Source organism: Scophthalmus maximus, chromosome 8 (genome assembly GCF_022379125.1).
Source record: "Scophthalmus maximus strain ysfricsl-2021 chromosome 8, ASM2237912v1, whole genome shotgun sequence".
NCBI classification, from domain to species: domain Eukaryota; kingdom Metazoa; phylum Chordata; class Actinopteri; order Pleuronectiformes; family Scophthalmidae; genus Scophthalmus; species Scophthalmus maximus.
The window spans coordinates 5,129,444-5,201,532 of record NC_061522.1 but is presented as its reverse complement, the minus strand read 5'-3'; the positions used below and the strand labels follow the sequence as shown (position 1 = coordinate 5,201,532).

Below are 72,089 nucleotides of genomic sequence, written 5' to 3'. Positions count from 1 at the left end.
CAACCCATCCTGAAGAGCTCAACTGTTGATCTGCCTTGAAACCGACATCCGGCAGATTGACCTCACCAATTCTCATCGTGTCAGTGTATTTCTCGAGATATTCAGCATCGCTGGGGAGCTCGGCGTTGCGTCGCGTCCTGCGTCACGGCCGGCGGAAAGCAGACATTTTGAAAGGCTTGAGATTTTAACCGTTAAAAATAAGAAATACTGGATGGGTCGCCGGGCAAGAGAAATATTCAACTGTGAAGAGAATGAGTAGGTGGCTCTCAACGGAGAGTGAGTATAATGTGCCAAATCAACCAAGGGGATAGTCGAGCCCTACTGTGTACCAACATCTCCTCGCCCCCCGTTTTTATATTGAAGAATTTAAAAAAAAAAACTAGACTGATATGTTGTTATTAATATTAATTATTCTTATTATCATTACTCTCATCTTATTATTCCTGTGATCCTCATCATTGATATTCTCCTATTTGAATATGGCATGGCTCTTGTCGTGTGACTGTGTTTTGACTGTTTTTAACCTCTCAGCCGAGAAGTGCACACCAACAGAGACAAACTAGTGAGACGGACGAGACAGTTTCTCTTCTTTTCTACCAAGAGGAATGTTGCTCTCTGCTGAGCCAGAAAAAACGAACCAGTCTTTTCTCTCGGTGAACCCCTGCGACACCTGCTCCCTCAACCTCCCACCCCCCACAGAGGGAACGCTGTACAGACAAGAGAGAGAGAGAAGTTCTATATTTGCAACAGAGGTGACTGTTTTGTTTGTACAACATGGTTTTGAAAACGTTTTTTTTTCCAAAACCAGAGTCTCAAGTTAGTTACCTACCTGCTCACTTACAACGGTACGTTTTTGATTTTGAAATCGAACTATAAAAAGGAAACTCTAATCTATAAATGAATGTCTTCAATTTCCCACAGGGGAAACATATCTGCACTGTTCAAAATCAAAAAACGACTCTCGGGGGGGGGGAAGAAGACCGAACGCCTCTCAGCTTCCTTCCGACACACTGTAGCGCCACTGTGTTCTATCGACAGTTTATGAACAATTTTTCGTTTTCTCCCAGGTCTTCTTTGCTTTTCATTTGTTGGATTCCTCAGGATCCACTGTGGTGCCAATTTGATAAATCACAAAGAAGTATTTGAAATTCATTTTCAAATACGTCTATTTACACACCTCTTCTCCTTCACATCGACACACACACAAAACGAGTTTGCCAAACAGAACCAGAATTTGCACAAGACGATCCATTGGCACCATTGGTTCACCGCTCCCCTTCTATCCTCCAATCATTTCTAAGACCAAAGTACTGTGGTAGTAAATCAACCCCTTGTAGCCCCCTGACCCGGCCCCCGGCTATCTATCAACCATCACCCTCACAGTTGCTACTTTAGCACATGTATAACACAAACATCCAAGTGTACTCATGCACACACTCACAACCACACACACAGATGAATGTATTCTCTGAGAAATCAATACTGTTCAGCAGCTGGTTTTTCTGTTCCTGACGTTACGGGCTGTATTCAAAGTGTCTTCATCTGTCTGGCAGAAAAGAAAACCTTCATCAGATGGGCCACTCATGTTTCAGTGCCGGAGATCAATGAGGAATATTTGGATTTCCTCGCAGCGGGTCGTGTCGCCAATTGAACCAAACGTCGAAAGGCCAAATTCTCCGGTGCATTGAAGTAATGGAAAGGGGGGTTCTGCCTTATCAAAGGTTTTCAACTGACAAAAAGAAGTTCTTGATACGAGAAGTGTTACAGTGATGTGATTAGTATCGCTAGTGTGGTGGGGGGAGAGAAAAAAGACTACATGTATATCTGCAGGATCTTAATACTGGAAATGTGATAGCAAAAACGACTGCAGTTTATTCTGTTCAGAACTGTGCTACGACTACTTTTTTTTTTAAAGAAGAACCATCAACGAGGACTGGAGTCAAGAACATTTCAATTCGGCTCATTTTGAACTGAACAAGTGTCACAAAACGCTTGACGGACTGAGTTGCGCCTTTCCTGAATTGAAACCGAATTGACTCCAACCTTGAAACTACACCGCAGGCCACACACAATAGACACAACAGAGCTGGCAAACGACGACAAAGTTTTACTGGTGAATGAAAACACTGTATAATATATGTTTTTCTCTGCTATAAAGAGTTTAGAATGCTCAAGTTATTTAGCCCCAGTTGGGGCCACAATCGCGGGTGAGTGAAATCACCGCAGCTGGTTGTGGCACATTGGGTCGTGTGGTTGAAGAGGAGGTTTTTTCCTTCTCCCCTCTCACTGCAGCAGCTGCGACGTGCTCACGCCGCTCCGGTTGAGCTGTGGTTGTCTTTGCGTTACAGCTCCCAGATTATGGCTTTTAACTAAACAACAGCCTTAAAAACATCAGATTTTCTTTAATCTTTTTAACTCAAGCATTTGCTTTTAAATTTGAAAGACTTCATTGTTTCTTAACTTATACTTTCCAGACTGCAATTTTGTAATTGCTTGATTCTTGAGCCTCACTTGAGCATTCTTTGAGTAACAGTAATATCAATGTAGCGATGTATTAAACTACTGTTTTTTTTTTCTTTTCTTTTCTCTGTTCTGTTTATGAACAATAATGGCCTGAATTTATCATGTGTCAGAGAGGAGCAGAGCTCGTCTGCGGTCGAGGCGCTCAGTCGACCGTGGCCCCAACCAGCGCTGCCACTCCTTGAAGCGTGATGAAGAGAAACTGTGTTTTCTTTTTGAGACTACAATGCCTAGAAAGTGGAAATAAATCGAGGTCCTTCTGACAACAGACAGGGACGACAATGGAGCATGCGGCAAGGAAATCCTCAATGGAAGTTTGTTGTGTTATATTCTTCCGGTGAATGACTCAGGAGTGACCGAGGAAGAGAGAGAGAGGGGGATAGAGAGAGAGAGAGAGAGAGAGAGAGAAAGAGAACGCTCTGCCATAGGATCTCTCAGAGGCTTTCTTTATTTTCTTGTCAAATTTAAATGAGCACAATAAAATAGCCTTTCTTTCACCGTCTCCTTTCCTGGAGAAAACACATGTATGCAAGAAGTTTGAAACACACTCAGGACTGTCATTTCACATTTTGAAGATGGATGATTACCTTTGCTCGAGTGAATCGTTGATGTATTGTGTGAACTGGATACGGAGCCTCGAAGATGGCACCCAGTCACTTTAAAGGTGACATATTACGCTCATATTCAGGTTCATACTTTTAATTTGGGTTACCACTCGAAAAGGTTGACATGCTCAAATGTTCAGAAAAGGCATCAGTGTCCTCACACTGCCCATTCCTGCAGCTCCGCTTTTCACCCTCTGTCTAAAACGCCTGGATTTATTTTAGCCCCGCCCCTCCCAATAAACCCCAGTCTGGTCTGATTGGTCCTTTTTCACAGTTTGTGGGCTGACAGGCAAAGATACTGACACAAATCAAATACCAAATGTCCCCATTGTTGGACGAATGAAGGTATATCTTATCTTATCATGAACACTGAAAAGTGATTTTTGCATAATAAGTCACCTTTATTGAAAATTGATCACCTGGTGCACGAGACAAAAAGGTTTTCTAGCTTCCAGGTTTGCTTCATCGTTGTCCGGCCCACTGCACATCAGCATCAGTGTTTAGCCTGCTGGCCCGGTCCATGCTTACCCTGCAGGCTTTACATTGGGATGATGTCACTAAAATAAAACCCTTGTTTCTAGACTTTAGGAAATTTTCACGAATATAAACCCTCCACAGTTCAAAACTTGGCAGTTGGCAGTGTCCTGTCGACAGTTTTACAGACCTTTTTCGACTCTAGAGGGGTTTTTATCAATATTGCAAGTGCACACTGGGACAAATTCCCAGCAAGGCTGAGTGACAGCGCTGTAGGCAACTCGTAATACATCTATGGACTAAATCCATAAAGGGCCAGTTTACCCAAATCACGGGAAAAAAAAGAAGTTCTTACTTAGTTCCGATGGTCTGTCTTTGGGGTGTTTTCACACCTGTGCTTTTTTTAATCCTGTTCAAACATCTTTGGTCTGTTTTCCCCCTTTGGTGCAACTTGTTCAGACACTGTCATCGCACTCAGATACGGACCAAAACAACCGCACATTAGAGGAGGGGGTCTCGGTCCAGTCCCTGAAGAACTGTGGAGCAGTTCGTTAGTGGTGGGACTGTAATCTGAACCTGATCAGATCCACCCACCAGCTTAAATTTAAGCTGAACAGCTCCTGTTGCCAGGCGTGCTTTGCATTCCGGGAACATGTAGCATCTGACACTGTATGTTGTTCACTGTGGTTGCACAGTGAGTCGTACAGTGAGTTCAATATGTGTAACTAATACATGTAACTTGTAGCTAATTTGTTAGTTTTAAAACATCACACAACAACATGAAGACATGACAATAATTAATAATTCAAATTGGTTAATCCGTGACTGACTGAACCGTTTTTTTTTGGCTTGTAGTTAAATATAATCCTGTTATATAAATTGCATAACTCCTGTGGAAAAAAAAAAAAAAACTTTTGGCAGACCTAAGTGCTTTTTATGTCACACTCCAAACAAAATCCTAGTAAATGGAAAATGTGGGCCAAATTCGCTTTAGGAAAACTTGGATGAACATGGATACTGACGAACCCAAGACACCCTCAGTCAAACTACTGCCACAAGAAACCCTTCATTCGAGGAGGGGGGAGAGGAGGTGCCATGTTGAATTGGCACTGGGAATGAAAGGGCCTATTTGGAGCGTGTCCTTGGTGAAATTAATTAGGATGCTTACTTTGCTGACTTTTAATTAACGGCAGCAAGTGTATGGACCAAGTGAACCGTCTAATGAGGAGTGTCTTGAGAGTAAGCGTCTGTGCACCAAGCGGGTCAAAACACATTTTTGAAATTCGGTGTTTAACGCGCCAAGAAAGGGCGACGTTTAGAATTCAACGGACGTATCCAAGGTGATTGCTGGGCTGACTTTTCTCATCTGAACCGTCAGCGGCTGAAATCCGAAATGCTCGGTATCTTAACGTGATCTTGACACACACTCGGACATTTTTCTACACTGTTGCACCATCCGGTTCCATTCAGAGTCGTTTAATGAGAAGCGCCTGAAGTAGTGGTGCGCTGCTCTGAAACATGGCAGCGCCTTCACTTTTCATACACATGTTATAATGCCGTCTGACGCGAGTTACAAAAGGAGGACGCAAATCCTACTTGAGTCTCACAGAACCACAACTGCTGGCTGTTTGGTATTGGTGATGTCACATGCCGCGGTGGTAAGTACGTGTTCTCCTGTGCTCTTAAGGAGAAATCCACTGATTTACACATCAAGATGAGTAACTTGTCACGGGAACTGCACTGCTCAGCCGCAGAAAACAGATGCACAATAATTGACGGCGCCCAGGGCGCCTGGCTCGGGGTGTGGGAACGACACAACGTGAACACGGAAGGATGGGTCTACGAGGCAAGTAAACACACAGTCCGGTCACATTTTGGCAGAAGGAGGGACCCGGGGCGTGAAGTTAATTTGTGTTATATAATACTGCGATCAGCAGATGAATTCTCCAAAATACCAACTTTTATGAAACCGTTTTACATTGGAGCATATCCCTTTAAGTGTTTAAACGACTAGTTTGACATTTTGGGAAATATAATTATTTGCTGTCTTGATGACAGCTGGTACCGCTCTCAAATCGGAGATTAGGAGGGAGCTAGTGATGGGAAGTGAGAAGTGAGAGGGGAAACTAGTTAATCTTGTCTCCGTGGATACTGTTCCTTGAGTATTTCCATCTCATGCTAGTTTATACTTCTACTCCAATATGCTTAAGAGGCAAAATAACCTTTTTTACAAGTGTCTGTGCAAAAATTAGGTTTCTACATAGAAATCATGTGATTAACTTTTTAAATGTTTAACCTTTTTTTTGTGTACGTGCTTCCTCATTCACATGCTCAGTAGGGAGCCACTTGTAAAGAACAGTGCGACACACAGACATTAGACTGGTACGAAACTTTCCCATCCGTTATCAAGAAAAGCCTTTTTGTGTTTCTCACAATGTTTCTTCGTTTCAGAAATTAACTGTTAAAACACCAGAGGAACATTTAACCCTTTACCTCTAAAAACAGGGTTATCATCACCTCATTATCTCCTAATGTCGATTTCGCTGTAATGTCTATTATGGGTTTAGAGATGTCGTTGCAGCACAGTGAAGTGAACATGTGGGCAATGACCCAGAGCTGCAGTACAATGAGCCAGTATCAGGGGCTCATCTCCCCAAGTGGAATAACCCTTTAGCTCCATTTCAGATTCATGATGGCAGTGTAATTCATGTGCAGGAGCACAATTCAGTTCCATCTTAAAGCCGGCCGATGGAAAAATTGTAACTTGACTTCGATGCCGGCGAGTTTCATTACACCTTATCTTTAAACTGCTGCGGCGCAAGTGGCTTAGGGCCCTGAGGACGAAGGGCGGCTTGAAGAGAGCATGTCTTAACAGGGTCTTTCCATTATCCTTCCGTCTTCCATCTGCACTGAGTGATTTTAACCGAGGGCAGGTGAGTTTTTGGTATGTCTCCATGGTTACATCATATGCCTCCACAACTTCTCTTTCCTTCCCTTTGTGACACCTCAGATCTCTCGCTCGTTCTCCAGCTCACAGAGACGGGGGGAGAAGACCGCAGTTCTCTGTGTAGTTGCAAGCAACACTAATAGATGCGGGGAGAGCAAGGCGCGGGCAAAAGAAATATAGGTTGAATTTAAAACTTTGAGATGGGATTTTTTGTCGTTGAACTTTGAAAATTATACGTGGTATTTACAGCAGTGCGCTCAACGAAGTCGTGATATAGGGCCGGTTTATTAAAAGAGCACTCCTGGCCAGCTGAATGAAAGATTTCATGCCTGCACCCAGTGGGGCAGTTGAAAAGGGCAGCCAAACAAACTTCTGGTTACGACCGCCGCTGGAGGAGAACCTGCATTAAGTCTGGTTCTGAAGCGCTGTGGTTGAGAGCTGCCCTTTCTACATGTGGTCTTATCAAAGCAGAGGGGAGACGGAGACGGAGCCGGAGCCTCCAGCTGGCCCCGGTGTCAGACTCTGGAATCGCAAGTAGTTCTCATGCTCGTCGCAGCCGGCACCGCATTGACCAAAATATCTATCTTTTGTGTGTGTGTGTGTGTGTGTGTGTGTGAGCTGCCCATCTCCCCCTGTCACTCTATAGCTGTCTAGAGTACAAAAAGAGGCCACCCTAGGCACAAACAATAGCACCCCCCCTCCTCCACATGGCATTTACAGTGACGACTGTGGCAGGGATGGGAGACAGCCGAGATATGAGGAAAGAAAGAAGAAAGTGGAAAGGAACAGGAAACAGAACTATGAATAAGAGGCTCAGTCAGATAAAAGGGGACAGAAAGACAGGCGCTCGTTGCTCATTTTCAGAGTTCTGATTTCTCCCGGAGCCCTGGGAGTCATCTCTGTGAAATTACCTCCTTTTCAATGTGGGAATTAGAGTCGCCGTCTCCCTCCCAAGATTGGGGCCCTAATGTGGGCCAGCCTGTGGGAGGCAGCTCGATAGAGAGCAATGACACGGATAACGTTGGGAAACATCCACGCCACTGAATGAATACATATTAAACTCAACCTGCCGAAGGGGGAGGGGCCCCGCTTCTCACTGCAGCAGGCACCCACCGAGGACACACAAACTAACAGGCCGGGCGGCATTAATAATGTACAGTGAAAGTGAGAACACCGTGGAAAGGTCGGGGCTGACTGAGAGGCGAACAACATGACTTATGAGTTAATAGGTCAGTGGTTACACTGGCTTTCCTCTTTCCGGAGGGATGTATCCAACCCGCTGCTGTTCAAGTATCTATGAGGCCAATCATCCTGGACACCAGATGACCAACTAGTGCTAGATTGTCGACCCTGAAGCCCTCCCGCATGTAATCTGGATTTACATAATCAGATTACAAAACGTAATCAGATTACAAAAAATAAGTAACTATAATCAGACAAGATTACATTTGAAAAATGTGTAATTAGATTACAGTTACATAGTCAAGGTCTCAAGGATAAATTAATTACATTGTGAAAAAAAAAATATTGAAAACCACAATTGTAAAAAAAAACATATTACTGTATTGACATAACCAGTTGCGTTAATGTTTTATTTGATTTTTCTATGGTTTATAGATAATGATAATGCTTCTTTTTTTGTTTGTAAACGCCGAATATGCTCAACACATTTTATTTGCGTTGACAATGTTTTTGATGTTTCAGTTTTAAAGGAACTTTATTAAATTTTGCGGTTGCGTCCATTGTTTTGTTATAAGGTGCAATATTTTCAATGTTTGATTTTGAAGTCATCCAATACTAATCCAAACGTATTCAGATTAGATTACACTATTTCTTTGTCATTACTGATTACAAAAATTCCTATGTAAGTTGTAGTCAGTGACTGACCACATCGAGGAGTGTGCAGACATTTTGGGGACTGGATGCAGGAAGAAAAAAGGGAGAAGAATGTGAGCCATCTAGAACACAAGGCCCTAAAAAGACGAACGGATTAACGGGGAAAGTGACGAAGAGCAGAGACAAAGTTTGAGAAAGATGACTAAATGATATTTTCGTCATTTAGCCGCCCTCAAACTATCCCACCTTTTTCGAAATTACCCACAGGAGGTGACACTGTGCTGGCTCCAGATACACAAACGCTCACCAGCGGTGCATTCCCGCGCACGCACGCATGCACGCACGCTGCCTCCTTGGATTGAAGGCGGCTAAGACGAGAGATCAAGGCAGTGCAAATTAAAAGTGCTCTAATTAGCCAGACTGTCACTCTCCTGCTCTGGCAGCCATGTTGGAGTGTGTGCCCTGGAGAGCTGCCTGCACTTCTCCACTGGCCCCCCCTGAGCAGCAACGTACACTGCAGTGGCAGCGAGGATTAGGGGCAGCGGCTGTGGAGAATTACACATGCCAGACGTTAAGCGCTGCGACAGCTCCGAAAATGTAATAATAAATGGAGGGAGGTGTTAATGGAGAGGCTCCGCGGAGGTCCATCATCTGAGGTATAAACTTTGCCCCGTTACAACTCCATCCAAATTTGTTCCCTTGGCCTGGCACGAGCTCCGACTGCATAATTCCACCATTAGACCTCCGTCCAATTGTCCTGCCAGAGAATGACCATTATGCAGCAGCGCCCCCTGGTAATGGCTGAACATTTCAAATGTCTTCCGAATGAGTAAATCTAAAATGTATATATTTCCAAGTGCTCATTTTAGAGGATACACACAACAGTGGCTTGTTTTTTTCTTTCTCCTCACAAACAAAACAATCATAACATTAAGCCGAAAGTGTGCTGCTTTTGTCACAACAGCATCTTTCCAATTTCTTTTTCATAAGTATATTGAATTTGCAGAAAATGAGACAATTCCAGGAAAGAACTAATGCTAATGCTTCCTGCACCACAGCGCGGGTTGTTTGTTAGGATGTTACCTCGCAGATGCATCTGCGTCAGACGCTGATCCACTGAGATAACTAAAAGCCATCAGCATCATATTGCTGCGGTGCATTTTCCAAATAAGATTTCATTGATTGATTGATTCCCACCCCCTCTGGTATCACTCCACGGCGGCGGGGAAGCATGAAAATCAACTTGCAGAAACTTGAAATGTGGTCGAGTTTGGTAATCCATCACAACAGAGTTGCTCACCTTTATGTTTCCTCACAGTGAAGTTATTGCCGTGAGGCGGGCAGCGGGGTTTTAAAGCCGCTGCCGGCTGGCGTTTTCAAGCATCGACACTGAAACTGACACGTCACAGTTGGCCGAGGAACAGCAACTTAGTCTATTGAGATAAAACTGCAGAAGTGATTTACACATTGTCATTGTTTGCTTGTTGTTTTAATTTTTCTCCCTTTTATGATTTTCTGACAGCTTGGCCACAGAGATATTTCATTTACGTTCTTATATATTTGCTTAGCGCTGCATATCACAGATTACACAAGAATAAACTAAAAAGGCCATTAAAGTGTCCCGAGGAGTGAATTACATCTATCTGAAATTTAATGCCTACTGCTCATTCACTGGATTGCAAATTGGGGAATGTTGGAACACGTCGGATGCCTGGAAGGTAGAAAACCAATTTCCTCTGGAAAAACGGAAGCAAAAGTTTAATGCGAATACAGTCAGAGATCGAATTACGCAAAGTGGTCCACCAACCCTAACCCCATGATACACCTTAGGGGTCATGAGATGATTTAAGGGATGAGAAAGAAAATAATTGATTGCTCCAACACAAAATGATTAGAACCTGGTTTGAAGTCCATGGTGCAAGTATTTCACTATTGTTTTTAAGGACACATAATCGAGACAGCAATGTGCTTAGAGATTGCGCGTGTTACACAAGCGGGTAAGTCTGGTCACAGACAAACTGAGAAACGTTCTCTAGTACCTGTTATAACAGCGATCTTACCAAGGTGCTGCAGCTGCACGCACACCTGCCCTTGAGAGAGAATGGGAGAAGTTACTCTGATTGGTTTATTACATGCTATGACAAAAACACACAGACGAAAAAAATTTGAACCACATTGGTGTGCAAACCTATTTTTTCTGCCGTTAAAATAGCAGAAAAAAAGATTTGGACAAGCCCTCCACACACTCAAATGGTTAAAATAGGTCATACGGAGTGTTTAAATCCCATTATTCACGATATGGCGACATTTTAAAAGTCAGCCAATAATCCCTGAGTATTCAGGAAAACTGCACAATTCTACGGTTAAACCTTAAAGCTGGCCAGTGATCAGTTTTTTTTAAAGCCTTTAGGACTGAACATCTACATCTCAGTGACTAACTCAGTATGTGCAGTGCCACTGTTGCAGCTAGAACTGATGGCCGAAACCACCAACATAATATAACCCTTCAAAAGGGGAGAGTCATTTACAATCCCCACTGCAATGTCAGGTAAATGCTGGACTGAATTCAGGTGCAAAGAAAAGGTCATAGGTCAGAGTTTTCACAGTGGTCCCTCTGCACATTACTGCACATACTGTACACATGAACGCTTTTCTTAGACTTTCTGTTACAAACACCTTCCTCGGCAAGTACAGCATCATGCTGCTTCCACTCCGAGGGGGGAAACCAAAGGGAAAAGAAACTCGGATCTGAACTGCGACACGACAGCTGCTCCGTCTCTCTGTTGGGACGGAGCCAGAGACTGTGGGAAGAGAATCGGACAAAGACTCACTGCAGAGAAAGAAAATAACCAAAAACACGATGGTGAGCTTCCTGTGCGAGCGGGAACGGGGCAGATGGAGAGTTTAGAGAGGAAGGTAAGAGACAGGAAGGGAAAGAGGGATGAGAGATGAAAGAGAGAAGTGACAGGTCCTCTCTCTCTGTCCCATAAGCCTCTCCGGTTTCCAACTAAGACTCCTTTGTAGTGGGGACGTCTCCTCTCGCGAACTTCACTTACAAATACTTCCGAGTAAAAAAAAAAGAAGCTGGGAGATGAAGTTCAAATGCCACTCCTATACTTCCTCATGAATTAAACATGCACGAGGATTGCTTTTAAAGAGTCAGCGCTGCCTTGAAATTATTTCCGCTGCATATTTATCTATGTTTAAATGCGCCCTTCCAAAAACTGATTGTGTACCGCTTGATGAGGACCGGTGTATTTTTTTGAGCGTGTGAAATACGAGTTATGAAGCTCAGCTATGGCATTTTCAACCTCACTCCACCATCTCATTTATAGTTAATGACATATCGGGGTGGGGGTGCTAATTGTTTTTCGACTGAGGGATGATGGGGCTGATGAAATAAAGATAAAGGAATGAATAAAAGAGGTTGAAGGAAGCGGGAGGCGCGGGGAGGGCGAGAGGCAGGAGGAACATTGAGGTTTAACAGGTAGTGAAAAGGCAGAAATGGAAATAATATGGATGAGAGCTGAATGGAGATGGTCCGACTTTTCATCTTATTCTGTAGGCAAAACTCACATCACGGCCACAGAAGAGTTTCACCATAGAGTTCCTCTTTTTCTTTGGTTACCCACTGTGGAACTAACACTTTATCTTCACGTAGAGAAAATCATTTTGTTCTACTACTTGAGTGTCAGTTAAATTGACTGCAAGCTAAAAAAAATTTTGATTAACACACAGCCTGAAGCAAGTGGCCATTGTGCGACGAGAACATTGACACGCTGAGGAGTCCTGATGATCTCGCTGAGGAAACAGAAGGCAGAGTTTTCTGACTTTGCCACACAGGGTGGGCTGGACGGGTTGGGAAGTTACCCATAGTGCACCTTGCACAACGCATCTCTCGAGGCGATCCGCCATTTCTCCCCAGCTGGGCAGGACGTCTCCCCTGCCCACGCCAGCCGACATTTTCACCGTCCAACTCCCTCCGATCGCTTCAAACTCTTCGAAAACATCTGAGCTTTGCTTCCACAGCCACGTTATTCTAGCCTCGCGACACTCCTCTCATCTCAGGAGCTAACCGAGTCCAAAAACACCACCCTCTGCAGCTTGACAGCTTCATTTAGCACTCGAATCCATCAGCACGTTAGTGGGTTCCCACCAGTAGGGCATCAACAGTTTTCTGGCCACAACTCCATCCTTCAGCCACTTTCAGCCTTGGCAACTTTAGAGGAGTCCAAACGAAAGACTCTGCCCAGAAGGTCCTCACCACCTAACTGGCAAAACATTTAGGATCTGTGCACATGTACAGTTTTGTGTGGGTGTTTGCTCCATGTTACTTTTTCATTTTGATCCTGTGCTGCCCACGAGCTCACGCACCAGACACTCGCCAACAAGCTCGGCCCACATGGAAGTTGGAACGCATGGCATCTCCATCCGGGGCAGATGAGAAAACTTTGATTCACACTTTGTGATCATTTAGACAACAGGCGTTGTGTTGCTTCGGGTATTGGTGATGAAAAATGGAATGGTCAATGGTTTATACATCCAATAGTTTGAAGGCTTATCAGACATCAACACATTTTCCTTCGCTTCTTTCGCAGCCACAATCCAACGGAGTGACCTCATTTGTTCTGAGGCCGATTGGCCCCCGTGGGCACGGAGCCATCCAGCGGTCGCTCGCCAGTAAGCTCCTTTGCAGAACTAACCAGAGCTGTTACTGACAGCACAGCACCCACCACGCACGCAGGGGTGTAGCACCAAATTCTGGGCCCTATACATGAGCAGTCTCTGTGGGCCCCCTGCAGCTACGATGCTGATTCGATTATGATACTGTGTGCGTGTTCTAATAGTAACTAGCTAACTCCTTCTGTATTCAGATAGTAAAAGTTACAGCTAGCTAGCAATAGAAGCTGCGTCGATCTCAGCTAGGTAGCTGCTAGCTAGCTGTCGTAGTAGGAGTTTGATAAGAGCTAGCCACCTTTCGTTTGAAAGAAATTAATTAACAGTTGTTTAACTTGGTTTGTTTTTCCTCCTCCTTTACTCTTCTGGGACCCAGAGTTTACTTCCTTGAGGAAACACAAAGTCAGACGAAGTCACTGGTCAGTAGATTAGCGGACCCATTCTCGCGCTGAGTCGTGATGGGTGGACTAAACCATTTTCTGGCCTTTTGTTAGGGTGAGAGGGCCCTCAGAGAACCGTCACTATTTTTTGAAATACAATTTATGTTACGACACTAATTACTTAAAAATCACTTATTACAAACCCCAAAATGTTAAGTTCCAGGCTTTCCAGGGCGCCCCCCCCACCATTGGGAGTCTGTCCCCTTTCTTCCCCCAGTGCTACGCCCGTGATCACACTATGAAACAAACAAGGTGGTGAAATCTGTGAACTTATTTTAGACATCAAAAATCTTCTCTCTCAGCAGTCGGAATATGGATTTGTCGGCTAGGTGCGGTAGGTGAGTTACTACGAATAAAAGCTGCAGCAAAATGAATGTTCATTGAAGTCAAAGTCAGTCGCTCAGCAGCCAGTCAAGACATATGCTTTATTGATAACCATTTGCATTCCAACTTTAAAACTCCCTCAAAAAAGAGAGGACACAGCAGATTAAACTGGTATCATAAAGCCAAGGTGCATCTCACAGGGCTGAAGGAGAAAATTGCATGTGACACAACTGCATGTGCTGCACAGCTCATCTTCAACCCTCTAACATATGACACGTAGGTGAGAGAGCTGCCCGGTGTGCAGGAGATGAGCCATGATGTCAAGGTGAAGAAAAAAATAATAACAAGAAAAACCAGGGCATTATGTGGCATGTACTGTACAGGAGGATGTGTTTTCTCATGGAGACATATGGTTGCACCAGCTGGAGCTCTTATATTGTTGCTATGATAAGTGGCTTTATTCTGAGTTCACTTCCTTTGGTTTCACAATTTTATTGGATTGCTCCCTTGCTTCCTTCTTCAACCTCCCCCCAATCTTTATTTCTGCCAATTCTCTTTATTGCTGCCAAGAAAATTCACCTCGACTTGTCTCATGCTTGTACTCACACGAATACTCACAGGCATGATCATTAACTAAATTCAGAACAGTTATTGTTTGTAGTTCATGATGAAATTCATGTCCAAATACTTACCTCAATTCCTTTAAATCATTTTCCAGTGAATTGTAAAGAGTTTCGACAAATATCTTAATTTAAACATTAAAGCATCCTCTGTGTTTTCCATGTGTGCACTTTCTTTGTCCTGTCCTTAGTTCATAGACACACCGATATCTAGTAACCTTTTTATAAGGCTACTGAGCAGGTGGAAAAACAACAGTGTATACTGTGTAAAACCCTAGAATAAAAAACACATACAGGAGAGTTTAAAAGATGAGGACTGAGGCCAGTGGCTTCATGTTTGAGAGCACAACAGCAACAGCATCGGCCGTTGTTGTGTCATATTGTTCTTTCTCTGCCCTCGTTTTCCTGAGAGAACTAACATGTCATCATTTGTTGGAATCAGATCAGACCAACCCACATAACCTTATCACTCCGAATTCTTTAACTTCTTAAAATTGTGTGCGAAAATTTTCAGGAGTTTGCCTTTCACGTATGAGGAACGCAGCAGGAGATTGTCCAAGTCCGACGCGCTCAAACCAACGGGAACATTCACGGAACATTCTGTGACATCTGGGTAGAACATTCAGGAGGCAGGACATGTCGATAATTACGCTGCGGGAATCTGTGTTTTAGTTCAAATGTCCACTCGCTCGCTGAGAATTTTTTCTTTCTGTATCATCACACAGGTTCACTAGAACATTTTCTAAAAAAGTAATGAAAATAATCGTTAGTTGCAGCCCTGCTGCTGATCTCGCGTTCATGGAGTTCTTTAGACTGGTTTAGACTAGAAAATCTGTGTAGAACCTTTTCTATGAGCTCCCAGGGAGAGGACATAAAAGGCAGTATAAAAAAAAAAAAAAAAAAGACTCAACAAAGACTCAGCCTTGGTAAAGACCAGGCAAAACAAATCTACTGCAGATCCAGTAGACCGCAATAATGTTTCTTTTGCTCCACACAGTGTGTATTAATCTCGGCGGGAAGTGTATATCCAACTCCCTCTATAAACCATACTCCATATACACATATCAGTGGATTTTTCAAAGTTGTCATTTTTACGACAATTTTGTCTTTTTTAAGGAATGCATTTCAAAAAGATTCAAAAAGTATATGTATATACTATATAGTGATACCAAGATGCTTTCTTAGCCCTGTAAATGCAAGATGGACGTTTTCCATCAAGCAAGGTGAATATCTTCCTTCTCAACACAGACCTGAGTGAAGTATTCAAACGCCAGAGCTGTTAAGAAATACTTTGTGAATATCTGATGAGACTGGGAAAAAAGGCAACAAAGACAGCAAAACAAAATCTAGAACATGAGAAGATCGCAACTAATCCCGATCATAGATGTCCCAGCCCCGTGTTTGAGGTGGTGTCAGATTACTTCAGAGGGTGGTCTGTCTGCTGAAGAGGTCGAGGGTCACTGCAGAGAGGAACGCTGGGATGCTCTTCTGGTGATGCAGATGAAGGGCCACCATCTCTCCCAGAGTTTTGGAGAACTCGGTTTCCATGAGCTGCATGCTTCCACTGGAGCCCTGCACACAGACACACAAACACACATATTTAAAAAACCACAACAACAATATACAATATCAAATAATTAGACCTGAGTTTTCCACTTAATCCATCCCCATTGAGAAAGTTTTAAAGTGAAGTGAGATCAGATAAAGTTGTTATTGTCAACTGGGGATTGTCATGTGAATGTGAATGTGAATGTGTATAGCGATGTGTGTGAGTGTGTGTGTATACGTATCCACAGCAGGGTGAAGGTGTCTAAATCTGTGTGGATTAATTAAAAGGAATGAGGAGCAGCCCAGGGCGATGGAGTGAAGGAGAAAAGGGATGAGGGAGAAAACGAGGGATAAAGTAATTAAACCATCGCGGGGAGGGAGGAATGTGGCGAGGAGCAGAGTCCCGCGCGCGACGTGCTGCGAAGATATTGAGACATCCGAGAAATGTCCAGAGATCCACAGTGTGGAAGAAAAACGGATCATTATTTGACATATTTATCATCATGAGAAGGGTGGCAGGACAGCACAGAGAAAACGTATTAAAGGGACCAAAAAAAAAAAAGAAAGTATGATGGGGAGAAGACGAACAGAAAGTTTCAGTACTGTGATACATTATTTCCCACTTGGACACTGAACGAGTTGGACCTTGAGTAATACAGTGTGTGATATGGAGATAGATAACTTTGGAAAAGAATATTATAAAGAATGATCTTGAAAAGCTGATTCTACTTGAGCTCAGCAGTAAAAAACAGAGTGTTGGTATATCATAGGTTGTTTTTCCCCCGGATGCGAATGAAAAAAAAGAAAGAAGAGAAAATGTAATCCCACTTGATAAACCAATTAGTGTGCTTCCTCACACACCACAGGCTGAGGTGAACTCAGCTGTTCACTTCTGTGTGAACAGCCACAAATCTCTAATGGGTGAGAGGAGAGGATAACTGAACTAATGACATTCGCTCGCTGACTGCACAATGCTAAACCGAGGCTAAATGCAGCATGGAGAGGGCTGCAGAGACAAAAAGAGAGGTTTACTACTTCAACGCTGTTGTTCATGCATATGCATAGAAATGCATTGGCATCAGTTTAAATTCAAATTCTGAATATGAGATGGCGAGCTGCAATGAGACACCATAGGGTGGAGGGATATTTGGCAAAAATATCTTTAACAAGCCTTTTATTGAGTTATTTATGTCCTCCGAAATGTTTCAACCTAGGAACTTGTGCTCTTTGGAAAAAGATTAAGTGTAAAAGTGCGTTCACACAAAACGCAAAGCGAATTTTAGATTACACAAAAAGTCAATGCCACTTAAGTCACTTCACTCGCTCAAGTTGAAATATTTGAACCCGAGCGAAATATTCCCGTGACACGATCTCCCAAAGTCACCGACATGCGCGTCCAAATGAGAACGGGGCGAATATTCGCAGGTTGTGTCTAATAAAGGGACACGGAAATTGATTGAACTGATTGAGGCAATTCTGACGCTATCAAGACTTATAAAAAGCTTTCAGAGGTGTGGAGAGTAGGTGCGATGACGTGGTGTGAATTCGGTTACAGGATATTTTGAAAAGAACGTGTTTAACCTAAAACAAGGTGTTAACACTTTTCATCATGCTTGCCAACAAGGCAGGCAGGCAACCTTAGTGGCATTGTCTTTTTTTTGGGGGGGGGGGGGGGGCTGAGCCAATCCCAACTGCAGCGCACACCCTGGACAGGTCTTTTCATTTTTGAAATAACTTTTTGTGTCTTTTAATAGTATATGTTAGTGGCAGTGATGTGGTAAGAATCTTAGACCACTAGGCCACCGTGACGCCTGACTGTAGTTTGCGTTCCTGTCTTTAATTGTTGGGTCTTTATCAAAAGGTAAATAACCATGAAATATAATACGAAAAGATGTATGAATAGATGTAAAGTGGGACAGAAAAAAACCCTCTCATTTGAGGCCGACATTATTATCATCATCATCATCTTCCTTCAATAATTCAAAGTATCCCCTCTAATCCATTTCCTCACTTTGAGTATGAAGGACGTCGGGGACTTCCTCCATGATTCTCTTGGCCCATCTCACTCGCACTTAATGGACCAAGTTTGACTGAGGTTCGAGCCTTGGGGCAATACGGAAATCTGTCCCAACATGACTCAACACAACAAATCATCAGTGACGAACAGGAACACATTTTAGCACAGAGAACCATCTCATGCAGACACAAGGGAGCTGACTTACAGCCACAGTGTCTAATCAGCAGACAGGTGTCAGTAAAACATTTTATAATCAGGACATCTCGCAATATCATGGATCTGCACATGTGGCCTCGAGTTCATTCATAATTCATCTTTACTGCGATGGCCAGGACACCGAGAGGGAGGTACAGTGATCCAAAGATTGTAAATCACACCATCTTTTTCTCGTGACTATATCAGAACTGACTACCTCACTCTGTGGCTTCATTTCCCCGACACTCCCTGGTGTGCCATATCCTCGGGCTGCTGTTCGCTTCACATGCTCACTTACAAAACGCGTGCGTGCCTGCGTGCCTGCGTGCGTGCGAACTGCTGGGGCTCCCGAAACATGGAACATATACATCAAAGGGAAGCAATGACACCGGTTACCATGGAGACACGGACTTGTCTGTTACACCTTCGGCAAAAGTTTGTCGTCAGAGCAGACTGTGTATGAGTGAGTGAGTGAGTGAGTGAGTGAGTGAGTGAGTGAGTGTGTGTGTGTGTGTGTATATGAGAGAGACACACCTCATGAAGGCCTATAGAAGCTGAAGACACCCACAGTGAGTCGGAAAGGAAAAGCAAGATAGCATCCTAATAAATTAAGATGCAAATTATGAGTAGGAATTAAAGAATTATTTAAATGTGCTCAGTTCCTCAAAAACAAGTAGCCTTAGCTAATGACTGAGGCCTTGCATGTATTAAACTGCAGGGCTTAAAGCAGTGTCAATCTACAGGCTACCAGTCCCCAGCCAGGCTCCACTTGGGCACAGTGGTGCCTCTAGCAGGATGCTAACATATGTTGACAATGCCATGACACCATAAGTGTGGCTGAGACACTGACAACTGCTGATTAGCACTAAAGACAAAATAAAGCTGAGGCTGATGGGAGTGTAATCACTTATGGTTATAAAACCAAAAGTACCGCTCAAACTGAAATGTTGCACCAATAGTGGCACAACAAGAAAAGTCAGGGGATCACCAAAGTTACAGAGACCCATCCACGGATATCTGGTACCAAATTACAAGGTGGTCTACCCAATGGTTGTCGGATGTTTTCAGACTGGGGGTGAAAGTGGTGGAACGACCGGCCAACCAGCATGGTCAGATAAGCATAGGTAGTCGTGGGCACAAATACTTCTGTGGGTTAGTTGCTGGAGGCAAATGTCACAGAAATGGAGTGTTACCGACACACGAGAATCTGTGCTTCCTTAAAGACATTTCACCAAGGCTGGTCATCCTCAGAGGAACGGACTAAGAGCACATTACACCAGAATAACAGACAGCATAACAACTTCACCATCTGGTGACACTTGATGTGCAAAGCCTTCACCCAAACAACCCACACGGTGAAGGTTGGGACTCAGCTTTTCTTTTTTTCTTTTTTTTCAACCTTGCGCTCTTCTTCGTCCAAACCTAGCCCAGACTGCCTTTCTGCTTCTTCACAACAATGACTTTTTATTTTCTCTTTCAAACATGTTATTTCATTCAGTCGAGGCTCTCCTGCCCTTTGCAGGGAAATGGCACCAGACTGCAACATTTTTACACCAAATATTAAAGTCGAGGAAGTTATTAAAAGCTCTGCAGTGAATTAACTATATATTATTTAAACTGTATAAAGAACTAAATGTAGGCAAAAAAAAGCCTGGTTGCTTGTACACCGAACTTTCTCTTGATTGAATGTACAGATAGCAGCACATAATTTGATGTAATTAATGAGAAGTATAAAGTGAAAGTAGCCCATACCTGGCTGTCTTAATTTGTACCAAAATTGGCTAATCTGTCAATCATAGAATACAATTCTGTTTGTGTATTTGCAGACTTCTTCATCCAAATTGACAAACAACAACAGTAGGAGACCTTGACGTGATTACTTGACGGTGGATCTGTTCAATACAAAGCGAGGGCAAATCACGTTAAGTGCACCTTAAGTGCACAGTAAGTACGAGTTATGAACGTTAGGGTGTTAGAAGAGAAGGTGCTCTCGCAGGAGATGAGTCTTCGAGACGATAAAGCTGGACGCCCTTGCTCTGAAAGTATGTGGTAGCTTGTTCCACCGTCTGGGATCGACAGATGAGAACAGTCTGGACTGTGATTGCCTCGTGTGCAGGGATGGCGCACATCTGTAACACAAGCTGCACCGGGGTACAGTAATTCTCCCATTTTTCAGCTCGTTACCACTGCTAAGATCTGACTTATCAACCCATCAATAGTTTGTGATAAAATGACACCTCATGTATTATAGGGTGGCTCTTCAAAAAGGTGTGACAGCAGGAGAAAAGCCATTTTTCGATTGTAAAAAGAGGATTCATTTCATTCTGGTTATTTTGAATGTGCGCCAGAGGGTCTCACGTTCAGCAATGCTTGTTAAATCTATCCTCACGCTTTGTGCAGGGAAAAATTCATAAGACGTTTATAGAAGGTCAGGGCAGGTTGATTTTTCTTCTTCTTAAAATCAGCTTTATTCAAATACTGACCTTATCAATGGCTGTTCGCATATTCGCACATCCCTAAGACGCGTTTCCAAACAATATGTGACCTTTATCAAAACAACATGTTACTGTTTATATTGAAAATATTGGTTTGACGATTTTCCTCATATAGCAGCTAGAGTGATATGCCGAAAAGAAAAATGCTAGGTGCGGTTAAAGTAAATACCAGTTTCATAAATTCCTCCAACTTCATCCGGCATAAAAACAGACAGAGGGAATAAAAAAAAACGTATATTTGTTTAACAGATCAGCGGTGAGAATCCAAGTTGCACACAAAATATAAGGGCAGACGCTAAACAATGAGAGGAGTGCTATCCCATGCATCCCCTCTTTCATATGTCCATCCAATTAAAGGAAATCAATACTTCCTGGCTTGAGATGCAGGGCGGGGTTTTATAGTGACCTCACCCAACCGAGGAGTTGCATGCGGCCTGAATGACAATCACGCTTCTCTCCCACTGCAGGCAGGGTCAGAGAGAAGGTGCACACCCACGCCCAGGGAAAGTTAGACGGAAACAGACGAAAGACAAGGAAGACAAAACAAATGAAAAGAGACGCCTCTGTTTTCCTGCAAATGCAAAGATAAGAGGCAACACTTGTTTGCCTTTATTCCCCCCTCGACCTTGAAACGAGCTTTGCCTCTACATCAGGTCTCGGGTGTTTAGTGGTCCAGTGCAGCACGCATGGCACTGAGGGGGGAAGACCATCAACCATCAGTGGGGTCCAAAGATCTCAGACCAAGAATGAATGGGAAAGTTCTCTTAGACTTTTCAAATTCTCTGATTTCAGCTTTTTAAATGTGAATATTTTCTGGTTTCTTTGCTTCTCTGTGACAGTAAACTGAATATCTTTGGTGTGTGGACAAAACAAAACATCATCTTTTGGTTTTGGGAAACACGATCAACATTTTTCACCATTTTATGACCAAACAACTAATCGATTAATCGAGAAAATAATCAACAGAAAAATCGATAATGAAAATAATCGTTAGTTGCAGCCCTACTGAGATTGAAGTCTAGACTTTCAGGTTTAATATAAAGGGTTTAAAAAAAACTATTGCATTACAGATCATTAATTGAAATATTTATCATGAGAAGTCTTATAAAATGTGAAAAAAAGTGACAGGACAATACTGAGAAAACTTAATAAAGGCCAGAGGTCTAAAAAGAAAAAAAAAGTATGAGTGGGGGAAGATGAATGGAATGATTCAGTACTGTAAAACATTATTTCCCACGAGGACACCCAACAAGTTGGACCTTCAGTAATACAGAGTGTTATTAGCAGCTAGATAACTTTCTTAAAGAATATTATAAAGAATAATTTTAAAACTGATTCTACTTAAAGAATTAGAAGCAGGGTTGTTGGCATATAACCATTTTTTTCTGTTGCATATTATTTATATTCAAGAATGGAGCAATTGTAATGTGATCAAATTTTCACCCAGGGATCACATTATTATTTTTAATTCTGATTTCTTGAAATAAAATCAGTGATCTGTGATCGGCACCAAAAATCCTGAATGATGACAATTAATTAAATTTCTGTACACACAACAGACAGGCTAGCAATTATTCAACAATAATAACTGAACAGATTCTTGCTGCTTATGCCCAGGTCTGTTAAACTTTGCTGTTGAGGTAGGGACACATCAACATTACGTCAAACAACTCACATCGACAAAGACTGCCTGCTGTGACTGCTCTTGTCACTCGTCTTGTGTGTTCAGGCAAAGAAAATTGTACCCTGAACACACCATCAAGACGGCCAACTAGCTTGTACGTTCTGCGCCTGCGTGAGAGGAACTAAATCGACATACCATCAGGGGGCGGTAGTTTGTATACCTCAGAAAGGGAAACCAGAATTTGTTCTCTGTAATGTTGAACAGAGGCGGCCTCTCTAGGACCATGTTGATCAGTTGATCCTCCACGTCTTCATTCCAAACAGCCACGTTGACCCAAATTGAGAGATAGATGCAGATGAACAGTCTGCGAGCTGCGTTTGCTGTCTTTGGTACTTCTGTTTCTCTTCTCACGCTCCTATTTGCTAAATCTGAACAGCCAGAGTGATCGCTTTCATCAACTGACTCTGGCAGAAAAGCATCTTATCGACGTTATAGATGGCCGCGTCTTGGACTATCGACACTCATCGACATTCAGACCAGCTCAGACAGCCTACGGTCACTTTGGCTTGTAGCACCATTTAAACAGAAGCCACAGACTGTGTGTGCATGCGTGGATGTAACAGATGGCTCGATATTGAGGTGGTGACATGCAGTTCACAGATCAGTTGACCTCTATCTCTGCTCTGCGCCACTAATGAAGAGCCTTCTCTTCTGTCTGGTTCTTCGCCTCTGCTTCATAGATCTCTGTCATATTCACTTCAGTGCAGTGACAGAGTAGACTTGAAAAAAATGAATGAATAAAATAATTCAATTCTCATTTACACCTTTGCCTCTATTCAGATTGCACCTTCGCCCACCTCTGCTCCCACCAATCCATTCATTATTCACACACGCATATCACCATCCCACCAAGAGCAGCATCATCAACAATAAACAATTCCACAAGATGGCATAGCTGCTGATTGGTGGGGGTGGAAAAAAAAGGCAGAAGGCAAATTAATTGAACAATCAGAAATATGCAGATGAATAGCTTTCAATTTAAATGCAGATTTTGGCATTTTTCTGCAGTTGGGAGGAGGATGTCTGCAAAAGAGAGACAGCGAGAGACAGAAACACAGAAGAGCTTCTCCAAAGAATCAATCAGCAGCTATTCTATCCATATTTATATTCTAATGAGCTTTTGTTTACTGTTTTTTAAAAGTGTTGTTCATGTGTCTGAGGAATATGTAACTAATGACTACATACTGTACATCTAGCAGAAAACTGTTTTGTGAGCGGTACAATCAACGACTTACTGAACGACTGTGATCAACTTGATTCTCACTAGCATAAATACATAAAACAATTGAATAACTACAGTTGACAGAATGAGACACTTTAGGACACTTAAGATGTGCCTAGATATTAAAAAGGCTTGAACTCTTTTTCTCAGCGTTTCTGTAAAGCTGCTGGAAACCCAAAATTAGTTATTTTTACATCAAGTTTAGATGTATTATTCCCTTAGACATTGGCGACAATATCCCAAAAACTTCTTATCACGCAATGTAAAAGGAAGGGATATAAAATTCCAGAATACTCCCCTTTGTCCTGATCGGAGCAAAATGTAACGGCTTATTTCTACGCACGTGCCATCTTCTTAAGGTCTAAAAACTTAAAGATCCAACTGTCCCCCTATTGGTTTTTAACTGCCATTTTTCTCATATCATATTTATTATCCTATTTAGGTTTTTTTCACAAAAGAGGAAAACTCAAAATATTTAACTATGCTCTGCCCCGGGGAGGGTCAACTATGATGGGTGACTGACATGGTCATTAAACAGCTACTTAGAGTTGAGAGAAAGACAGTGTGATGACCTCTGTCTGTAGCATTACACAAAGCCTGGTCTCCTACAGAAGAAGCATGTCCACTGGGCTGAATGTTTCCCCATTAAAATTCCAAGCAACATATTCCAAGTGAAGAAGAAAGAGAGGTATTTATATGCAGTGGGAATTTCAGCCACAACCCAGTACAGAACATCATATGCATGTCAGATAGGACAAAACAAATTGGGCGGTGAACATGATTTAGCTGTCGGAATTTTGAGGAGCCCAGCAACAGGTGAGTTTTACCAAATCAACTGTGAATTGGCAGTGATGCTGTGTTTGTAAATCCGACATATTCCTTGCTACTGATTTTGGCCAGACATGAAATGCTGCGAGCTGGCATGCATCCCCCTCTCTGCCTCACGGTGACGCAGGACTGTTCAGACCTTCTTAGTCATTTGTTCATTCATTTTTCTAAATGTAACACAACATTGTCCTTGATAGCAGGTGTATTAATCCCGTATCATCATTTAGCTCGAGGGAACTTACCATTTTTGGACTAAATGTGTTGAGTCTGCTCTAGCATTGTTGGTCCAGATAATTTAAACTCCTCTGGTTCATTTAGACGGTTCATGGGAATAGCAATTAACTGTTAACTTCAGAGGTGCCAAAGATAATGCAGGTTAGGTCTAAAATGAATCATGTTTATATTAAAAACACAATTCGAAAGAGTGCAATTTACAAATAGCAACAGCCACAATTTCAACTTTACAATATTAACAATGCCTTGAATTAGAGGGAGCATATAATTAGTCCAGTAGGGTAAAAGTTGGAGATTATAATGGTTTAGTAAAATACCGTACATAATCATTTAATGAAAATTCAAATCATAACCCTAAATTATAACACTGGTCAGAAAAGATGCATTCAGAAATTTCCCTCAAACCATTCAGCACTAAATCACACGTTGCCACAACAACCGTCGGACACGTGAATGTGTGAGGTCTGAAGATCGTTTGCAAAACGTACACAACGTCATACTTTAATTTGCATTTAACAACATACGTTTAGATTTCTGCGAAAAAAGCTGCTGTTTTAAACTGTTATTTTATCTTTGTGTAAATGTAGTTGATTTGTACAGTATGTCACTTGTTCAGTGCACTATGCTATGAATAGACCTGGAAAAAACACAACTGTAGTTAGAATTTCTAAATAAAATTTAACGTAAATGATTTCAATCCTTCATGCCCAGTGCCAAAGTGGTGTTACTTCTCAGCGTGATGAAACCAAGTGGTTATTTACAAGAGTTGGTAACAAACAAATACTTAGAGGAGGTTCATAAGACAGATGACCTTTTACTGGAGAACAACAGCAGGGAAAAATTTACAAAGTGTCATTACATTACATTACATTCAGCTGAAGCTTTTGTCCAAAGCGACTTACAATTATCAAGGCAGGTAGGGGCCTTGTCAAAGGGCACTCTGGGATGACTGGGAGTTGAAGCCCAGCCCTCTGTGTCAAAGTCAGGGGTGTAACCCACTGAGCTACGACATATTCCAGCTATTAAGTGCACTCTTAGCATTTCCACCATTTGGCCATACTGAAGGGAAAGTGAAGAACAAAAAAACATGGAAGCAAAGGCAAATTTGGAGAAAAAAAAAGAAGGTTTTAAATAAGGATTGTTTTTCAGTTTTCATTTGACTTAACTAATATCAATTTAAAAAAATTCCATAAGTTAAAAAGAAGAATTGATGTGACTGAGGGACTTCTATGAAGATATATCAGACTATCTCTGGCTACAAGATGTGAGGCTAGGAAGTCACATGAACACTCGCTGACACTAGCTAATGCTAGATAACACAAGCTAACTCTAACTGATTTAAGTTAACACAAACTGACACTAGCTAACTCTAGCTCACACTAGTTAACACTAGCTTACACTCGCTGACATTAGCTAACTCTAGCTAACACTCGCTGACACTAGCTAACTCTAGCTAACACTAGATAACACTAGCTAACACTAGATAACACTAGCTAACACTCGCTGACACTCGCTAACACTCGCTGACACTAGATAACTCTAGCTAACACTCGCTGACACTAACTAACTCTAGCTAACACTCGCTGACACTAGCTAACACTCGCTGACACTCGCTGACACCAGCTAAATGTAGCTAACACTCACTGACACTAGCTAATTCTAGCTAACACTCGCTGACACTAGCTAACTGTAGCTAACACTCGCTGACACTAGCTAACTCTCGCTGACTCTAGCTTACACTCGCTGACACTAGCTAACTGTAGCTAACACTCGCTGACACTAGCTAACTGTAGCTAACACTCGCTGACACTAGCTAACTGTAGCTAACACTCGCTGACTCTAGCTAACTCTAGCTAACACTCGCTGACACTAGCTAAATGTAGCTAACACTCGCTGACACTAGCTAATTCTAGCTAACACTCGCTGACTCTAGCTAACTGTAGCTAACACTCGCTGACACTAGCTAACTGTAGCTAACACTCGCTGACACTAGCTAACTGTAGCTAACACTCGCTGACACTAACTAACTGTAGCTAACACTCACTGACTCTAGCTAACTCTAGCTAACACTTGCTGGCACTAGCTAACTCTAGCGCACACAAGCTGACAATAGCTGACTTAAGCTAACACAAGCTGACACTAGCTAGCACTCACTGGCTGTCGCTAACACAAGCTAAAACTAACTAACACTAGCTAGATAGCTGCCTGCCCTCAGGTTGAATAGAAACAGTGAAAATAAATTAGCAAGCTGATGTTGTTTCTGTCCTGTCTGTGCTTAAAGTGATGATTAAAATGGATGTGCTGTACTTACCTCTTTGGTCCAGTTTTATAACTAGGAAATGTGTTTAGAATTGAGCTGATAATGTGCACACAAATATTTTTTCATAACAAGGAAATAACAGTGTTGCTCACTTGTCCAGTTCCCAGGGTAAGTACTTAGATGCCCTTTACTCAACATTAGTATTTATCTGATCTTACTGCATCACCAAGAATCTAATTGAAACAAATCCATTCTGCACTTCTGAATCGATTCCAGAGATCAGTGCTGATAGTCGGCCCTATTAGTCAGAAAACAACCGAAAAAAAACCTTGAAATCATGTGCATAAAACATGCCAGCCCAAAAAACCTAAATGAGATCTGTTCTGCTACTCTACAAACTCGACATGCTAATAAAAATCATGGGACTGACCCCACTAGGTGATGAAGACAACATTAATGGCCTTCTTCTGCTCAAGAATATTCATGACCTCAGGTGGACCTGTGTGTGCTTCTGATGTATCAAGTTACCATGGAGACAACAGGCATATGTTCCCAGCATCGGCCAGAGGAGATAGTGATGCTGACAAGTGCATCGACAGACAGACACACACAACACACACAACACACACAACACACACACACACACACACACACACACACACACACACACACACACACACACACACACACACACACACACACACACACACACACACACACACACACACACACACACACACACACACACACACACACACACACACACACACACACACACACACACACACACACACACACACACGTATACACACACACCCCGAGGGCGAGCAGGACAGGAAACTGTCAGGAGAAATCAGAGTCAACATTCTCTTCTTGCTCTGGGATTCTAACTGCAAGATTTCTCTCTGAAGGTTTAAGTAGACAAAGTCCTATCCAGTTAATTTATTCACTCTTGTATTCCCACCAGCCTTTGTGCTTGCTGTTTATTAGTGCTTGGCTCATGTTTATCTTCATGGCTATCAGCGATAAATCAGTGAGTGTTTTGTTTCAGTCAGTGAGCAAAGTGAAACTCAGTCCCATCCTTCCTTGTTCCTTTTCCAAAAATATTTCAAACACCCACTCATGTACCCTTTTTATTTTCGTATTCATTGTATTGCTCTCAACTCTTGACTTGTGCACATGACCCAGAGCTCATGCAGGTGCACGCGCACACACGCAATGTATTCCAGATGACAGAAAAAAAAGTATGAGCGGAATGCAAGCCCTAATGGATCTTCAAGTTATCTCAGAAGTAATACAATATCTATTTTTGCCTTGGGAATTCTGTGAGATAGATACAGAGTATACACAAACATCCATCAAAAACTCACAAGCAACAGCTCAACAATATCTGAAATTCTTTTTTCTATAATTGCATTGCACTTGTCTGCATCATGACCTTGTTTGATCAGATTTAGCTAAAAATATGTATACTACAGTGCTACAGCAAGACAACAATCTTCCCAGAATGAGTACAGTTGGCAGTGTTCACGAATCATGCCTGAAAATGTGAATGTGGCAATGAAACCAGAAATAGACTGGTCGTGTGATTTTAGTATTCGTTTTTTGAGGCCAAGTCTTTTTAATTTTATTTAATGTGTCTGGTCAAACCCACAAAAAGATCATAAAGTGGACCTTGTTTTTAAATATGCATTTTTTATATCCTATTTGTCCTGAAGAGCTGTCGATTGATAATCATAACTGTGTTCTATTCAAGCCTTCTTTTGGAATTGATTCTCTGCCCAGTCAACTTTGTGTGCAATTGCGTCCTCACTGAAATGTCTGCAGCTTTTGACCTGTTCTCCTCAGTTTTGAATGAAGTAGCTCCTATTTAGATGCGGTAAACCCCCTCTGTTAACTAATCCCACTGGTTAAATGAATCTATTGGTTGATTCCGGTAAAAATGTCAGAGAGCAGCTACAGCGGAAATCCACTGAGCTTAATATTCACCAGCTTTATTAGAAAGGCCTTGTTTACTGAGCCAATCAACATGATTAAAGATACACGGGCTTCTTCTTTTGCCAATCTTCTTTTCACTTGTAAACACAAACCCAAAATCCTGTTTGACACTATGATGTACCAGTTTTGTCAAATAAGGGCTGCAGTATTTTTCTTTCATTCATTTTGGTTAAGGTCAGAACTGTTAGGGCTAGCATTGCCCCTTCTCCCCCTCTTTCTACACAATCAAATAAGCTGTCAATGTTGGACTATTTCTCGAACATTTCCATGCAAGATGTTACTAAGTTTATAGGCAGGATTAAATCCTCCTGAAGTCTTGTTGATATTTTACCTACATCCGTGATTCAAATGCTTGAGTCTCTTGGTTGTCTGTTGGTCGTCTCTATTAATAAACAGCTCCCTGCAATCTCACTGTGTCCAAGCTTATTTTGAATATGCAGTTGTTCTTCTGATCAAAGCAAACCTTGATCCGTATGTTCCAAATAATTACAGACTCATATCCAAGCTGGGTTTTATTTATTAAAAAAAATTCTTGCCAGACAGCTCATTGCATTGTTGGCTGCACATAACAATTTAGATAAATTCCAGTCAGGTCTGAGGCACTCCACCAAAACAGCTCTTGTCAGAGTCCCCGATGACATAATGATGTGTTCTGATGTGGGTGAGTGTTCCACTTTGGTACTGCTGGATCTTAGTGCAGTCATGATTCTGTGTTTTTTACAGTGACTGTCCAAGTGCCCTGGGCAGGTTTCCCTCCTGATTCTCAAATTAGAGTTTTTCTGTATTGCTTTTTCTCTATAGGTCTGATATTGATGCACTTTCCTGTGGTGTACCTCATGGTTCCATATGGGGACCTATCCTATTGCTTGATACATGCTTCCCTTAGGTCATATTTTAGGGGGTAGGTTTAGAAAACCCATCTTTTCAAACTGGCCATTGTCTCACCCTTAGATGTTTAGTGCTTTTTCTTTTGTGTGTTTCTTTTGGTGTCATCAGTTGCCCATTTTATTCTCAGTTTGTTATGGTCTTTAAAGAAGTCTTATCTCATGGCTTATGTTTGTTTTCCCTTACTTGTATTGATTTTGGGCTTTTTTGCAAAGTTTTCTTTGTTAATGCTACTGCACCTGTTGACATTAAGGTCACATAATAGAAAAAAACTAAATGTTACCATATCCCTGATGATAAATTGGACAATTCTCTAACTGCCCTCATCTTTAAAAGCAGCTCTATTAATATTTTCAAACCCTAATGAGTGCTGTCTTTAGTGCTGCTGTGGACAAGAAATTTGTTGTAACAGCCATTCCAAATAAAATGAGCTCCCATCTCACTCTAAAATCAATTCAAAAATGGCTAAACAAGAAAATACAACACCTTTATCAGTCCTTATCATTTCAAGTAGCTGCCACACCGGCTGCTACAAATAACACTCTTAACGCTCTAATGACATTACATCTGATTGGTCGGAAAAAGAGAGGTAAAGATAACAGGCTTATCACTGGGTGAGAAAAACGGACACCAGATCCCATGCTGGCTACTGGCCCAGCTCGGCTCCACCGCACCAGCTCCTGACGGCTACCGTGGCTCGAGTCTCATTGGCCCTGTAGCCACCAGCAACCCTGACAGTTGAGCTGTGCTTCGCAGTTATTTTAAAATGAAGCTGTAACAGACATATGACTTAACCATTCAAGCAGTAAGGGCTAACAATCTGTCTTCCACATGCACACAAAGCTCACAGGCAAACACACATTTGTGTAGAGTTAATCATTCCCAAGTGGCTGATAAAACAGAGACAGGTCATTTATACTTAGCAGTGTTTATATACTGCACTTTATTGACTGTCCTTTTCCTTCTCCCGATCTCACACACACAAACAAATTATTCTGCTTTTTCAATAGGCACGACCTCACTACCACTGCCATTTTCTTATAAACGCTCTGCTCCATCCGGGCATCATCTACCCTCTACCATTTCTCTATACACTCTTTCCATTTCCTTTTCACGTCACTCTGTTGGAAGGCTTGACAATTAATAGGGGGTATGTTTCAATGAGCTGGCCCTCAGAGACACTATCTTCTCCTATCATTAAGAAGGGGAAGACAAGGTACCGGTGTCAAGAAAGTGAAGGAAGGTTGAAAAAGGAAACAAAGACAGAAAAAGAGAAGAAGAAGAAAAGTGAGTCAATCGTGAACATCTAGAGGCTTTTGGTAACTGCTGGGGAGAACGCAGCTCTCTGTCTGTGTGTCTGTTTATTTGTTAATGAGCTAATCAATAGCGGAGGTGGGTTCGCTCAGCAGTGAATCTGCTTATACTTACAGAGACACAACTCGTAAGACTTTGTCTATAATATTCCTCTCTCGTTTGTTTGTTTGTTTTTTAACTGGTCTGACTCAACTAAAGTTGCTAAACTGAAGTTTAAAGTTAGATAAATCAGTTCTCAAGCCAAATCTTTTTCATTTTAGCTATTGCTTCTCTCAAAAATATTACCTTTTTAAAACCCTTAGAGGAAATGAAAAGTTAAAAAAATAGACAAAATGTATGATTTCCTATGTCTGCAGCAAATCAAATCACTATGTGGAATAAAAAAAAGCAATGTCTCAATCCTGTCAGACTGAGTTTTTGGACTTTATCTAAATCTTTAAATGGGCAAACGTTAATGTTATAAAAATGCAAGCCGTGCCTCCCTCGCCTTGAAACTTCTGGAAGAAACATGTTCAAATAACTTGCTCGCACAGCTAAGGTGTTTATCTCACTGATTAGCAGAGCCTCATAAATACCTAATCACTGATGCTAATCAGCCCTCTCACCTAGGGGTGAGCTAAAAATATAAATGACACACATGCCCAACTTAAACTAAACACACACAAAGATTTTCTGCATATTTCACGATCAAAATAATTCTGGCATACCAGCCTTTTTATACATAACATTGCATTAATCCATTATTAATTGAGAAACATAGTTTCTCCACATAGACCAGCTATGACTAAGCAGCTGGTTCGTGTTTGCGATACTATAAAAAGAGCCACACAGTTAGAGTTGACATTGACACTCACGACTTTTGGGAGATTGGCTATTAACAAACACACAGTTGAGCTTCTGACCTTTTATTCTGTTTAACTGATCAAAACAACTGCAGCAAGTATTTTATGATAAATGTTGCCAAGATCTGCATCCCCATTAACCAGAAGGTAAACTTTAAACAATAAATCAATAAGATTTACTGTCTATTTATTTAAAATATGATCGTGTTACATGCTGTTATATTCAACTGAAGCTAACTTGAATTTTGGATGACCATATTTTCTCTCAAGCTTAATTTATGATCATTCCAGAACTGTATCATTATCCTTTTCCCCAAAAACTCTCAAATAAGAGTTTGATTGTGCTGAAGATATCCACAGATGAAATGCGGGAAAGTAGTTTAAACAACACCATCTGTGCCAAGTTAGTGACAAGCACTGAATTAACAAAACATTGCTTTCTGTCATAATTACCACTATCACCGTGTCTCTCTACCATCCCCGTTGAGACACATGCAGGACTGAATGGCAGGGTGAGAAAAAAAACAACAACTATATCTGACAATTAAACTTGAAACACTGAAATTACCCATTTTAAATGTTGAAGAGCTGAAAAGTGAATGTGGATGAAGAAATCATGTGAATGAGAGTGCAACAAAGAGAGAGAGGAATATGACAGCTGCAGGTTAAACAGCTTACACCATGGGAGGGGGATTTGGGTGCCTCTGCTAGAGGGGGATATTAGCAGGATTATCTGGCAACCCTGTTGCTGAGGTGAATAACATTAGAATCCCATTTGTAAAGACTCCTATGCTTCCTGTCCAAAATCCCTAATTTTCTCTTCACTTACTCCTGCCTCATCCCACAATTAGTCCACTTTATATCCTCGTAACGCAGATTACACTCACATACACGCCTAAAGAGCATGTTATGTCTATTGTATTCATGTGCATGTGCTCCTTGAAGTGTGGATTGTTCTTTATATGTGTGTCTGTGGAGTAATAGTCATATTCCATTAGTAGGACAGGCCTCTCTGCTCCCATAGGCCACCGGGCATGTGTGACATACACACAGAGGCAGTGGAGAACACCATGAATACTAATCCAGGAGGTGTTAGCATCTTTGTTGTGTGCGTAGGTATGCATGTGCACCCAACTGAGTGGGGGGTGGGGGTTAGGAGGTGCTCTGTGGTGTGACGGAGTGGGTTAAGATAGGAGTGAGTACAACTGTGTGTGTGTGTGTGTGTGTGTGTGTGTGTGTTCTATGGACGTAGTCTGAGGTTAATAAATATTGACAGTGAATTATCTCTTCCAGCAGGGTCGCAGGTGGATTCGATGGAGCAGATTGGACACACCAGCCAGAAAAATTAAAAAAATACACATACGCACACAAAAATCCTCCTCCTTCCGTTTTTTCGATGCGATTCCCTATTCCGCCTGCATTCAAGTGAGTCCTTGAGCAACGCGATGACCAGTTGCAATTGTCTAACACTTGACTGCAATAATTATCCTGCCCTAAAGGTGTTGTCTACCTTGCCAGCGTGGATTCTCCATGGTTACTGTTCTAGCTAGAGGGCCCCCTATCATAACACAACACAGTAACAACACGGTGATTAGCTACTGCGACACACTCGGATGACAGAGAGGGGGAGATAAACAAGAAGCAGCAGATAAAAGGGATACAAAAGTGCAGCAGCACAGGATGGAGAGGGGAGCAAAATGAAAGGAAAGAGACAAAGAGGTAAGTGCAAAAGGGAGCACAACAGGATGTTTCCACTGTAAAGCTACTTAAGAGAAGGATTTGCTCAACAGCTAAGGGAAAGAAATACAGTTTTTATTTAGCCCATTAAATGGGTGTACGGGGAGTGGTGATCGATTAATGCAGCCCAACCCTGTGACATTGCCCAGTCATCACTCTCTCCTCCCCCCTTTTCTCTCTGACACACACACACACACACACACACACACACACACACACACACACACACACACACACACACACACACACACACACACACACACACACACACACACACACACACACACACACACACACACACAGAGAGAGAGAGAGAGAGAGAGGGAGGGAGGGAGGGAGGGAGGGAGGGAGAACCACCATCCCTTCACATATTCAATACACACAGCAAAGAGTCCCTGACGGCACAGTGTTCTTCTCAGTGCACGGCCAAGTTGGGCACAAAGCTATAGCGTGGCGTAATGGTGCGTTAACAACAGAGAAGAAAAAAAACCTCGCAATGTCAAATTTGCACTTCCTGGAGCATTTGTGTGAAAGCTCACCGAGACACTCAGACTCAGCACTCGCACAGATGCCGCAGCCTGTAGGAATTCTGAAGTTGACAGTGTTCCCCTTATAACTTAACACTTGTATGTTTGCGGTCACTGCGAATTAGCTTACAGAAATGCACACTGTCAGTATCACAGCTACCTGAAACCTGGTATCTGATCCCTGCAACAATGTAGGTGGAGGTGCTGCTAAAAAAATACATTGATTTCATTCAATCAGCCTGGACATCTTGGGGTTGGCTTTCACAACAACAGACCGACGTTCCGACACACGGCCGTCTACAAACCAATTAGAGTCAAGTAAAGGGAAACCCAGCCCACGTTTGTGATGATGACAGGACTTAGGTATGTAGTTATTTAGTGCGTTGCAAAATTGCAGTGTGAAACCAATCAAATGTAGACAATATAACAAAAACACGAGCGTTGGTTCAGACCTTGGTCCGGAATCTCAAGTGTGAAAACGCCCTGGGATCTCGTTCACAATGTGTATTCAAATGTTCAACAAATTTCTGTGAATATGCATAACTCCTCTCTTCTTTACACGTCTCTGAACAAACCTTCCACATATTAGTATTCGGTAAAAAATATTTGACACATTACCTGGTAGTAAATGTAAAGGATACAAACCTTTTTGAAGAGCAAGGAGTCGTCCATGTGCTCTGCGTACACCGAGGCGAGCCTGTATTGGTTCTCGGTGGTGATATCTATCTGGTAGCCGGTCAGGACGTAGCAGACGGTGCGGAACTCTTGGATTTTTCTCTGAAACACCTCCTTCAGCCTCTGGTTCCTGAGCTCCGAGCTCTCCATCTGCTTACGTAAATCTGTCAAACAAAACAGGAGTTACAAGACAAAGCATTAGTCATATGTTCTTGCGTCAGTCTGGTTGGTAGTTACAACTTTATATAACATCGCTGTACAGGTATATGTTAATATAGGCAACGTGTAATATTCTGCTTCATGGGGCAAGATTCCTCCATGGAGCTCTACAAGTTACATGTTCCTCTCACTCAGCAAAGATGGACGACAACATATCGAATATCCATCCAAATACCCTGCAGCACTCTCCATCTGCTCACTCCGGGTCTACAAAACACTATAATGCTGAGAGTGTAGCGGTGACGAAAGCTGCCGGCCGCGTATTCTTGCCCGGCAGCAGAGAGAACCAGGATGGGGCTCGACTTTAATTTGTCGAAAATCAATTTGCGATAATTACTTTAATTTGAAGGCTTGATTTGAGAAGGCAGGGAAATTAGTTTGTCTGAGCAAAAATTAGTCATTACAGGGGAAATTATTTACAACGTTACCACTGCAGCATAAATGTTAACAGGGTCACACATGCCCGTGCAACTGTGCATGGACATAATGTTACCTCACAAATGGTGAAATGAAAGAGAACGGGACAATTACAGGAGGCAAACGATACCAGGATGTTACTGTTCACAATACGACTTTTCTTACGACCTATTACTAAATAAAGTGATCCTCCTGTTTTTAATTGTTTTGTATGCTGCTCAAATTTTCCTTTTTTTGTCTAGTAAAGCACTTTCTGTGTTTTCAACAGTATTCTATACATTTTATAACTTTGTTCACTGACAAACTTTCTAAAATGTTTTGTGTATGTGCTCCTATAGGACATCCGACCAAAGTGTCTGTGGATTTCAGTATAAAAAATGGTTCTTAATTTGAATGGGCTTTTTTTTTTTTATCAACAATTGTCTTCAGTTTTTTTTTTCCTGCTATGTACGTCACAGAAAATATCAAACATGGTTGTTTCTCATTTTGGTTAATTTTTAGAAAAACAATTTGACCAAGGTTGATAAAATGCATTTCTTAAACCCTTTAAAACACATTTGATTAATTTCTTCAGGGTCAAATGTACCAAACAAACAGACGTACACCTTTCATAAACTTGAAGGAGCAGTTAATAGTGACAGCGGTGCACGTTCATAAGACAGGCTTCTAACCCTTCTTTGATGATAATAATTTCCACCCGTCACTCTTCTTTTCATACATCTTCGCCCATTACATTTTGTTTGTCATTATTAAACGAGAGTATGGCTAGAACGTCTGTCAGGGAGTCCGTCATCGAGCCGGTCTGTCTCCTGGGTAACTGGGCTCCTCTTGAGTGTCAGTCAGTGATGATAAATACTGTTTCAAGACTTTGGGATTGTGACCAAATTGTCACTTTTTGACAGCTATCAAGCTGCCCCGAAAGTGGCTGTTAATTCTCAAGTGACAGCATGAAGTAGACGCCGCTCAAATTTACTGTAACATGCAGACAAATAGATATGTTCAAAGGGACAGGACTTGATATTACCTCTGCAATCACAAATATGAACATGTTCGTACATGCCAATGTGTGCGCTGAGAACTCAGGTTCAAAGATTTTTTTAAACCACTGACAAGTTTTGAGAAAGTCAGCGACTTCTGACCTACAGGTGTGCACACTCTCTTGAAAGCTGTCAAGAACAGTCCACTCCTGAAGGGGGGCTTTTTATTTATATATTTCCCGGCCCCCTCTTCGCTGTGCAACTTTGAACAAATTCCAAAGTTTTTATTTGTATCTCAAAAGGTTTTGGTGGAAATGCTGGCGGTCTGGACCCCTGGAGGGTCACGAGGTGATCTCAAACAATTTGTAAAGCATAATTTAGGCATAATTGTTTTATTTCAGTCTATACAGTTTGTCCTTTGATGGTCACATTGAGCGGGAGGCGGTGTACACCCTGGACAATTCGCCAGCGTATGGAAGGGTCAAACCCTACAGCCCGGCTCTGAACAACTGGTGGGGATTTCTCTCCCACTGTGATGTCACAGAGGGACTCTTTTGGGGTGATCCCACTTGTATTCTAAGAATCTCCACTTTCTGGTGAAGGGGTCTAACATTTCCTACACGTTTAGAAAGCGGCGTTTTAGCCGGCGGGTGAAAAGAGGAGCGGCAGAACTGGGCAGTATGAGAACACTGATGCCTTTTCTGATCACTACATCATGTAAACCCTTTCAAGTGGTCACCCAGATTAAAACTATGAACCTGAATATGAGCATAATATGTCTCCTTCAACACATAATTTAATTATCTTGGCATGTAGATGAAAAAAAGACATCCGGTTATTGTATTAAAGGCAGAGATGGATCATCGTCTGGGAGGATAATTCTGTAAGTGATATGGTTTCCTTTTGGACAGATCATGAATACTGACAAAATGTTTTACTGAAATAAAATGAAGCCCTACAGCAAGAAGACAGGTGAATTGAATGTTCAACCTCAATATGTTCAGTAATGTTTTCACTTCCAACTGGAAAGTAACCATCAGGATGCTTCCAAGAAGCAGCGAAAAGGGGGGAAAAAATACTCAATTCAAAATGCAGTCATTTGTGTAAAGCCTGGAATAAAACTTAATAACAATAACTTAATCCACTCATTCAATTTAGTTCATTCTTTTAGTGCTAGATGAGTATTATGGAGGGATTTCTAATCTGGTGCAAAATAGACATATTCCTGTTACTTCACTGTGAAAATAATTAAAAATGTTTTTGCTGTCATAATGGTTTAAAATCTCAATAAAGACTCAACTATTAAGTATAGCTCTCTGGTAACACTGCATACTTATACACACACTCAAAAAAATACCAGACTACAAGTCTATTTCAAATATTTGGTTGCGTTAAAAAAATGTCCAGATAAAACAGGTGCAATTACTTTTGGAATTTTCTATTTGCACAAAATGTTCCAGTCGACTTTAATCATGACAAGTCATAATCACAGAGACTCAAAAAAGCTCGCAATGCCTTGCGGTGGCTGCGGTGTAGTTCAAATCATATATTGACCGAGTATTTTCCAGAAGCGATAACCTTCAAACGGTTTATTTAAATTAGAACTGAATTTCACAGATACATTTTTTATGGTGAGGTTGGACCATTAATAATAGTGGGGTTTATAACTAATTTAAACAGTATGTGAGGAAACTCTCCATAAATCATCTCTGAGACATTGAAATGATCCGAGTTCATCTTTGATACATTTCCAGTCATTCCACTTCTCTGACCCCGGTCTGAAGATAAGAAACGGATATCACACATTAGTTTCTGCTTTATCTGCTTGAATTTAAATTGAGCGCATCGGAAAAGAAACGTAATCATCATTTTACCTGGAAGAAAAAAAAGGGGGGACTAAAGTACAGAGGAAAAATGGGTCAAGAGCACACAGGCAAAAAATGTAATGGCTGATAAAATGACAGAAAGAAGACAAGAGCAAGAGGAAGTGTAAGGATGGAAAAAATGAAGGATGGGAGGTGGAAGACATGAGAGAAACTAGTTAGAGGGTTGGTGTGTGAGAGGCCGAGTGAGTGAGCAAGAGACAGAGATACAGAGAGAGAGAGTGAGAGGGCGTGTAGTGTGATACTTGGAAGACAAATTGCCGAACAGACTTTCAGCACTGGAAGTGGCCTGAACTCCAATTAAATATTTAACCCTGTCATAACTACACCCCCTCCCTCCAACTGTCTGTCACACAATCACAACTACAAGGACAAAAACCTTGTGGCCTTAAATACCAAAGACGCTGTTTTCATACCAGAGGGAGAAGTTTCTCGACTATCAGTTTTTATACATAATTCTGATATAGTGCTTACTTAGGCAGAAATATTTCGTGGGTCGAGCTTTCACAGAAAACAAAAATGAAATGAAGAGTAGAAAAATTCTAGGGCTTCAACTAACGATTATAATGTTGAAAAATGCTGATTGTCTTTCTCAATCTCTAAGATGAAGTTTTGTTTTGTCCACACACCAAAGATATTTGGTGCGTTTGCTCCTCTTCCTCATAGAGGAGCAAAGAAACCAGAAAATATCCACATTTAAGAAGCTGAAATCAGAGAATATTGACTTTTCTTTCCGTAAAAAATATTTGAACCGATTTATCGATTATCAAAATAGTTTGCGATTTATTTAGTAATCGATTATTAATCAATTAATCAATTAACTTTTGCAGCTCGCCAAAATTCCTCAAATTGCTTTCATTACACAAAATGACAGTTTTCTAACCCGTATCTACACAAACAATTTTGTTAGCGCGCAGGAAAATGCGGGGCACTTACACTTTTCAAACATAATGCCACATATCTTATCTGATCAAATATAACTCAGCATCAAAAGCTGTTTTATATTGTATAACATTTCAAACTCAGTGCTATAGTGACAACTGGCTGTAGCTGTGCATTTGTGTGTGTGTGTGTGTGTGTGTGTGTGTGTGTGAGTGTGTGAGTGTGAGTGTGAGTGTGAGTTTGTGTGTGTGTCGTAGCTCTTACCCAGCACCTCCTTTGATGGCGGCAAACTGAGGCCGAGGCTGGAGCCGTGCAAACTGGACTCATCTTGAGAATGGACCAGAGCGCCTCCATCCTGCAGCGAGCGCACCAGTTCCCTGAGATGTGTCACTTCCTCCCGAAGAGCATCCACTTCCTGCTGGCGCTGTTGCTTGGCAACAGAGGTGGGGTTCATTTTGAGGTGAAGAACTCTGGTTTTGACTGGATCGTAGTCTCCCTGAGACAAATAAAAGAAACGGAAAGACAAAGATCAGACGTCCATTAGTTGTATAGATTTATACTGAGTGCTTGAGTGGACTCCAAAAAAATAAAAGCAATCTTTGTTTCCAAACTCTTATAACAAAACAAAACAAAAAAATCAAACCACTAAAATAACTTAATAATAGTGTATGCTTTTATCCAACAGTTTCTGAAAGTCTTTCCTCCACCAAAAGCTTTTAAGTAATCATGTATTCCTCAAAAAAAAGTTCGTCAGAACTCAGGGAGGCAAGAAAAGACATGTTTGTTTGGGCTCAAATATCTGTAGATGTGTAAAGCGAAGCCTCACTCTTGCGCACTTGAAGGCGAGTGTGTAGATTAGAAGTGTTTCCTCCAGATGCGGCTACTTTCATCATACAAAAGTTTTCAAATAGCCTCATTAAAGTTATCAGGTTCCCTCTTGGCGTGCGGCTCAAATCCAAAATAATGCCGACCTTTGATTTTTTAGGAGACAGGAAATTTGGGATTTATAGACAGAGCTTCATTTTCAACTCTGTGTCTACAGGTATTTACTTTGTGTAATCTCTTGACTGCTCTGCTTTACCTCGCCTGCCAAAATCCGCTCTACAGAGGCAAAAGAATAATACAGCTTAGTTGAGAGCATCCGGCTGACGAGTGCCGACCTACTTCTTTTCCCAGTGTACATCGAGTCCATCTGATAAATTGTATTCTTGTTTTTTTAAATTTAAACAGGACTGTCAAATTGGTAAGTGGAATCTCTTAGCGGCCTTGGAAGTGTTTTCACTTTATTTTAAGCATGTATTAATTTGCTCGACAACATGACGATGAGTTCAACCAATTTGATGTATAATGCCATGATGAAAACGCCAAATTTAATAGTTAAAAAAAAAAATGTTTTCGCAAACTCAAAAATTTACAATAAAAAAAGGCCACATTAAAAACACTGGCAAAAGAAGTTATAATGAATGTTTCATCATCTATTGATGCCATATATTGAGGCCAACAAAATTTAACAGTAGCAGTGTATCTATCAAACAGACACAACATTAAATATAAGAAGTGGTAAATACAGACGGATGTTATCAACAAGAAAACAAAAAATGAGACAGTTGTTTCCTAAAAACTTGATTTCCGTCCTTTTCTTATTATGTTTTCTCCCGGGTCTATAAAGTCTGGGTACATCTGAGCCTATCTTAGCTTAATACCAATATAAGAACCCACACACAAACAGGAACATCCACAAACACACCCCTATCTAAGCTCTTGATTACTGGCTAAATTAGATTCCATATGCCCCCGAGCGAGGGTTGCCAAATAAACTAGAGGCGCGGGGGAGCGCAAGCAGGAGAAAGGGGGATGTGATGATGGGAAATGGTGAACGACATAGAAGAGAACACGGTGAAAACGGAGGGTGGACGGCTAGTGTTGCCTTCAGGCCAGGGTAGGGGAAAAAGCAAAACAGAGTGAGGAAAAAGTGCCTCACACACATATAAATAATGCTTTGTATAATTCAAAAGGAACAGAGGGATCGAGCTTTCCAAAATGAGGAAGGGAGAAAGTGTGCATATTTATATCAAACAGTTTCAACTGGACGTCACAGCCAAATGCAATCCAGATTTATTTTTCTTCCTGCGTAAGTCTTTTGAAGTTCTACATCTGCGCGTGGAGAGTTTATTCAAGGATGCGTCGGGACGCGTGTTGTGATCAACGGGAGAAAGTGGAAAGGAGAGCCAGATAGAGTGAGACAGATATGTAGATACGAGCTGTGAACCAGCACAAAGGAAACGGAGCGGAGTCCTGAAAACGCAGCCAGCAGCTACGTTCAGTCAACAAGGCTCTTTCAAACGTACTTCCGTAGAATTAGGTCAAGCAACTGTAAAATTATGATAATTTGGCCGAGGAATTCATATTTCACTGAATGGATGCCTGGACTGAGCCAAGGGGCAAAGTTTTAATTGACTGCTCAGCCACAAAAACAAAGGAGATTTATTTCTGTTTGGCATTCGGGCATCACTTTCAGAGGACGCCAAGAAACGGCATAATCATTTATTAATTTGTTGAACCCTCCATCATGAACCAAATTGAAATGAGAATACGCGAGGCGCCCTCCGCCCACATCCATTTCACCCTGTGTTTAGAAAACAACGGAAGAAGAAAAAAATGAGTCAACTGAACAAGTTTGTGCACTAAAACTTGAAGAACATGAAATGGAAAGATTCTCACATGGGGCAATCGTTTGTAGAATGGAGAAAGTATATTTGCCTTTGAATGTTCTGCACGGCTGTTTTCATACATGAAGCCGCGCAGGAGATTGTCAGAGTCAGACGGGTTCACAACAACAAGAACATCTCCAGAACATTCAGGCGAGGGGGAGGCTCCTGGGTGGAGCGCCCACTCGCTCCCCGGGAATCTTCCGGAGATTTTTTCGGCTGTATTCTCACACGGGCGCACTCATTTTCCTGGATACTTACTAGGGGTCTGGCGAGAATAGTTGCGGGAAATGTCCGACAAACATTTGGCGACATTCTTCATTCTCACATAACAAGCCCCTCCGGAAAAGTTCCCTTATGTCTGCGTTTGAGTTTGAAAAGAAAGTGGTCAAATTTAGTTTACCGCTGCACCAAACAGACGAATGCCAACTTTAAAAAGTGGATGTAGGCAAACTGCTCAACATTACAGTATCTCAGTTGGCCTATTTTTGTGTTTACATGCATATACATCCAAGTCTTCAAAGGTATATACAGTGCAGCAAGGTGGAGTGCCATTCTCAGTGCCTGAGGCTACGTATCTCTTATTCATAGAACAACAATAACAACCATCTAATACCAGGGAGTAGCCTGTTAGAGAAAGAGAGAGAGAGCAAGAGGCTGGGAAAGAGACAACAGAGGAAGAGATCGAGAGCATGGGTTGAGAGAGAGAGAGAGAGAGAGAGAGAGAGCTCTAAAACAGCCACTCTTTTGTACTAAACACAGCACCGGCCACAGGGGACACATGAGTCACTGATGGAGCAGGTGACACACAATGGTGAGTTGAGTGTTCATGAGTGAGAGCAGGAGCATCAAAAAATAAAGAACACACATGAACACACAGGAACACACACACACACATATTAACTACTGAACTGATAAAGCAAGGTTGAATGGAGACACGGAGGAGACACTGGAGCAGCAAACCTCTTTTCACCGAGTCTTATTATCAACAAAAAACAAAACTGAAAAACAATCTGATTTCTTGGCTGACTTTTTAGCCAAATTGTCTCTCACAGATGCATTCAAAGGATCAGTTCCCCCCCAAATTACAATCACACCCATAGAGACTTTGATTAACTCTTGAAGTCTGTGATTATCCAACACGGTGGAGGTGCGTATCGTTTCATTTGTGGAGCGCAAATGACTGACAGAGGGAAAAAGAAACGGTTACTGATGCACAGAGCTCACTGTCACCAGGTTGAAAATAGAAACCTACTCTTTCTTTTACCAAAGAGTAGTTCTCTGGCAGCAAGGTCACTTTTGTTCGTAACAATTCAGATTTATGTTACAAATAGAAAACCACCAAGGTGACAATATACCCTTCTTTTCAGTCATTCTGTTAAATAATGTCCAGAAAAGTGTCTTTACAGAATATCATGTTGTCACAGCGTAGTTGACGTTTGACATTTTGGACACAAGATATCATCCCTTGTATCTAATTTTATCCAAGTAGACATTTGTCAGAAAATGTCATAATTAGCATATCAATTCTTGAGTTGAAAACATGTTTTTTGGCATCACAGTGACCTTGACCTTTGACCGGCTAATCTCACAGTTTCCCATTAATTACGCAGCCGTCGATGTCCTGACAGTCACACAAACGGCCTTTAGAAGCTAAAGATGAGGTAAGGAGTAGTAGTTGTAGTGCAAAGACATCCACTATCCACTGAGAAAAGTTCTGTTTGGTAAAGGGCTTATCCATGCAAGGCTTAGTTCAGGGCACAAATATCTGATATCCTTCGCTGGAATCCTTAGTAAAGCTTAGATACACATGCAGAGCACAAACTGAGAGTAGGACATGTTGTTCTGAAGAGCAGTAAAAGAGGGCGCCAGGATCCACCGCTCGGCCCTGGATTGATCATGTCTGGGACAAAAGCAGAAAAAAGGGCTGCAAGGTCCCCTTCAGATCCCTGGTGTAAACTGTTGAGCGTGTCCCTCACGTCCTTGTCTTCAGCCGGTTCTGTGAGTGATCACATGGCGATTGCTGAATCCCAAAAGGTTCTAAAGGGTCTGGTGACAGGTCAGTCTATGCCTTTTTTTAAACAGCAGACAAGGGGATTTCTGCCCCTAATACCCCCCCAACACCCCATAAAAAATTTTGCAAGCAAACTGAGGTAGAGGGCCAGCTCGTGGAGACGAGCAGATTCTTTTAGACCATGTAGTACTAGCACGAGAATCACTGGTGGGCTCCGCCGCAGAGACATGAGCCTCTGGGGTTTTTAATGGAAACACAAGAGGAGGATGAGGTTGTGCCCAGAGAGCATGAAGGCAGCGAGCATTTTCCATGGGACACTGAGCTTCAAGGTCTTAGTATCACATCGTTTCACCGCGGAACAACTGGAATGTGACGAATGCCAAGCTCGTCTTCATCAGACAGCTCACTCACGTTGAACCATGTCACCTGTGTGAACCGAGCACTGGAGGGACCTCTGTGTCTTAGGGGCTGGTAATTGGACTCCAATTTGTTTGGTCTGGATTGCCGGCCACAAGACTGGGTCAAAAAAAAAAGAAATGTAGAAAAGTAGAAGCAAAAAAAAAAAAAAAATACCATGATGATCAGTCAAACGTGCTTCACCATAACTGTCATTACTGACATTTCTCTCTCAAATTGCATCTTATACTGAGGAGGCTGAACGAGGATGAGCCGCTATCTTCCGACGTCTCGAATCATTTCACTGATTTATTTGAATAAAAACCGAGCGGCACTGCCATCATCTCTTCTACTCAAAAGTCACAAAAGCGGTTATCCGTTTAATTCAGAGACTCCCAATCAACACGGCCTTTACATCATACCTGCAGTGGAGAGGGAAGGACACCCTGTGGTGGAAAAAGACAGTATATAGTAAGGAGTCTTAGTATAGTAAGCTTGTGGTGATAGAGGGTAGGCTCCCATAGGTTTACACAAATTCAATACTAAGACACTTCCGACCACACCAAACACGGTGGAAGACCCTCTTGGCAAACTCTGCCGCTGCTGCCGCAATCCGACAGCTACAGATACAAAGATCCATCTGAGCTTGAGTGGTGCCATTTCTGGAAAAAGCCCACTGACAGTAAACAACCGCCTCAAATGTGTAAGGATTTGGCAGAGAGATCCAGTTCAGCTTTTACACACTTTGGAACTGTGACATAAATTTCAAAAGAATTAAGTGGTACAGTTAAAACGGCTTTTTGTAACAAACGATATGATATCAAGTTGTTTTTTCGTCGGAAAAAGTCATGAGATGTAATTGGTAAACAGTGGAGATGTCCTGAGCTGATACAACGGGTCGATGTCAGTGCCAGTTCTGGCGTATTTTAATGGATTTTTTAAAGGGGAAAAAAAGATCCTTTCATTACTGTACTGTGTTTTGTCCACCTCGGACTATTAGTGTTGCATCACCTCTCCTCTAAATGAAAAAAAAAGCCAGACCACACTGTACAGCAAAAAGCCTGCTGCAAAGGCCAGTGAAAATCACCATATGTGAAGGAGAAACGCTGTTCGGGGCAATGAGTTCAGACTGAGATTGGAAAGATTCATAGATTCCCTAAGATCTGACCTTATTAGCCATTAGAGAAGCAGTGTAGAAAATGTTCAGCTAGCAACTTTTCCTTTTTAGCTGGCGCTGAGTGTTGGTTAATTTGTCAAACGTCAAATCAGCTGTAGCTAATAAATATTAATATTTCTGTGCATACCCTGATGAGAGGTCAAAATTAAATTCGGCTGCTGCAGGTTTTTTGTGCTCTCTGCAAACCGCTGTCAGTGCTTGTGAAAGATAGTTTTCGAGTGAAGAACCGCCACTGTGTAACGCCAACGTACAACCATGAATGTTTTTTTTGTTCTAATACATCCAGCAAAGCAGGATAATCTTTCTTTCTAGCTTCATGTCACTGTTGTGGGTGGCATTCTCCCACCTGAACTTTCATTAAATAATTGAATATTGTTAATGTCATATATTGGAACCTGAATAAATTCGAACAAGCAGGCTAAACATGTCAATGTGTCACAGATATAGGCTGTCTAATCAAGATTCAAGTAATGCAAATGTAAATGTGGGATAGATTATTGTACCAGCAGAAACCTGAATATTAAACATCTTGATCGGAACATCTTAGCGAGTTCTTTGATGTTTTGACTTATTGTCACCTGTTTCGAACAAACATATGTTCAGTATTAATGGTAAAATATGAGAACGTACAGGGTTCCCCTCAAGGAAGTTGGTTATCAAAGCGGTGAGTGTTCCTGTCATGTGGGATTGTTGTTTTGTTTTTTTGTGTTGGCTCGGGTGTCAACTGCTGGCCGTGACCTGATCGGTCCATCTGCCCAACATTATGAAAAGCAAAATATCTAACAAGGGAGCAAAATAACTTGGCACAACACTCCACATTGCCATAAAATCCCAGACTCACTATAAACTGAGCTAGCTTTAGCCCGACTGCCGGGAAGGCGGGGAAAAAGGGGGGAAATGTCAATATTTCAGATTTATTTATTGCTTAAATTGTTTTTAGGATTCCAATACTGTACAAGATAGAACCTGAAAACCGTTATATAGGTAAAGCTGCCAAAAATCTTTAAAGATGCATGTATCACTAAGGTTGTGTATTGAAACCAGGTATTTAACAGGCCGCAGGGGGTGAATTATACAAGACTGCAGTATCAATAAACTCTGATGTTCTGCTGTCAAAAATTAGGAAATCAAAAAAATAGATTTCCTATTTTCCATTGAGAATTGTGTACATTTTATTCCACCATCTCAGCGTCTGTGTCTACGGCATTAATCTATGACTCTCTCTCCCTGGAAGCGGTTGAACAATCACAACAGAGTGGGCCAAGCTGGCCAATCAGAGCAGACTAGGCTTTATCATGAGGGAGCGGCGTTAGAGAGACAGGAGCTAAAACCAAGTGTTTCAGACGGAGGCTGGAGAGAGGAGCTGCAGGAATGGACAGTCTGAGGAAACTGTGTTTACTGAACATAAGAGCATGTAAACCTTTTCAAGTAATAACCCAAATTAAAATTATGAACCTGAATATGAGCATAATATGGCTCCTTTAACTAAATTATAAGCACATGGGTTATTATTGAAAGCTTAAAGCCTACATTCAGATTGGAAGACAAACCTTTACGCTGGCTTCGAGCGTGACACACTCAAGATGAAATACCAATAGCATCTCATCTGCCACCATGTCTCTTTCTATCAGAAAATAATGTCTAAACATAATATTGCTATGGCTGCACATAATGGGTTTGACCAAGTTAGCACATGCACAACGGAGTGACTCTGTTGATGCAACCTCTGGCAACAGCAATAATTATCTCCATCTAGACACGGACATGACAGCAGTGCTAAGTCAAACAACATTGCTGTAAAAAAACACAAGAAGGGAGGTTGTAGGTTATGGATTCATGAGAGACTACCCGTTACAAGCCAACATCAAAATAGCTTGGATTCAATTTAATTTTTTGGAGGCTTGATGATGTTGTCATCATGGCTAAGCAAAAAAAAAAAACAGGGTCCAAACCACAGAGGGGCTACTTAAACTAAGAAAGAGAACACACAGAACTGCTCTTGACAGGTTCTGAAAGTCCAACTGCAAACAACATTTTTGCTCTTCATCGTAAGATTGAATTTCTTAGAGATGGCCTACTCAGATAAATTCGGTGAAAACGTCCTTACAATAAACAAACTCTTAAAAATGAAATACAACTTTATTAAGTTAATGTATTTCCTTTTGGTGTTTCCTAATAATACCTATGACAAATTCACAAAGCTTCTATATTTACTGTTCTGAACAAACAAGGAGAAGGCGGGAAAAAAACGGGATATAATGTGTTTATATTGCTGCCGTAATCAATAATGAATGTTTGGAATAAACTGAGAATCTTGTAGCTCTGAAAATAAAACCAAAGACTAAAGCTTTGCAGTTCTAAAAAGAAGTGGGCAGGCTGCAGGGCCTTTTTTTCCTATCACGCCTCATTACTCTGGAACAACCTCCCTGCTGACATCAGACTGCTTGGCTCTGTTGAGGCATTTAAATCCAAACTTAAAACTCATCTTTCTGCCTTAGCTTCCAGTTATTGGCTCCTTCGTCGGTTACTTAAGGCCTGCTATCTGGTACCGTTCTCCCGCCAGCTGGTCGCTCTCGGTCTCAGTGAACACATAAAGCCTCGTTGTTCAGTACAGTCCACGTGTCCTGCTGACGACAGCACTGTAATCTTTCTGATAACCCCCGCCTCTCTCTAACCCTATGTTTCTTTATTCCCTCGAGCACATGAGCGCTGAGGCCGCGTGACTATCTCTCCCTCTCTCGTTCTCTCTATCCCCCATCTTCTCCTCCCTGTCCTCTCATTTCAATCAGGCTCTCTGTTCTGGACCATCGGTCGTCCTGGGAACTCTCTCTCTCTCCCCTGACGGTGAGTGCTGCTTTCCAGATGTTTTGTTCTCTAGATCTTTGTCCTCCAGGAGTCCCAGCCTCCTCCTCCTCCTCCTCCTCCTCGTCTCTCTCTTCCCCTCTTCTTCCGGAGTTGAGCTTTCACACGTGCAGCACATAGCAGGAGATTGGTGACAGGTGAAACATGTTCACACCTACCGGAAATACTCTGATCGGTTCAGGTGAGGGAGCATGCAGGAGAAATTTTCAGCTTTGAAACTTTATCAATACACCCAATTGCTCGCTATAGATTCTGATCAGCTCTATTCAAACATCGGTGCAATCGGACATTACACAGTCTTTATGTGTTCAATCTAAAGTTCAGCTGCTTCACAAGCACAGCTCCTCTGGGTAATGTCCAGGAAGGTTCAGGTTTGTAGTACAAGTGTGAAAGCAGCTATTGTGTAGTGGTCTGTCCTTTTTTCCAGGTTCTTTATGTTGGAGAGAAAGGTCATGTGGCTCCGGAGCTGTTGGCAAGACCTGGACGTTCTCCATGTCCTCCCGGACTTCTGCTACTTCCAACAAATACACCTAAACCTGACAATTTAACAGGCTTCTTTCTCAAGGGGGGGAATTATCAGTGAGCATGATAAACAACAACCATGCAACAAAAAACAGCAGCTCAATGAACAATAAAACAAAAAAAACTAAAACGTTTAATCTGGTAGGTGATGTGAAGCTGTAAGAATGTGATGTGTGAAGGTGTAGCCAAATCGACCATTCTACTGAATAAGTTCAAACATATTCATCCGATTTGATTTATTTTTATAATACGAAACTTTTGGAAATGCAAATAGTGTATCATAAAAGGTATCTGGTGATTAAATTGGGTAAAAACTCTAAATAAAGCAACTACCTGTTAAAAATCAGTGTTTCTCCAACTCTTAAAGCTGGACTTGGACTTACATGAATTTCAGGCAGATTTGACCCCGGCCCCCGTTTGTATTTGTGTTGCGGCTTTTGCCTTTGTGTTGTGGCTTCCATCCGCCACTGTTTGAAAGTAAGTCAACATCATGATTTTGGAAAACCAAAGTTTTTACCCAAGACATCTGGCTAACAAACTAAAGTGGCTTGGTGATCCAGGCCCCCGGTGAGGTCGGACCTTCCATGACAACAAGCATCCACCACCTGACGTGGTATATTGATATCCCAGTCAGAATCGGAAAATGTCAAAAAATATTAAATAAACATATATATATATATATATATATATATATATATATATATATATATATATATATATATACGGATTTATGAAAATCTGAATTTCCCAGGAATGCCTCCTGGGTCCTGACAGACTGCCGGTGGGGATTATTGAGCCCCGAGACCACGAGGAGCAGTCTCATTACATCGGTAATCTGAAGGCTTGACAGTCACACTAGTCAGTGTGATCTAAATATACAGACAGGGGCGGAAATGATGGGTTACGCCACGGGATTCTGAAGTGCAAGTTGATATAATGAAAAATCCCGCTGTCACTTTATTCAAGCATTCAATTCTGTAAGTCACTCACGCTTATTCATTCAGCCATTCATTTCTCCTTTCAAACGCTCCCCCATTCAGCCGCTCGTCTCCTTACTCTCGTCTGATGTAGACGTCTCTCGCTGTGCATTCGACCGTGGAGGAGTCATAAAAGTTAACTCCTAAGAACTGACCTGATCCATTGACCATGCAACCTTGAAACCTGCGCGCGCGCGCGCGCGCACACACACACACACACACACACACACAGGCGCGCGCGCGCACACACACACACACACACACACACACACACACACACACACACACACACACACACACACACACACACACACACACACACACACACACACACACACACACACACACACACACACACACACACACACACACACACACACACACACACACACACAGTTGTCAATTGCTTTAAAAGTGGTGGTCATGCTTGAGAACACATGGATTTCATTCAGCCCCACGGCTAAATGGAACCAACACGCTTGCCCACACACGTTTCATTAAAGTGCCCTGGTAGACTTAGTTTGCCACAGTATGAGTCAGGGGAGTTAGAGGACCTGACTGAGATGAAACACACACACTCACAGAGCCAATTTAAAAAGGAGAAGGGATCAGGTATAACTGCGAGAGTTAGTAGAGTAGCTCTACGAGATGAAAGTAGCTGGGTTAGAGGCACACGGTTGCATGTGTGATTGTGTGTCTGAGTTTTTAAGGTGGATAACAACCATAAATGAATTTCCTTTCATCCGGTTTCATTCACACCTAACACTGGGGAAGGTCTACATGCATTTTGACAATATCCCCCCCCCCCTTCCAACTGTTTTGTCCATTCAAATCCCTTTTAAATATGCCACAGTTTCTCCTTCTTTTCCTTTGGACCGTGCTGGAATCACACCTGGGTCCAATTGTGTTTGGAGAAAGCTGTCAGATATGGGTGGTGTTTGTGCGAATCAATCTGCGGTGTCATAGGCATCGGCTCCAGCCCTTGGGTTTATTAAATTGGTTCCTCTGTGGCAGATGAGTGAATCCATCACAGAGAAATAAAAATAAAACAGTGTTGGAGGGGGAAGTTTTGGTGCCAGTACCTGCAGGTTGTGTCTCTCCAGTCTCATCTCCAGAATGTTGTTCTGCTCCTCCAGACGCTGCCGCTCAGCCTCCAAATCTTCAATTTTTTGTCTGGAAGAAGAAAAAAAAGTGCGTGCACACGCATTCGCTTGCTCTTAATGAAGGCAGAATTAGTGACTAACACATATTATCGACTCAATAGTTGAATCCTAGGGTGAGTTAACCTTTCACATGCCAGGCTTTGACTTAATGACCTGTGCCGCAGGTTGTGCATGTGTGCGTGTGTGTGTTGTGTGCGCGCTAACTACCTGAGTATGCCGACCTCTTCTTTGGTCGTTAGAGAGCTGCTGTCGGCAACAGAGGCCTGCTGCTTCTTCAGACGCTCCAGCTCCATCTCCACCTGGAGACAGACAGACAAGAGAATGGGCTTGCTGCACTAATGTCAGACCACCTTTGGCCATGCGCCTGGCAGAAACCCTTTTGCCCGCAGACAAATTGTGAGGACTCTATTCCAGGGTGCCCCTACCTGTGCCAGGCAGACTAACAGATATACACCATTAGTCCTCTGACTCATTTTTCCTTTCACTGTGCACCAACTCCTTTCCCCTTGTTTTTTAGTCGGTCTACGTCTTGCTTAGTTTCTCTCTGATCCCCCACCCCCTTCTGCAATTATCCCTCATTTCCATTTGCACAACCATTTTCCTCTCTTTCTGACAGCATCTGTCTGTCCCTGAGCTCATCCGCACTCCCAGGCCTCCCAAGACGAATAAGTAATTACTGCTATACCAGACAGGTGGATTTCACGCGTCAATACTCATTGCCGTGGCTATGTTGACGTCTCCTTGGCAACAAGGAGCCACGAAAAAAGAAGGGAGCTCATAGAACAAAAAACTGATACGGAGTCACAGTTTTTGTGTAAGAAAGTCAACACCTGCCAACTCTTTATTTCTATGCCGGATTTCTATCGTGTAACATACCAACATATTTACTCTGTGACTTTTCTGAAACCTCTACAACACATAGTTAAGAAAATGTATGCAGCAACTTCAATAGATAATCAGGCACATTTAATCTGGTATTGATTATATTGATATTGGTCAGCATGTTTGTCATTAATGCATCTTCGAGGTCACAGGAAGGCACAGTGCACCTGTCAAGATATCAGTCCGGCACCTGAGGGGTGTACACCCAGAGTGCAGAGCGTTTGTCTCTCTCTTCTGGCAGTGAGAGTAATTACACAAACACTGTTGCTGCATGTTGATGCATGCATGATATTTGTGATAAATGCCTCGTTTGTCCTGAACATTGATTTGGTTCTTTTTTTAGACCATAATTCCCTGAACACTACATAAGAAATTTGTTGTACCCTTCTCAGGTTTCTCTGCCATACTACTCGTTTCTGAGGCCGACTGTACCTCCATTGCTTTGGTTGAACTCCTCTTCAGCTCTGGCAAACCCATCATTGCTGGCTGACGTATAACACATCACTGCCACCGTAGCAGGAATATGTCCACAGGCACCAGATTGACATTATTTTCATTTTAAAAACAGTATAAGAGTGGATGTATCCACAGATTTACCTGCCGCTGATAGGCTCAACAACATCATGTGAAATAATGTAACATGGGCTTGAATGTAAGAAAATATCTATAATTACACACACTAAAGCTTTAAGTGATAATGCATAAGACTTCAATCTCTGATAATTTGACTAATCATTAGTTTGTTTCAGGGCTTTTTAGTTACTGGTGGTGTATGAATGGAAGTCAACTAGGGTCAAATATGTCAAACAATGTCAGGAAACCATTTGTGATTGTCTGTATGTCAGAGACAAAAGCACTTCCAATAAAATATGTGGGAGTTTGTGTGTACTTACTGTATGTAGCTGCAGCTTGAGTGTCCCCGTCTCCTCCTGCGCTTTGGTCAGCTGGGTCTGAAAAGTCAAGACAAGACAAGGTGCCAGAGATAAGGTGGGTTACAGCTCCACAACAAGAAACGTGAAAAATGACTCATTGTCCTACTGATTTACAGTATTGACAGAGACCGTGCGGGCGAGCAGATCAGAGGTAGGTGCGACCATTTTTCTCCCAAAGTGTGCTATTCGTTCATTCTGAAACACTTGACACTACAGCGTTCGTCATTTCGCTCCAGTGTTGCTCATGATGCCCCTGTGCTCCACAAGAGCAGTTTCATCACTTTATCAGTTGTTGAGTGCAGATACCTGTCAAGACGCCCACTAAGCAAGAGTAAAGATTGTGTAGACAGGAGCACCTGGGCAGCCTGCACCATTAGCTTTGAGCAAAGTACAAGTTGACAGAATGGAAACTAAGCTGACCTGCAACCTAAATCAGTCATTTATACTCAATTATATATATAATTGATATATATAATTGATTTGAATTTCAGTTTCTAACAATAAACTTGGCTATTTGGAAGATAAAAGGGGGTAGCAGGAATACAGGCTTTGAATTTGTGTATGTGTGCACACGAACCTCCATCTCTGCATTGTGGTTCTGCGTCTTCTGCAGTATGTCCTCTGCCTCCCTGAGCCGCTTGCTGAGTTGAGGAGAATACTCCGTAGGTGCCAGCTCGCTGTCGTAAGACTCCAGTATAGCCCGCATTCCATCACGTTCCTGTAACACGCAAACACACACATTAACATAACTCGACAAAATCAAAATCCTGCTGCAAGAAAGAAAGCCATGGCATTACATCATTTTACTGCAATCAGATATGTAATGTTTGTGTGCAAGTGCGTGAATAAAGTGGGAGCATCAAAGCCCTTTGATGTGTTACTATTGTACGACGCCTGGTTGTTTGATGCGTTAATGTGACATGCAAATGCCTTTGGAAATAGAAACGAAGTACGAAGGAAGCTGTGCTTTTCTTATCTAAGCTATGACAAGAGAAGCTCAGGGTTGTGGTCATGTCTCATTTGGATCTCTCATGTAATAATCAAAGACAAATGTCCATGTAGACTAAAGATAAGGAATAAATAAATAGAAAAAATCTGAGTTGTGACAGAGATGCAAATGTAGGATGCAGTACACTGCTTCATCTGTTATCTCTTGTAATTTTTCTTCTACCATAATCCCGCACGGTCCTCACACTGTAATCCGTCCAGTAGATCAACAACACTCCAAAGTAGCTGCTTCTCTTAGAGAAGAGAGGATCAAAACCTCCTCAAGTCCACATCTCCACAAGTGTCACTCAGACTGACACCCCATCTCCAAGAAGCTCTCCAGTCTTTTGTCAGTCTGTGTCTTTAGGTTTGACATTCCCGGGCACGAAAACTGTGCGTCTTCCTCACTAAATCTGTTGAAAACTGTAGAAATGTGTCTAAATTCATGAGCCTTGAGTGTCCTCGTGTGAACACTCTGTGCGGCGGGACTTTGGCAGAAAATGTCCGTCACGTGTTTTGTTAAACGCCACAGACGTGGGAGAAGTCGTCTAATCGACTGATCTGAATCAACCGTTCGTTGTCATATTGCGCTCAGAGGTTGCCACGGTGGTTTTAAGTACTCGCGTTTCTGCTGGGACGAGACACGGATTCAGCTGAGAGACACCTCCTCAAACTGAGGCGCACCAGTCAAAGACCGTAAACCCCTATCACTTAAATTGTTTACACTGTGAGAGACCGAAATTGACTGCTGAATGCAGTTTTATCAATTATTTGTTTGTGAAGAGGTCTTTCTAAAAAAAAGGGGTTGTTTTTGTTTTTCTCTGAAAATCCTGTTCTTAATTTATAATTGCATTCTATGGGGCGCTTGGACGGTGCTTCTGTCATTCAGGGGCTCATGGAGCAAAAGAAGTCTGTTTGCTTAGATCGCAGTCTCTAATAGCCACCACAGCGCTAGAGATTGGTCCGGCTGCACCCATCATCTTTCTGCTGTGGGGCTTGTTTGTATTTCTTCTGAGCCCAGGATGCAGCAATAATGCCACTGCAAAATAGAGTGGAGGGGGGGAATAACATTAACACATGGGCAGGCAAGATGGCAGATTTTTCCTGCAAAGAAAATGCTACCAAAAAAAGAAAATAGTAAAAGATGTAAGTCGACGTTGTGATTGCACGATCCAAGTCTTCATCAAAGGCATTTTCAGCATGTTGGTTTCTACTTTCTCACTGAGGTTAAAAAAGAAAAGAAACAGTCAGATATCGGAAGTGGAGGAGAAGACCATTTCCAGACCGTTTCCTAAACTTTTCAAGAGTATGCGTATCTGGCGTATGTGAGAACGCGAATGTTGCTCCGGACTTTTTCAGGAACTTCCAGCTACCTGGTAAAAGTTTTTAAAAAATGTAAATTTTGAATATAAAAAATATTAATATAAAAAAATTCCAGTCATCTCCTTAACCAGCTGCATGTTCTGATGTTTGAGTGGATTCTCTACGACGAGAAGTGCGCAACGAGAACTGGTGCCAAAAAATTGAAAACAAAACAGAGAAATATTTTTTTGGGGCTTAGAAGAAACAAGAGCTGTAGCCGGCCCACCAGTGATTCATTACAACAATTAATTAATTTAGTTACACGGCAAATATGGTTGCTAGGTAACGTATGAGAACAATCTAATCGGTTTAAAAAAACGGAAAAACAGCACAGTCATTAATGCAAATTCACCGTCAGTCAAGACCGTTGAAGTGATGCGTCTCCTCCTTCACTGCGCTGGTGCACTCTGTCTCGTGAAGCTGAGGAGGCCACATTTTGAGGCAATTAGGCTTTTTATATAAACACGTCACAAACAAAGCAGGCTGCTGAGGAGGGGCCTTGAATTTTTAAAGGTTATGAAGAGCTCAGCAGTCTCGTATTAACAGGGCTAATGTGGAGGAGCATATGACATTCAGGTTAAGGTCAGGTAATAAAAAAGAAAAAAGAAAACAAATGCCACGTGACGCACTGTAAGTCGATTGCTGATGTGGCGTTGAGTTCTTGTAATTCCTGGATGTAAAGATTATTCGATGAATAATGAACTGCAGTCAGTTCAGCTCACGAGGTAGTATCAGAAAACAAACCACGATTTCCCTAATGAGATTCAGCCTGTGATTAGCCAGATCAAAACCAACATAATCCATTTTAAGATGGCTGAGTCAGGTTCTTTAAAAAAAACACTAACTCCTTAATTCAACTTTATTTCTTTTGGCGCTGGAAGCCGCTTCATTTGTCACGCAACATTACATCACATTGTGGTGTATATCCTTGTGAGAACCTTGGAAAAGGAGAGGAGACGATAAAAGGCAAAAGACAGAGGGAACAGAGGTAAATACTAAAAGGTAAAAAACACGTTTAGAGGTGAGGTCAGTGTGTATGTATGAGTTTGCTGCCTATCCTTAGCAGCCGGGCCCCTCGGGCTATTTACGGTCTATTAACGTGCAATGAATTTCCCTTGATCTAAATCAAAAATCTGTCGACTCTCCTCTGATAAGACGCTCATTTCGAAAACAATCACAGAGCAGGAAGTCAGAGTGATAAAACTACCATTACAGTTTTCATCATCTATTTTTTTTCTTTTCTTTTTTTTTCAAATTGCTTTTATGTCAGCTGTTTTTTTCTAGTCCATAAAGATGTGACTGTGCCTCTAATGGATCACCGAGTCCGTCCCGCTGAAGCATATGAGAACATTTGAGCGGGGCAACAGTGGAATTGAGGAGACAGCCTGGTGGCAGAGAAAGGGGGGGGATTCATTTCACCGAAAGATCCAAGTGCGAGTCTGTGTGTGTGTGTGAAGTGAAATGAAATTCATTCTCCATCTCCACTTCTTTGAGAAGTTCTGTCAAGGTGCAGCTGAACAAGAAACTTGATTATCATCACTGATTTGTGAGCCTGTGTGTGTGTGTGTTGCTACAGTCATTCCCACAGGTGGAAGGGGAATCTAAATATGTGAATACATTTTTAATAATGAATCCATAGCTTGAGTGATTTCTCAAACAAAACAGTTTTACTCTTCACTGTTTTGAAGCTAGGTATTAAATGCAATTAACTACTTTTATTATTGTGTGATATATTAAATGTCTACATCTTGAAAATCAAGTCATTACAACACGCACACAAGTCTTCTAGTCAGAAAGTAACGATAATGATAGCTGGCTACTTTTGGTATATTATAATAATAATAATAATAATAATAATAATAAATATCGAAATTGATTGGTTGTGACCCAACCATAAATCTGGTAAGCTGTATTCTTGGAAATAATACAAAAAGAAACATAATCAAAGTGATGATAAAAGACTAAATATACTAATATATATTCAACTTATTCATTAAGCTAAATATGCTGCGTCTTTAGGAATATTTGTCCAAAGACGTTCAGAAATAATTTCCTGAACAAATTCAAGTCAACACTAACCACTGCGACAGATCATTTTCAAAATACATTGTGACTGGATGATTTAAAAACTATATATTTACACATTCTGAATGCAAATGGTTGAATGCAGCCTCTGCCAAAGCAATCTTGGGCCGAGTCATATTTCCAGCATGCCTTTGGCTCTGCTTAGTTATATTCGTGTGTGTGTGTGCGTGCGTGTGTGAGTGTGATTTGTGTACTAAGAGACCGAGCATGTTGACCTCAGGAATTACATACACTGAGAAATCAATATCACAGGGGGGGGCTTGTCAGGAACTGCAGAGCAGGGGAAGCAAGACGGACAGCGAGAGCCGTCACGTGACGCTATCAACCAATCATAGAGGGGCAATGGGGAGATTAGGAATTCTGTGCTGGCCTTGAGGTTCAAGAGTCTACCGAGTGTTAAAAGTGTGAATAGTTGCAGGTGTGTGTGTGTGTATGTGTTTTGTTTTGATGGTCAGGCACCTTTGTCAGTAACAGTATTCTCTTCTGCAGTCGACGGACGAGAGCGTCCTGGGCCTCCCTCTTCTTCTGCTCCTCCATAGTCCTGCTGCGCTGCTGGGACAGCTCTGCACGGAGCTCCGCCTGTGAGCGCTCCACACTCCTCACACTGACAGAGTGGCACGAAATTAATAAATGGAAAGTGTGTGACTGTGTGTGTGTGTGAAGGTTAATAACAAAGGAGTGAGAGGTCAGGGAAAGAGGGAAGTAGTCTGATTAGTGTGCATGTGCTCATCATATCCAATTTAGAATAATACTCCCCAACAGACAACTTAGCTGCCGAACACCAAATAATTCAGAGGCAACTATTGAGAAATTATTTGCAGCAGTGATTTTGCCAAGTCCGATCAATAAGGACAATAATTATACCAGGGGACAATAATTATACCACGAGCTCTCTTCTCAATCCCCATCCAGTACCCACCCCCTCTCCGCCTTCTGGCGTTTCTAATATTTCATAATGAGCCCAATATGCTCAGCAGGAAAGAGACGCTTGTTAGCTAATGAAAGCTTTCTTAGCCAGACTCGAGCTGCGGCGTGAATATACCGAGAGCATGCGTGCAGCCTCTCCCCGCAGTCATCACCTCTTCCTAAACGGGACGAGTTTAATTAGTGAATTCCCTCACTCTCGGTCACAATCTCTCGCACGCCCACGCATAGCATGCTCACACACCAGTGGTTAATGTCAGGAGTGCTATCAGAATCAGGACCGGTTTAATTAACTTTGTGACAATTAAGGACTTCTCAGAGACACGCTCTAAAAGATACGTGGCGGGAAAGAGGCATGCAGGCAGAGTTAGAGAGAAAAAAGGTTTGAAGGCACAGAGAGGGATTTTGTGTGTGTGTGTGTGTGTGTTACCGGCTGTTGAGAGAGTAGTTCTGCTCTTTCAGAGCAATTTCTCTCTGCTGGATCTGAATCACCTCCCTGGACAGATCATCTGGCTTCCTACGGACAGACACAGCGCAGAACATTTAGTATAAACGTGTGTACACACACACACACACAAAATAAAAATAAAAAAATCAATAAAACTGAGAAAGCAGAAAGGACAGACAATAACTGAAAATGACAGCCTTTCCATATTCGTTTGTAAGTTGGCCAGTGGGGAACTGGGAAATTAAATAACACGAGCAGCAGAGGGAAAGATGACAGAGGGAGAGTCGGCTAAATACTGGTCACTGTTCTACAAAACAAACTCACTCCGTGGGAGAGATTGACAGATAAAACAAGACACAAAAAAACACAATGGGAAGGCAGCTACACAGAGGGTCACATAGTCGGACAGAAATGCACCACACGACCTCCAAACTCAAAATCCAGTATGTAACGGTCATCTGCAGAGAAACAGTCACATTTTGTTAAAAGCGTACTTGGGCCATGTATTGCTGCGCCAACTCACACCGGTGCAGAGAATCAGCATATCATTCCGCAAATCAGCTGTTTGACTCGAACGCGGTCTAATGTGCAGGATATGACACACACTCGCCTCCAGAGATTTCCCTGCTGTATTCTTACATGGGCTCACTCGGGACATTTTCCAAGAAATGTGACTAGGGGGTTCCACCGTCTACAATTTCCAACTGGGGATAGACACCGGTTCAGTGCTATTCTCCTCATTGTTTGGGCTGTGCGATGGCTGAAGCAGTTCCTCCGAGCCGTAAATTGGGTCGTCATTTTTTGTGGAAACCAGGTCTTCACAGAGCATCTGATCTGTGGGCGGCATCCTGAGAGCTGATCTGGTATTTTGCCCCAACACTCCGCAGTCTGCTGACTCATTCGACAAATTAGGTACGGGGAGGGAAAAAGGCTGAGCAGTCAAGGTTAACGTCAAGGTTGGAAAACCAGAGTTGTGCCGTGTGAAAGTTGGGCGGCGGGGATTTATCACCACTTCCCCTTCAGCTAGGTGGGGCCTTAGGTAGAGGAATAATCTCATGACTAAAATATGAGTTCATGAAGCATACAATGGAATAACTACGGTACCCGGAGAAGGTAATTCCACATCGCCCTGAGCACAGACGGATTAGAATTCTCCTTAGCTTTTATGAGAGCCGTTTTTTTTCTTTGTTCTGCTATTTTTGTGCTCTTTTCTTTTCTTTAAAGACAGTTTTCTCAGGTGGTTGGTGCTGCAAATAACAGGTTGTGTAAATCATTGGGTGAGATGTGTCGAGGTGTGGCGCGGTGTAGAGTAAACAGGCCGTCAGCGCAGTGCATGGCCACTGTGAGTCTAGTTTGGAGAACGTACTTAAGAGAGTGGAGGGAAGTGATTCCAACCACAGAGTTTACTCCAGAGTCTTGTTAAACTGTTGTGAGCTCAACTTCGGAAAAGATTTGTGATCAGAGTCAAAACCCACTTCTCCTCCTCCTCCTCACAGTATTATTGTGAAAGCATCAAAACACACATATACATTAACCCCTCAAACTGTATTTCGAACAGTGCCTAAACGTGCTTGTATGATCCCAATCAACTCCATCTTTGCTCTGAAACTATTCCTCCCACAAGGAAAAACTTGTAGCAAAAAAAGGCTGATTTCTGTCTAAGCTGGTGAAATGGAAAAAAAAAAAACATTGCCAGAAAATCTCCCCACATATTGTCCTTGTTCCACACAACAGCCTAAATTTGACCAAAATATTTTCCATTCCGTTTCTCACAATTTTTCAATTGTCAACCACATGGGCACTTCTCACTATGTTATCAGACTGTGAAACAGAAAGAAAGGAAACAAACACCAGCCAACTGCTGGCTGACTCAGGCGGCGGCTGTGAGGCTCGTCTGCTCCACGAGGGAGCCACATTGATTGTTGTTGGACATCGAGTAAACTTCTGTCCAAAAGCTTTTTGATTTTCCTCTGACAAAACGGCGCCAATGGTGGGTAAGAAATCCAATCCTGGTTCTGCATTAGACAAAGGGCACCCATGTGTTTACTCCTGATTAACAACTGCCCCATTACCTATTCTGCATTTAGTGGACCACCCCCAATGTCAAGTGATAGAAAATGATTAAATATACTAATTAAATCAAAAGTCTGAGTAACTTTCAGTAACTTTCTGATAACTTCTACATCACAGTATTATGCCAGGAGGAAAAAAGAAAACATCATAAACTACCTGACAAATAAGTCGAACATTAAATAAACACTCAAAACTTGCAAGTTGCTAAATGTTAATTATTTTAAACCAAGCGGCAACCCACGGTTACGTCACTGATTGGCTTTTTGCAACCAGACGTACACACCTACACATGCAACCATGCACCGATTGGACAGTGAGCAGTCAATCACGCTGTATCCACGAGACCATAATTTACAAAATTAACATCATGCTGTATTGAAAAAGACTTCATACTGGAGATTGAAATCATAAGCTCCTCAGGGAAATGTTTAATGACGTTATAAAGTGCGAAGTAGATTATTTTTCTCGTAGACTTCTATAGTAACTGATTTATTATTTGCTACTAGCGAATCACCCTCTGCTGGTGATTCCAGAGAATACAGACTTCTGGTTCCATTTTTATATACAGTCTGTTTCTAACCTACATTAACCTTTACTTTTGATCAGTACGACCATCACACACAAAGCTGCCCGTTTCCAGATGTATGTGCAACATTTTATTTTTTTTAATCCCCAGCAGGCCAGCAGCCAATGACATGGCAGTCTGTACACTTGACTTTCATATTTCAACTCAATCAACCCAGGATGACAACCTAGTCCCGCTTAAAATTTCAGAGAAATGATGGACAGCCCGACTGAATTAATATAGGTGCCAAACTGACGTAACACTGCCATTATATCCCAATGATCCTCCCGGGTCTTTTAAAAACTGTAAAAAAAAAAGATGAAATGCTGTCAGGTCCCATAACACATTACATAAGACTAAAATGAAACTTTGCATAAGGAAAGGTTTAATTTCATTCCATAATTCACAGGGTGTCTTTATTCTTTCTGCCCGGTAAGACAATGTCGCACGCACGCACGCACGCACGCACGCACGCACGCACGCACACGCTGTGTGTTCTATTTAATATTCTGATAGCGTCCCAGCCAGACTTAATCATAGAGAAAATGATGTGCATGCGTGTGTGCATGCATGCGTGGGTGTGTGCTTGCGTGTGTGTGTGTGTGTATGTATGTGTGCATGCATGCATGCAATGGAGAAGGCTGCAGTGTTTATAATCTGTCAGATCTGCTCCACTGCTCACAAGGAAACATTCAATCATTCTCTCATTACTTTTGACTGGCTGCATTGAGACACACACAGAAGCAGGTGTAAAACAAACACAAACACACGCGCACACACACACACAAAGAGAGATAAATGCTGGTGGAATCAATCCACAGAGACAACACACATTCTTTTGGAGAGACCACAGCTCTACCTAGTGGCAATTTTGTTTCTCATACATTCAACTTTGGAAAACATCACCGGTCTGCCTCTCATTTCCCCTCACAGTCACACGTTCATACGCTCTCTGACCTTATGTTGAGACCAGTAGATTGCCCCAGGTTTTCCCATGCTTTAAGCTTCTCGGCGAGTCGCTAAGAATTGAAGGAAACAATCAGGTTACATGTGTCTGTGCACAGGAAGTACATAATGTTGTTATAAACAATATCAATACAATGACTGAAATTTTTGAAGAAGAAAAAAGAAGATACAGCTAAAATAGTCAGTCAAAATTACAAATTATAACCGTAACCCAATATGGACAAAAATAAATATAAAATATATATATATATAAAACATAATCCAGAAATTCTTGACTACAAATTTCAGGCTCTAATTACCTCTTTCTCCAGTTCCATGTTGACAAGCTCTTCCTTGGTTTTCTCCATCCTTTCCAGCTTCCTCCTCAGCCCCTCCACCTCTTCTTTCAGCAGGCTGCAATTCTCTCTGCTCTCCCTGCACCGAGTGAAGGGTGCAAAGACAAGGACACAACATTAACTTCAAAGTTTAGAGTAGAGCGTCGGATGTAGCAATGTCATACTTTTGATTCCCGGCGACACTTTTAACACAAAAGACATGTAGTGGGATTACGGTTATCATATCTATGCACACGCACAAAATGATTGCACACGATCAAAGCAGGTGATTGGATAACGCATATACAGTATTAATCTGATCACTCTACAACCCCACTGTGGAATTGATGTTCCTCAACCACACTGAAATGTCAAGAAGTTCTTTCAGAAAAAGGAGCACTGTTTGAGCACTTTCGGGGTTGCACTAGCCTGTAGTGCTTGAAAACTGAAGACTTTTTATTCTACTGGTGAAAACTTTAGAAACAACTTTTAGAAGACTTTAATATGGATTTAACCTTAGAAAGGCGTTATCATCTCTGAGGCGCTTCAACTCCTTCTCCAGATCTGGAAGCCTGGCCACCTCCAACTTGACAGTCTTCACAATCGCGATGTCTTCCTCCTGGAAGGCCAGACGCCTCTCCAACTCCTGCCGCGAGTGAAGAAAATCAGAACGCATCCAAAAGAAATGATGTTATGCAGCTCAGGGTTCGGTGGAAAGCCACTGTTTAAAAAATATACCCAAATTATACAGGTTTGTGGTTGTCTACAAGGATACTGACTTATTTTACTGCTTGCTGCCGTTTGTAAACAAACTGAGACACTACGCTGGATTTGGCTTCTCTGCATCCTCACTTTAGTATCACACAGTCACATTGCAGCTAAAACACTTGTTTGATAGATATATGCAAGAAAACACATCTGTGAAATAAGCAAAGGAGGGTTGTGATGGGAAGCGTGGAGGAAGTGGGTTGGAGACATAGTCCTTATGCATTGTTTACTGCATATATGAGTTTGTCAATATATTTTTTTGTTCAACAAATGTCAAAAATATTTTTTTTATGTTCAATAAGAGTAACTGTATAACTGTATACCTTTATCTTGATGACGTGCTCTGAGCAGGAGGACTCGGCAGCTTGGAGACTTTGGCAAAGCTGAGAGACTTCCTGATACTTCCTGGTTATAATATTAATTAGAAAGGCGTGGTGAATACATGTTTATCATACGCAGCTATAGGTCACTGAGAATTCACATGAGGAGCGGTAGTCACTGTATGCGTCTTAACCTGCGCTGTAAATCAAGCTGTTCCTGCAGCTCCTGGTTCTCCAGGGTTTGAGCAGAGATTGTCGAGTCTTTGTTTTGCATCTGCTGCTTCAGCTCTCTGATCTCATCCTTCATCGAACTGATGGTCTGGGAACAGATAAGTGAAGTGAGCCAACTTAAGATAAGAGACGTGAGAGACGTGACCACAGTGGCAAAAACAATGTGTGTGTGCAGGAGTCTGTGTGTGTATACCTGATTAGCAGTGTTAAGTCTAGAATCCCGCTCATCAATTTTCTTGTTCAGGCCATCCAGGTTCTTGCGGAGAGCACGACTGGCCTCCACCTGTTCACATAGGTTCTTAGCAGCATCGGTCTCTCTTCCCTCCAACTTTTTTATCCGTCCCACGAGATCCTGGTTCCGGTCAACCTCGTGCTTTTGACATAAGGAGTTTGAGAAAGATGTTCCGCGGACAGATGTTTGCTGTAACACCTGTTAGTCAAGGTGAGAATCTAAAATGTGCGTGCAGTTACCTCCAGGTCTCGTGCGTTGTCAGACACAGCCCTCTCGAGTTCAAACCGAGCTCGCTTGTGACTCATCTCCATCCGCTTCTTCTCCTGGTCCAACTGGAGGTAGCGGTTCTTCGATTGAACCTTCTCCGCCGCTTCCAAAAGCTGCAAGGGAAAAGAGCAGAGTCAGCGTCTGTTAACCTCTGTGAAGCTTATTGCTGATGATGCTGTCATCACTGTCCGTGTACCTCCATGCTGCGCTTGTATTGATTGTGCAGGATCCCGCTCCCCGTCGCCGAGTGGTCCGACGGCCTCTGCGGGTGTTCAGGGAGGCTGATGAAGGAATTGAAGGACTTCAAGGTTGACAACACACTGGTGTCGTCGTCTAGATCCATTGTTACGGCACTCAACTGAAAGGGTTCAGAGTGTAAGAGTCAGGGACGTTACAGCGATGCAAACAACACAGCTTCCACATTGCCAGGGCTTTGCAACGAAACGAACGATTAATCGATTAGATGTTTGGTCCATAAAATGTCGATCGTGTTTCCCCAAAACTCCAAGATGATGTTTTGTTTTGTTTTGTCCCCACACCAAAGATATTCAGTTCACTGTCACAGAGGAGCAAAGACACCAGACAAATATTCACATTTAAGAAGCTGAAATCAGAGAACGTTTTTTTAACAGCTATAAAAACGAAATGAACCGATTAATCGATTATCAAAATAGTTGGCGATTAATTTAGTTGCTGATTACTGATCGATTATCGGTCGCATCTCTACATATTCTCACTCACTTGCTAATGTGCAGACAGATGATACGACAATGACCTTAAGGTCAGTTGACTAAGACAAGAGAGATGCAACTTTTTAGTTGTTATTCCTTTAATTGTGAAGATTGCAGGACCAACGGTTAACGTCAGATAACAGATAGCTAAAGCTAACGCAGCAGCTACAAAACAAACGGTGCGATGTTAAGCGGCTCGTTTACCTCAAGCAGCCTCTCGTGTGAGCCTGTGCGCGCTCAGCTGTCACGAAGTGTTGTTCACCGACGCCAAGTTACACCGGTGAAGTTGGACGCGTGAGGGTTGCTAATGCTAACAACAAGCTAGCAGCATTGACGAGAACAAGCTAGCGGCATTGACGACAACAAGCTAGCGGCATTGACGAGAACAAGCTAGAGGCATTGACGAGAACAAGCTAGCGGCATTGACGAGAACAAGCTAGTCTTCAACTTTATTAGAGCCTCAACTTTATAAGTTCTTCGGCTCCCGAGCTGACTGTGTCTGTGGAGAGGAGCGGGTGGAGCAGAGACGCGATCTGCCCTCGTCGCTAGTAGTCTCGTTAGCTCGGTCGCTACTCACCGAGTCGAATCCCTCCAGTTTGGCTCCACTGGGATGCGCGTGGTATCGCGAGACTTTGACGTATCGCGAGAGTGTCAGGTGCACTACAAGCGTAATGGACAGTGTATGAAAAAGTTTTAATATGCGTGTATACGAGTGATATACGAGTATTACGGCCATATTGAATGAGAAAAAAAAACTAATATCGAGACTAAAGTTGCATTAACAACATTTTTTGGATATATCCTTCGACTTTAAAAATTTCAAGTTTTTATTTTATTTTATAATTTTGACTTTATTCTCAATATGCGAAATATGAATGAATTAAAATCTTCCTCTAATCTAGTTCGACTTTATGCTCCACATTTCAACATTTTCTTGACATTTCGACCTTATTCGGTTAATGCAAAATTTAAAAACTACTAATAACTGATCTGATTGTATTCATTCATTATTCTCAACATTGAAACATTCTTCACGTTTGACTTTTTTCACAAAATCCAAAATATAAAAATCTCTCCTCGCCTCATTTTTTTTGGAGACTTAATACTTCTTGGATATGAGTAATTTCATTCATATCATAATTTGTAGTTGCATAGCTTGTCCCACAGAGAGCAGCATTGCTACATCCACCAGTCTACATTTTACACAGCAGATGAAGGAAAGTGGTCGGGGGGAGAGACCAAAAGAGGTTTGTTTCACCTTGAATCTGTTTCTGTCATAAACAATTAAAGAGAGGGGGCAGATGTACTCATCAACAATCTTCAATATTAAAATGCACTTGTGATTCCTAAATGCGACATGTTGTTCCTACTCTACTATGCAGACGGATCTGGCACTGATGGCACTGAAGTTTGAAACATATATGTGCCCAGGTTTGGCACTGAATACAAAATGTTAAAGATGGCTAACAGGGTGTGGGCTGATTGTTTATTGATGGCAGTATTGCCATGGGTGACTATATATGGCTGGCTATAGCCAGAAGGGGAAAATGTTTAATTAACATAATGCTTTAAATTATGCTCCTGATCTGATGATATCGTAATAGACAATGACTCTCATCCAGTTTGCTTCTGCTTTAAATACTTTCCCACGAGGGAATCCATCCTTGGCATTTGACAGTCGTCTGAGACAGTGCCCCGACTATTCCTTATCTCTGAGAGATGCATGTCACGGAGTCCGTTTCGACCGATTTAAATGTCTTGCTCTCTTGGGCAATGGCTGATTTTTTTTAATTTTTTATTCACAGCAGTTGACAGCAACAGTCGAATGAGCACATTATTACTAAATTGCCAAGTCGCCAGTGGAGGGCAGCTGCGCAAGAGGTCAGAGAAGTTACACTTGCTCACCAATATTTATGTGAGAAAAGAGGCGTGGGATATACAATTTAAAGCTAGGGGGAGCCGCATGGAAACTCTTTCTTAAGGTTGGATGAGATGCGAGAGGGAGAGGGTGGAGGGTGGAGGGGTGGGAATTCATCCGACAAAGGTCAGACAGAAGACAAGTCCTCTTCAGACTGACACAACAGCTACCTGTCACTGTCTCTCTCCTTCTCATTCTTACACCCCCAAGAGGATTCTGCTTATTTCAGTCCACTGTCCTCGTGCCACCCGCCCCTCCCTTCCTCCTTTTCTTGGACCCCCCTTATCGCCCTTGCTTGCTGGCCACAAATATTGTTTTTTTCTTCTTCTGTGCCATCTCCACCTCCCCTCGCCCTCCTGGGGCCGACCTGAAAGCTGCGATCTCTGGAACATGATGTAAATCAACAACAAAAACCAACATACACATGTGCGCATACACTCACACACACACACACACACACGCACACACAAACCATAAGAAGTAAATCATCTCTGAAGTGCCTGCAGATGTGCCCTTCATTGCCATCTGTTGTGAAAAATGTAAAAGCAGTTCACAAAAAGCCATCTTACATTTAGTGGCTTTTCCTCTCACAGCATGTAAACATCGCCGCAGACATAATTTCTCCGGTTTCATCTGTGTTACACAGGGTGAGGCAGCTGCCGATATGTTACATTCTGTTGGCTCGTGATGTTGGCGGCATCCTTGACCTCTACATCTTTGCAATTAACCGCAGAATGCCGAGAACCAATTATTGTGATTCAGATATCTGTTAAAAAGGTTTTTAGCATCAGAAGTCATCCGAGGCAGTGTAATAAAATCATTCAACTCACATAATTACTACAGTCTAATAAGCGTTTCACAGTGTGTGTGTGTGTGTGTGTGTGTGTGTGTGTGTGTGTGTGTCGCCCCCCCCCCAATTGCTTCAGTGAATTTGAAAAGTCTGTGTATTTCCACACTACATATATTCATATATTCATGTCCGTACTTCCCGGCTCCCGGTGGTCGGTAAAGCCTTGTGCCGCAGGTTACTGTCTTGTTAACTTGCCATTTTCTCATATTATAATGATGTTGTTGTTGTTGCTGCTGTTTAATGTGATGAAAATTTTGACAAAAACAATTCTGGTACGAGACAAAAAACATACCAAAAAATGTACCGCAATACACTTATTGCACTTGAAGCTGTTTTTGCCTATTTGATAAAGTATTATTTACTCTACCGATTCTTCCTTTGGGGCAATAACTTCATGGTTGAATGCACTTATTATAAGTTGCTTTGGACAAAAGCGTCTGCTAAATGAATGTAATGTAATGAAATTTCTACTTTCTTAACCTTTCCTCCGGGCAATAATTTTGCGTAGTTCTTCTCTGAACCTTTTCAATTGCTTCTATAGAGTTTAACCTATACATTAGATTTAAATCGTTGCTTTAACTGTAATTATTGTTTCATTATTATGATATGATATGATATATACTGTGTCACTTTGAGAGGGTATTGCACGACTAGTTCAAGCACATGCAGTAACTAGTGTGTGAACTCCTGTAAATGTGTGTCCTGAGTGTAATTGTTTTTTATATTGTTCTATTTAATTTAATTCCATCTTATATTATCTGATTTTGTTCTTTTTCATTCTATTCTTATTTGACCTTTAGTCACCCTGTCTTTGGGCTGCTCTGATAACCAAATGTCCCACGTCGGGCTCAACAGAGGATGATCTCATCTCATGTCTCGTATAGCTGTAAATTGCGAGGCTTCCGATTTATTAACATTGCTCGCGTGATTTTTTTGTGAGTGAAAGACATTTTCACAATGGAGAAAGTGCCCCTCTTGGGCACTGCCACGTGACGTGAGGCCCTGAAATAGAAATGAAGTCAGTGGAGTCATGCTCCTCTCACAGCAGACAGGAGAGAGGGGTCACAGCAAGGTGACCCAGAATCAGGGTGTTGCCTCAGTTACTATTATAACTGTAAATCTATGAGGGAAAGACAGAGTAGGGAAAATGGTCAATTAGGAGGGGAAAAAAAGGATAGCACATAGATAAGAAAGAGCAGGGGGTGAAGACAGCGAAATGACAATATGTGGTCATCATGGGTCCATACAGTGGAGGGCGGGGAAGGGTGAGGGAAAACGACAAAGAGAGAAATGGCAGACAAACACAGAGAGAATTGAAGAAGAAACAAATGGATGGACAGATAACAATGTAAGCGATCAAATGAGGCAAAGGTTAAAGAGAAGGATCAATAAAGTAGTGATGTTGTACTCTCCTAATGAAGGAGGACAGTCCGGAGCTGATTCAGGCTTCCTGTGCTCCTGTGCCCCGAGGGAGTACCTTAACAATATTAGCGAGCGAGACGAACACAAAAGAGAAACAGCATCAGAAAGGAATTGAAGGTTCAGGATGTGGAGGATTTAGCGGCATCTAGTTGTGAGGTTGCACATTGCAAACAACGAAATAACCCTCGCCCCCGCCCCGTTATAGGAGAATGTTCAAGTAGAGAAAAAATCATGGACTGTATATAGAAATGGACACGGCCGTGTTGGCAAAGTGAAGCACAAAACCTGTCTTCTCTTGAATGACCAGCAGAGGGCGCTCCACTGGTTGCAAGATGAAGTCAGTTTCTTTAGTAGTCTATGAGAAAATGACTCTGACTTGATTTATAAAGTGCTTATGGTCTCAATCTCTAGTTTTAAAGTCTTATTCAAAACAGCATGATGTTCATTTTGTAAATTAGGGTCCCAATTAGGGTCAAAAAGACCTTAAAGCAGTGGATGCACTGTGGACATGGATACAGTGCGATTGGCAGCTAGTACAGTCCAATGGGTGCAGGCCGCATGTGTAGGTGGACGTGCAGTGTCTTCGAGCTCTCAGTCAGACCCATCCCCTGCTCCTCCAAATATGGTTTACTTGCAGCTTTCAGAAAACCAAGATGGCGCTGGTCATTCTTAATCCGCTCTTAATCAGCGTTGTGTTTGGTTTGCCAATCCTGGGCCACCGTAGAAACATGGTGGTGCAGCGTGGCAGACTCCGTGGAGGGGGCCCCGCTGCACGAGGTCGATATGAAGGGCTCATTCGCGGGGTAACAACTGGTGATTATACTGTAATGAAAACACAATTATACATGTTATATTCCATTTCTGAAGATAAATGGACCTTGAAAAATAAATAGCATTTACTAATTGATTCACTGATAAGTAAAAATAAAAGAGCAAACTCTGAGGGGAGGAGATGTGTGCATCCAAAGAACAGATTTTCATTTCCAGCATGCAGCATATCACAAATGTACGCGCGTCTCCCTTCTGCATGACCATAAAGCAATATGTATGTGTATAGCGTGCATAATATTTTCATGAACTGCAGTGACTCACTTCTGCTGTAACCAATAATCCGCTGGACGGCATTCCGTTGGGAGTCACTTGCTATGGTTTGTGTATGTGTCGGTGACTGTAGATGAGTGTGTGTAATTGCACGTCTGCCTGTGTGAGCCATCAGCCGGAAAGCGACCAAAGGCACAGATGTGTTTTATCCGCGGGGTGGCTCGACTGGGGCACGGAAATAGGATGCAACGAGTCATCGGAGAATAAAGAATAAAAAGAACAAACAGTGGGAGGAGAAGTGTGACGGTGGTAAGAAAAAGAAGCTTGGACGGAGGGAGGAGAAGGGAATAAACAGTGGAGAAAGAGAAAGGACGAAGAGGTGGAGGAGCTGCAGCGAAGTGACGAAGGCAGAATGACAGAATTCCTTCTGTGGGGACGGATGTGTGTTGGTACTGCTGTTCCATTATTGGATACTAAAGGCTGCTATGGCAATATCTTCATAGCCAATAATGTATGATATCATCATCAATAACCCCAGGGTAGCAGAAATGATCTGGGGTCAGATAGCAGCTGTTTGTGTTGTGGTGATCCACCACCTGTCTTAGGCTCAAGTTCAGTTTCCCCATTGGTTCTGCCGGGAAATAGTTTTTTATTTATTTCTGGGACAAATTCGTATGACTGCTGTCTTTGAAGCACGTTGGCTGTAATATATATAAATATAATTTATTTTCACAAAGATACATTTAGCTTCACCCAAAGTCACATGGCCCCACATGGTTCTGAGTCATACACACACCATTGCTAAAAAAAACCATGATGACCATTAATCAGACTGTCGCGATCAGGCCATGTCAGGACTCAAACAAACACTAGACATTTTTTTCTATCCATAGTACTCTCTTTAGATAAAAAAACAACTTATATATGTAAATCTGGAGGTGATGTTCATTATCTAGGCTTGCAGACCACACTATTGATCCACTATCAAACATCTACAGTCCCTTTATTCAATCATTGTGATTCTGTGTCATACATAATATGCCGCCCATACATAAATGAGGCTCGTTGTACGTAAATGGGTTGATTTTATGTGTCGATCTGTGAGGCCGGAGAGGATTTGTTACTAGATTTGTAGACTGTTGACATACAAGCCTTTTCTGCCATGGTCTGCAACTGACTGATTTGTGGGGCAACTTTCCAGTTACATGCAACAAACTGCGTGTTCACACAAGAATGGGGAATGAAATGAAGGGTAGTCGTGTGACAAAGAGCCCCAGCAAGGATCGGACAAGGGAAGCTGTCTTTTTTTTTTATGGTTTATACCTCAAAAAGAATTCACAACTGGGATGCAACCAGAAAATAATTGTTGGTGGAGAAAAGAAAAGCCAATTTTGGGGCAACAGGTTGGAGCGCCGGGCTGATGTGGAACGAGCAACTGTCACGGTGCGGCGATGGCCTGGAAAACATGTTGATCAAGCCATCGGGAGACTAAACGTGACCCACCCCCGACCTCATGTGTTCAAGTCACGACTCTAACTCCCCCCCCCCCCCCCCCTGAGTGGCAAACATGCGACAGTCATCATCGGCCATTGTGCACTGGCAGGGAAAGAAAGAAAAATGGAAAAACGGCATTGTGAAAGTCATGGAGGAGCTGTTATGCAATCAAGTGC

General features: G+C 42.1%; 2 protein-coding genes across 5 annotated transcripts in view; one reads left to right on the top strand and one right to left on the bottom strand.

The window, feature by feature from the left end:
* LOC118313043 (protein ELFN1-like) overlaps nucleotides 1–2,575 on the top strand; it is a 32,269-nt gene extending 29,694 nt beyond the window's left edge. Inside the window, exon 5 of the mRNA XM_035638251.2 lies at nucleotides 1–2,575. This exon is cut by the window's left edge and continues 2,538 nt beyond it. The gene's annotated coding sequence lies outside the window, so the exon portion shown is untranslated.
* An 11,330-nt stretch (nucleotides 2,576–13,905) lies between these two features.
* mad1l1 (mitotic arrest deficient 1 like 1) lies at nucleotides 13,906–65,809 on the bottom strand. Of its 4 annotated transcripts, none has more exons than XM_035637501.2 (18): nucleotides 65,766–65,809; nucleotides 64,654–64,815; nucleotides 64,430–64,570; nucleotides 64,152–64,331; nucleotides 63,922–64,046; nucleotides 63,731–63,812; nucleotides 63,155–63,285; nucleotides 62,625–62,739; nucleotides 62,317–62,378; nucleotides 58,704–58,790; nucleotides 57,809–57,953; nucleotides 53,493–53,633; nucleotides 52,877–52,933; nucleotides 51,309–51,400; nucleotides 51,021–51,111; nucleotides 39,547–39,778; nucleotides 34,875–35,068; nucleotides 13,906–16,015 (listed from the first exon to the last, which is right to left on the bottom strand). In XM_035637501.2, exons 2-18 carry the CDS (start codon nucleotides 64,798–64,800, stop codon nucleotides 15,866–15,868), a joined length of 2,172 nt encoding a protein of 723 aa, XP_035493394.1. In that variant the 5' UTR covers nucleotides 64,801–64,815; nucleotides 65,766–65,809; the 3' UTR covers nucleotides 13,906–15,865. The 4 variants fall into 4 exon arrangements, with proteins under 4 accessions (XP_035493394.1, XP_035493395.1, XP_035493393.1 ...); XM_035637502.2 differs by having other exon boundaries at nucleotides 65,654–65,787; XM_035637500.2 differs by lacking the exon at nucleotides 65,766–65,809 and adding an exon at nucleotides 65,393–65,759.
* Between the last annotated feature and the right edge of the window lie 6,280 nt (nucleotides 65,810–72,089).

What these genes read in the sequence shown, in the direction of transcription:
- mad1l1 (XM_035637501.2), bottom strand. Translation starts at nt 64,800, where the DNA reads ATGGATCTAGACGACGACACCAGTGTGTTGTCAACCTTGAAGTCCTTC. An exon ending in ACATGGAACTGGAGAAAGAG is followed by an intron (nt 62,379 to 62,624) that starts GTAATTAGAGCC and finishes TTCAATTCTTAG; the next exon opens with CGACTCGCCGAGAAGCTTAA. An exon ending in TGGAGAGACACAACCTGCAG is followed by an intron (nt 39,779 to 51,020) that starts GTACTGGCACCA and finishes TATTTGTCTCAG; the next exon opens with GGAGACTACGATCCAGTCAA.